This window comes from Drosophila busckii, chromosome 2R (assembly GCF_011750605.1).
Source record: "Drosophila busckii strain San Diego stock center, stock number 13000-0081.31 chromosome 2R, ASM1175060v1, whole genome shotgun sequence".
In the NCBI taxonomy this organism is placed as follows: domain Eukaryota; kingdom Metazoa; phylum Arthropoda; class Insecta; order Diptera; family Drosophilidae; genus Drosophila; species Drosophila busckii.
Window position 1 is genome coordinate 15,264,360 of NC_046605.1, and position 60,403 is coordinate 15,324,762.

A 60,403-nucleotide genomic window follows, 5' to 3' on the forward strand; every position below is an offset into this window, starting at 1 on the left:
CAGTGCTCAAGGCGCAACCTACGCTATGATAAGCAATCTTTGCAAATAGTTTTAGTTATTATTAAGTTAAGACTAAAAATAAACACACTATTGCTCTCTCTTTCGCGCTCTGCTGCTGTAATGAACACAATTTTATTGCTCAGGCAGGCGCACGTCCCAAAGCGTCTATAATTTTGTACTTAAATTTATTTGCATATTTATTTATGTTATAATTGGAATTCGTCGCTGTTTACACATTGCAAATATGCACTGACCATAAATTATGTCACGCATTATTGCAACATTTTGTGTAAATGTATGGCAAACAATGTGGCAAATAAAACAAATTGTCAGCGCATTACGAATTTAAGTGCAATACACTTTATACGAAATGTAACTTGCTTTTAATATGAAGCAGACTGACATATTTCTTTAGTTTATTTATTTAAAGTCAATCTGTCAATTTTGCCAAATTAAATAATTTGTTAAAGTAAAATATTTCAAATGCATATTTTTGCTACTAATGTTGTTTAATGAAAAAAATGTTTAAGTGAAAGTTTTAATGAAATAATTTTATCAAAAACCATTTAGACAAGCTACGCAGGCATTTTTTGCTGTGGCGATGTGTTTTGATTTATTTTAAGCAAAATAAAGCTTGGCAAAATATATGAAAAATGTAAAAATTTAAGGCACACTTTTCTAAAAACGAAATATCTATTGCTATTTGTGAAATTTCACAGAATTTTAGCTTAGCTCTGGCACAAGCGTTTCCAAGAACTTTTTTTGCACTTGCAGCTTTCTAGGAATTTGCTAAAATTGAAAACCAAAATTTGCATATTGCCAAAAGAGCTGCAAACTTTTGTTAGAGTCACTAAATCAAACTTTAAATTGCACACTATAATTATTTGACTTTCATTATTGTGGCGCTTAAAATTTTGTAAACAATTTGTAAAATGAATTTTTGTATTTGTTGTTGCTTTTTTGCAGGCAATCATGAACATTGGCATTGCACACAAATGGGATAAATTATCGCCGCGCGAGTTTTTACAGCTACAGGAATTGGCATCATGTAAGTGCAAAGGCAAATTGTTATTAACATTAACATTAACATTACAGTTAGCATTATATTTGGCTTGCCTGTTGTGCTCAAATTTGATTTTAATTTTAATTTTGCATGGCAACTTAATTTATTGATGCATATAATGCAATTTAAATCAGTTTGCTGAACCGTAGCCAAGCAAACAGAGCTGCAGCCTTATGTAAGTCAATGCTTAAAGCCAAAGCCTTGCCAGCGCAGCTTGTGGGCAGAAAATTGTGCATAGCAAAGCTCGTAGCTGAAATTTTTTACAATCTTTCAGCAGCAGCAGCAGCAGCAGCTTTTGTACAAACTGTTGGGATTAAGGCCCACCCACATACCAAAGAGTGCTGCAGGTATATCAAGGAATGCTCTGAGAGTTGAGCTCTTGGGTAAAGCTGTTACATGTGCTCAACAGTATTTACCTCTATGTGAGCTGCAGCGCGTCATTTGAAGTGGGATTTGCTTGCCGCTCTTAGATCAGTTGGCTCTGAGTATGATTAAAAAAATATTCCTCATTCCCCAACAGTCATGTCAGCAATAACAGTCGAGACTGTCATCAGCAGACAGTCGTCAAGTGAACTAGAGATGAGCAAGTGGCTCAGAGCTCTTCCAAGAAAATCAGCATCGAAATTTAAAAACTCTCGACTTAACATGTACATTTCATATTGCTGGACAAATAAATAAAGAAAAATGATGCGTGTAAAAATAATTGAAAAAATATTTGTTGAGAAGACACTAACAGCAATATGCTTAAAATGTGCTGATATAACAGAAATCAGTGTAAAATATAATCAAAAGTATTTGTGTTTTAATTGAGAATAAACTTATAGTAATAAATTTTGATTGGTAGGATTTACTTCAAGCTCGATCTCAACTCTAGTGCAAGCAATTATGAATGACTGTGCACTTTGTTGTCTTGTGGCCACACTGACAGTTGCAACTATGCGTACACACACGCACATTCATTAAGTTAATAAAATGGCTGCACACTGTTTTGTGTTAAATTTAGGGACATTTGCCTAAACCAAATCGCATTTGCCTGCGGCTTTACTCACACAAACCAACAGCAACAGTAACTACAACAACAGCAACAGCAGCAGCAGCGACTTTGTTTCCATTAGTTAATTATACTTGGCAACAGCTTAGCGCTCGCGCTCTCTGCAGTTGTCAACTGTCTGCCCCACCCCGTTGAACTTAATGCGTCGATTAAACTGGCGCCAACGGAGCAATTGACGCGTGTCTCCAGCTCATTGGACATTCATAGCCACCCAGCTGTAATTTTGAATGTGAAATATGTATGCGCTGAATGTTAGTGTTGCTCCATAGTATTTAACTATTTGCATATTGATATGCATAATCAACAAACAATGTGTTTATTAAATAATACAAATTATTTGAAGCGCTCAACTTAGCAGCTGCGCTTTGCATGCTTAACACGCAATTAAATGTTCAATTGGTTTGCTGTTCAAAACAAACGCGATCTATAATCCCAAAAGCTGGAATATTATATATAAAATATTTGTTAGGTATTTCTTTTAAATGATTGTGGTCGAAACTTTTATTTCAAAATTGTGCTTAATATAAATTTGATATATCAATTGATTGCATTTACAAATTAGATTTAAAAAAGTGCTAATAATTATTTAAATTTTTATTGCTTTAAATCCACAATTTTTTTCAATTTTAGATTTTATAAACTTTGCTCTCAGTTGCAATTGGAGCTCCTAGCTCTAAAATATAACACACCACTAATATTTATATTTGCACACTAGTATATAATTGTTTTATATATATGTGCGTATTCCAATTTAAATTGGACTTAAAATTTATATAATTTAGAGTTCATTTCTCTGGCATAAATTTAATTAGAATTTAATCGAAAGCTCTGCTCTATAAACTCACTAGAAATTGCAGCAGTAAAGCGCCAGCTAATCCAACATAACAATTGCTAACATAACTTTAAATAATTCAAACTAATTCGCATGACATTAAAATTTCATTTGTTTGCCTGTTGCAGATTCAACGCGCAAGCTACAGGATGTGCTGCAGGAGTTTTGTGCGCCCAGCGGCGTTGGCAGCGCCAGTGCCACGCCCAAATGCATACCAGATGGGGTAAGCACTACCATATATAACGAAATTTAATTTATAATGGGGCAGCTTTAATGCCTGCGCCCCACTATGTAATGAAAGCAGTCAAAGGTTGCCATTGCGATTAATGTGTGAGCAAAGGCGCTGCCTTGAAAACTGAAACTGAACTGAACTGAACTGAACTGAACTGATGAAAGGCAGGCCGACGACGACGACGACGTTGAGACAGCTGAAATCACACAAGCTGACAGGGACAACGGTCAGCTTTGCTCACTGAGCTGAAACTCTGTGAGTTGCTGTCTTTGTCTGTGTGTGTGTGTGTGTGTGTGTGTGTGGCATACAAAAATGTGAAAGATTGAAAGTAAATCTTCTTATGTGTACAATAAATCAGCAACGTATTTCAAGTTTACACCTGAATGCTAAATTGAAATTAAGGGCTCAGGCTCAGTCACAGTCACAGCCAAGAGACAAGACAAGTGGCAACGTGTCGAGTGAAAGGTTTATAGTGAATTGCGAGTAAAGTTTTAAAAATGCTGAGCTTATCATTTGTCAAACGTGAAAGACAAAACAGCAACAACAACTGAACGAGTGAATAAAAAATGCCCCAGAAACAGTTTACTTGGCAACCGTAATCTAACCGAAACTAAAGTTAACCTTTAGCCATCAACAAAGCTGCCAGAACGCTGACAAAACCAAATTAATAAACAGAAGCAGGCTAGCTGGCAAGCAACAAGCAACAACAAAAGCGCGCAACATGTGCCAAACAAATATATTACGCATACGTACATAGAAGCTCTTGAGTATGAGTTTCAGCTTGAGAGCCACGCACTGTTCATTTCCGTTTAAGCTTAGTACAAGTACATGACTTAAATATTATTATCAGATTGTCAGACAATGCCGCGCGCTTCAAGCATAAGCATGTAATCCCTGATTGCCCAGACTTGATGAGCAATGGGTGTGCTTCAGATATATAAATATAACTACAGCAAACAAGGCAGCCGGGAGAGCTTAAAAGCGGCTAAAGGCTAAGGCTTTATAATAATAAAGTAGAAAATAAGACATGATAAGAAAGTCACGCATAATAAGCTGGAAGTGCCTATAAGGATTACATTTCCATACTGACTTTCAATTTTTAAAACACTTTTAATTGTAAATTTCAATTAAGACTGCGAAGCAATAAAATTATGTATAGAAAATATTCTTCATATTTTTAATGCGTTGCTGAAATGCTTCCAATTTTTAGTTGATAAATAAATTGTATTATAGAAAATATGTTGTCAATTAATTTTCAATTATTGCCTAAAATAAATCCAAAGTATCTTCCTATTATTTATTTTCAAAGTGATTTAAAATAATAGTCTGATTATTGAAATTTATTTAGTGCCACGTAATGTGCCGAATTTCAATCATTTTAAGGTGTTAAGCCAAACCGAAAATTAATGTATTTTAATTAGCAATTTACCTTTCATTTAAAAATAAACGTACAACTCATTAGTAAATATTATTTAACAGCTATGATGCGTATTAAATTGTTCTGCTTTATGACAAGACTTTGTCTTAACTCAATTCGAATGCAGCTTTAAGCCAACGCTTTCGATTCCATGTTGTCACGATCTTAATTGCGTTCTTATAATATTACACGTTCGTTTTGTCAACAATTGGCGCACACACACAGACAACAGAGCGAAATGGTGGACATAGCTCAGTAAATGTTCGAGTTGCATTTGCAATTTATTGTCAAATCTACTCAGCCATGCTCATTTAACCTCAATACAAATGCAAACAGGCCAACACATTTGAGTGGGTGTAACATATACATACATGTATGAGTGTGTCTGCTTGTGTGTGTGTCATTTGCCAGTGTAACGAAATGGAAAAAGTATAATTAAGTTTGCTCAGTTGGCTCTGGTACACGCACGCCCTGAAGAGCAAAGCAATTTCATTGAAACCGAATATACAAACATACAAATCGTCTATGTCTGTATATATATTGTATAGCGTACTATATTTTTTACGCGCTTTAACTCAATTCACTTTGATATTGGACACGTTTGTTAGTGGTAGCATACTTGCAGCTGCCACTGTTTTGTTTTTCCACGCTGCCATATAATCCTTTTTTTTTTTTTTTGTGCTTTGGGATTTGCAGCTTTGAGCGCTGAAAGTATTTTCTATAAATATTTTAGCAACTGAAATGAATTGAAGTGTCATGTTAGAATGGCGACTATTGCCAAATAGCTCAGCTGAGCTAGTGTCAGTGCACTTGTCTACATATTTTTATAGTTAGTTAGTTGAGCTTGCTAGACAGCTCGTTTGATTTGTAAATCTATAGCAAGTGCAATTGAAAGCAGCGACTGCAAATGCTATAACTTGTCATGTCTTAGCTACAACATTAGAAGAAGTTTTATATTTGCTTGGCTTGATAATCTTTATAATAAAAATCGCAACAAAGCTCGCATAAAGTTTGGCGCTCATAAAAGTTATTCTTATCAATAATTTACTTGCTAACAAACATTGCTAAAATTTCAATTGCTGTTATACAATAAAGTTTTCTGAACTGTCTTGAAGTTTTTGTTATTATTGTTTTTATGTTATACACAAAGCTTCGATTACATAAAAATAGTTTGCATTATAATAATTTTTCTACAAATTATTTATGCTTGCATTTTTAATTCAAACTCTCTCTATCTCTCTCACTCTTAACATAATATTTAGTTAACAGCACTGTTAACCCAACATACTCATAACTGCTTAATTAATCATGCTGACGCATGAAACTTTTTCGAAAGTTTATTGAACGTTTAAATATTTAATTTAAAAAACCTATGCAAATTTATGCAAACATTCACAGCTTACATTAAATTGCTTTAAAATCAGCCCGTTTTATTAGCATATGGCAAACTTTAATTGCCGCCCTTTTCGACTTTAAACAAAAGCCAACTTTAAGCAAATCGCTGCTGTCAGTCGAGCGTTGAAAGTAATGTAATTATTTTAGTATTGCTTTTTTTTTTAATTTGCTGCATAAAAGCTGCTTAGAGTTGTCTTATAACGTTTTATACGGCTGGTCGCTTTGACAAACGCTTGAGGAGTTTCTATTTTAACTTGGGTTTTGTAGCTGGCGCTTGACTCAAGTCTAACATAAGCTGCAGCTACGACGCCTCAATTAAGTTAATTAAAAGCAACTGCTCAGCAATGCTGCTACTAAAGCGATGTCGTTGTGGTTGTCGTCAGCTCGAAGCGATTGGCTTTGCCATTGAATTATGTTGTCCTCTGCAGCTTGCTGACGAAATGCTGTAAATTTATTTAGCCTGAGGGGCATCATTCGGTTTTGGTTTACCAAGGCAAGCATAATGAGTGAGAATTGGCGTTTGCAACGCAACATGAAACTGCTGCCAGTGCAAAAACTTTGTCGCCGCACCCACACACACAAACAATTTATAGCCAGTGTGCTTTTGTTTTGGTCGGAATTTACTGCAGATTACAGCCAAGACTTTATGTTAAACAAAATTGTATTTTTGGTAAACGCTGCAAGCGACAAACGAATCCAAGGACACTGTGTAAGCCATTATCAAGCTGCTGTAATTAGTATAAAATTGCTAAATTTAAACTCGAGGCAGTGCTTTTGTGCTTAACATAAACCAAATCATAAAATATACAGTTAATTAGTGTGCAGCATGCAATTGCTTTACGGCTTTTATCAATTGCCGGCAATTGAAATAGCTGAGCAGCGAACGCTGCCAGTTAAATGTCAAATTTTTCAACAGCTTTAGCTGTGTGAGCGCTGCGACCAACGCTGCGTATGCATAATTTACGCAACGCCATTTGCTACCCGAAAAGTATGCAATACATAATGAATGCAAAGCGCAGATTACGCTGCTGGTTGATTTTTCGGTTTTTAGGCTGCTGTCTGTGTGTGTGTGTGTGGGCGTGATTAACTGGCCAAATGGGCTGTAAGCGCGACATGCTCGTGTGATTAAGAGCGGCAAGCGACAAGCGACTGTACTGCATATATGTGTGTGACTGTTATGGATATCACGCATACGCTCCATGCGCTACCATATGCATGAATATTTATTCATTAAGCCACGCGCTCAACCATAGCAATGGCGCTATCTCCACTCGCTATGGCAACTTAATGCTCCCAACTTAAAGCTGAGCACAAGCTGAGCTATGAAATTAAAGCAAAACTGTCTACAGTTTAAATTCAAGCGCGAATCTCTGTTTTTATTTAAGCAAATATACTTGCTCTCTGCTTTATATGCTAGTGAGCGTATTTCAACTTCGCTTTTCACGCCAACTCACATTTGCTTGCTAATGTTGTTTTTGTTTTTTGCAAACGGCTGCTGTATTCGCACGCGTATCTTGTTGCTAGCTAAATAAATTTTGAGAGCTTCTAGTGCGTGAGTGCAGTGGCTCTAGCGCTGCTCTGTGATTCTTTGGGGCTGCTTAAGCAGTTGGCTGAGCTTGTTTTAGTCACAATATAAATTTCCATTTGCTTGTATTCAGTTTCATTATGACTACGCAGCAACAACACAACGCACAAGCGAAGCAAACCGACCAAGCTAAAGTAAATTATAAGCTCGACGCATTCTTAATGTTGTCGGCTGTCATATACTTTGTTTTATGCACGAAATTTAAAACGCCACAACAGCCAACCCACCAACAACAACAACAGCAGCAGTAGCGCTGTTAACCCAGTTGCTGTGAAAAAAAAAGGCAAAACAAAAACATTATAGCCAACATAATAATGATAATAATAATTATGTGGCATTTTTATCCTTTGAGCGCTAGTGCTGCTCAAATAGCTGCGAAAGTATTAAGCTATAAAATATTTTAATGTATCTGCAGCTTTAAAAAAAGGTTTCGATTTCGCATGTAAAGCATAAAATTTAATTCGTATTGTTACTATCGATAATTAACTTATGTTAATAAGCGCAAAATTTATTTAGTCAATTAATTTATTTGTAAATCATTTAATAGTCTATAATATTAATATTAATATTATCAGCAGCTTTATACGAACTACGATTAATTAAGGCAATAAATAATGATAATTAAACGTCATGTTAATAGTTGTCAGTTTCAGCCAATAAATAAATACATTTTTCATAAATCAGCTATCAAAATATACAAAAAATAAAGTATTAAGTACATACTTTTAAATATGTGGATAACTTAAACATTCAATTGAGCTTATTGAGCAAAATCTTTGCTAATAAATCTGCAATGTGCTTTTTGTTTAAGAGAGCAACGTTAAGTCGCTTTGAGGGCTTATTAATGCTATTAACGTTGCAAATATGTTATATCCGCTTATTTTCCAATTAATGGTTGCTTTCAGGCGCTTGCCACGCGCCTTGCCTGTTGCCTTTGATTAACTAGCGCACGTAATCATAACTGGCGAACTGATAACTGGCAAACTCGAGTGGCGTATGGTGGGTGGGTGGGTGATTGCTGCTGGTAAGAGGTTTAAAGAATCATTAATGTTTACATAAGAGTAGCGGCATGCAAAATGTGGGCGCTGCTGCTTGCGACTGACGTAGCTGGTTGGGTTATGCTTTTGGTTATGTGTGTGCCTATCAATGTCACCACATCAATGCGTCTATCAATGTCATTGCTTCGCTCGTATCCGTATTGACAATACGAAGCTACACGTGCTGTTGACATGTAATTCGTCCATACCCCAAAGTGGGCAACTTCCCCCGTTTTGTGCGCTAGGCCTTTGTGAGGCTTTTGTGCTGCTGCTGCTGCGCACATTTGCAGATCCTCCGAGGACAAGTACAGTCACGTACACGCGCAGACCCCTAAAATCCGCAAGCATTATGTGGCCATCAAATTGTAAAATTTGCAAACAAAACACAAGCATCAAGCACATTTGTCTTCAATTTTTGCTTGTATTTAACTGTGGTTTTATTTTTGTTTGTGTCATTTCGCAGGAGATTGATTTCGATAGTTTTCGTCGCTTTCTGGACGCATTTCTGGACTGCGAGACACCACTGGACTTGGCCAAGCATCTATTTGTGTCCTTTCTCAAGCCGAATGTCACACAGGCCCAGCTGCATGGCAAGGCGCTCAATCAAATGGCGGCCATTAGCAGCACGGCCGCCTGCGCGCCCGTCACCTCCCACACCAAGGGTAAGCACCGCCACTATATACAACATATATATGCCCCAAATACAGCTCCATGACCATTTAGTCCCCATACATGTGACTTCAGTTGAGTAATTGCCACACATTTCTTATTTGACTTTGCTCTTTCGGTCGCGTAATTACTTTGCAGGATCCATACCGAATATCAACAGCATTGCTGAACTGATGCCGCAGTGCAGTGGTGCTGGTGGTGCCTCTGGTGGTGGCAATGATGCACAGGCCCAGGCACGCAGCAGTTTTGTGGACAAAATCCATGGCATTACCGATAAATTACAGCAATCATTGGGCGGACATTTAACCCATGATCCAAGCAAGACAGGTATGTACCACAAGCTGAGGCGTTCCGCTAAACGATTTCGCCACTAAATCGCTGCAAACTTCACAAAAGAAGATTTTGATATAACACATTGATTGCTTTATTATTTATTATATTATAATTTTTATAGCTAAACTTTTGTTTCCAATCAGAGTTGCCACTGAAAATATTGGAGAATTACAGGCTGTACACTAAGGAGTAAAATCTTTCAAAGCTCTACAACTTCTAAGATTTGATTAAAGAGCTTACAGACTGTAATTCTAAGATTTGAATCATTTGTAGAGCTTTGAAAGATTTTATTGTTTGCAATATTAAGTTACGCCGATAAAGATAAAAAAGTTTTAAAATCTACACTTGCCACTAAAAGTGATAATTGTCTCGGCTTAAATAAATAAAATCAAATATATACTTATCGTTTTTAAAACTGTATACCAATTTAATATATTTTGCCACCCCTTAAATATTTTTGTACTACAACTGCTGAGTTTTTGTTTTCTAATTTGCCGCTTTATGATTTTCATTGATATTTTGCATTGTTGTAATTTGCGAGAATTGGGTTTGCAGAATTCTCAATACTTAACTTGGCTGTATTGTTGACTTTTTGCAGGCAGCGTGCATCCGATGTTAACGGTTACGCCCAGTCCGCTGGCCAGCGGTCCAAGCATGTTTCAGTCGAGCAGCGCGGCGCGTCGCTCTGTGGACTCGAGTCCCTCCCACTCGCAGACGAATCATTCGCAAATGTCGCGCAATTCGTCGAAGAAGAGCAACAATTCCGTTAATTGCAAAATTGATAGTGAGTATTAATTAGATTCTGCTGGCTGCTGCTGTCGCTTCTATGCAACATATGCGCTCAAGCGTTGGCGTAACGAATTGGAAGGGGTGGGGATGAAGTCGTAACATGAGGAAATTACAATGCTGTGCCCAGCCATATGACTTACAATTTGAGTTTAGCTTTCAATTAGACGCTCATTGTGCTACCCAAGCGAGTCGACTGCAATTAGCCAACTTGCCACAATGAAAGGCAGTGACGCGCGGGGCGTTGTGTGTTGCATGCAGCTGATGAATGGCTTGAGCACTGTGAGCTGCGTGCATGAAGGGATAACAAATATGCAATACGCCGGCATCTTGAGCATTTCCATGGCAGTCAAGAGCGCTGTAAACTGATTACACTGGCGACACAGCAACAGACAGCCAGACAGCATGACAAACCGAGAGAGACCAAGCAGTAGTCAATTCAAATGCTAAATTGCCACGCCATACGCTAACGCCAACGCCAACGCCAATGCGGCTTGACTTTAAGCCAACTTAAGTTTTCTGCTATTTACTTTTGCCAAAGTCTCTCTAGCTAAGAGCAAAAACAAGAACCTTTTCGGGGCGCACTTACTAATTAGTAAAGAAAGCTCAACTGGCGGCAAGTACACAAATCCGTTGCGTTAATTCAAACTGCAAGCAGTTCATAAATTATGCAGCAACAAGAAAAAACAACGTAGAATTACCTAAAATACCAAAAAGCAACGAAGCGCAAAAGTGCGCAAGATAGAAGAAAGTACAAAAAAAAAAATTAAATACAATTCAGCGGAAGTGTTTGCCAAGGCAAATACAACTAAGACCGTAAGCTTAAATACTCGACGACTGCTTAACTGTAAATTATCCTGTAATTAAAAACTTACGTTGCCAACTTTCTGCTAATGATGATGCTTGAGATTAATGTTGGTTAGTTAGTTGCTGCTGCTGCAAAGTTAACGAGCCAGCAAGCTGACTGAAAGCTAGCTGCTATGAAGTGCTTAACGAACTGCGAGCTGTAACTAAAGCTTAACAAATCAAGTGTTGACAAACAGCACTGCTACAGGGTATTTTTATTTGCGTGAGCGAGATAGCAACATAGCGCGCAGCAATGTCCTCAGATCATGTCGTAAATCAACGCCCAATTAGAGCATTTTTGCATTTCACAAACTGCGCGCCGCACCAATGCGTAAAATTAACATTCATTGTATGCCAAACACACACACACACACACACACACATAGATAGACAGGCCTGAAAGTATGCTGCAAAAAGTTGTTTGTCTGGCTGCGCTCAGTTCCTCTCCCTCTATTTTGCTTTCATTTATTTCGCTTCGTTTGAAATGTGCAGGAATGATTAATGAACGTAAATTTCATTTCATTTTTTTTTTTGCTGCGTTGCTCTGCGTCTTGGCGCTTGGCTTTTGTTTCGCATTGCTTTTTGTGCCGTTTCACACACATTTTAGCAGCAATTGTGGGTCATTTTTTCGCCCAGTGCTTTGTCCTGCGCCTCGCCAAAATTGCGTTTGGGATAAAAAGGCAAACAACAAATAATGAGACACACAACGCCGGCCGCCTTTTTTTCCCGGACATTGCTATTAGCATTAGTACATGTGTATGCGTGTTTGTGTGCCTGTGTGCGTTTGCATGTAAATACAGTCACATTAAGTGAAACAAGGCGCCAAAATGTGGGTGCCCTAAGCGCTAATTGGATTAGTTTTGCTTTGTTTCATGTTATATTCATTTTCTTATTTTATTTTCTTCTTCTTGTTGTTGTTGGTGCTTGGTGCTTTAGGCACTCAAATTAAATAGGTATATTGGCCATAATGCATTGACATTGATCAGCATATATTTATATTTGTATAAATTTGAGTTATTAATAGCACGCAAACATTTGCTTAAACTACATGCATATATTTTAATTTATTGGCAACAAATATTCATACAAATGTAAACATAATTAGCCCTAATGCATACACAGTGTGTGTGTCTGTGTGTGCTGATGGGTGGGGGTGGTGAGCAAAGAGTGCTCGCTGACAGGACCCGACTGGCATAATAAGTAATGTATAAGTCAACACACATAAAGCAAATTCCTTTAGCCAATTACCAAGGCTCAAATGTGTTTGCCTAACTTATGGCAACTTGAGTCCTTTGTATTAACATATAAATTACAACAGCTTCAGCAATAATACACACAAATGGGCTGTCAAAATGGTCAAATATCTGCCACACACACACACACACACACTTAGAGTCGTACAAAAATAGCTGCTATTCAAAAAGGAATTTTTTGTTGTTTGTTGCTGTTGTGAAAAGCTTCTATGAAAATCAATATTAATATCATTAGCCTAAAAGAAGGCACCCCGAACAAAAAATATTTCACAAAATCAAATCTGTGACTAGGTGTGCGCGTATTGCTGCAAAAATATACAAATTGCCTTATGATGAGAAAAGTTTCGCTTACAAGAGTTGCTACGGCATTTTTCGGGTAGCGTGAAACCAATAAAAAGACAAAAATAAATTTATACAAAAAGTTGCCAAGGCAAGGCGCACACACAAGTTAATTAAAGGCAAAAGTCAAAAGCTAAAAAGACAAATCGAGCCAATTAACATTAAGCATAATGAGTGTCAAAACAAACAAAAGGCTAACTTTACAGAGAGAGACAGCGAGAGAGAGAGAAAGAGAGAGCGGTAACTGTCAATTACACTTGCAATGGCAACAATAACAAATGCAAAACGTAGCAAAGAGAATGGGAGCGAGCTCTAAGCTGCGAGCTTAGGAATGACACTTGCTAGGCTTATGCATGACTTAAGCTGTCTGTTACGCAACTGCTGTGAGCGCATGCAAAAGACATTTGCAGGCAGACCAAAGCTGACTGTTCTAGATTAAATAATGCGCTTGCTCTCGCTATCTCGCTCTCGCTCTAAGCTGCTGACTGCGCTGCTTGCCGCTTGAAACGACAAATTAGTGGCAAACGATCCACAGTGGCTGCAAAAACAATTGCCACATGCTTGTGCAAATAGCAAAAAACAAAGAAGCGAGTGCAATAAATCTCATTTAAGTTTGTTTAAAAGCGCACGTAATTAATGAATACTTTTGCTTTACTTTACTTTACTGTTTTGCAGCTGACATTAAACTGCTGACACGCAAACTTTCGCACTTTGATCCGCTGGCACTGAAGGTGCCGCTCAAGGATGTCGTTTGCTATTTATCACTGCTGGAGGCTGGACGACCCGAGGATAAGCTTGAGTGTAAGCGTCGTCGCCACACACTTGAACTTTTGCCATTTACTTGTGTGCGCTCTCTCTTTTACTTGTGTGCTTACTTATTTACAGTTATTTTTCGCTTGTACGATACGGATAGCAATGGCGTGCTGGACACAGCTGAAATGGATGCGATTGTTAATCAAATGATGGCCGTGGCCGAATATCTTGGCTGGGATGTGAGCGAACTGCGTCCGGTAAGTGCATAAGCGGAAATTCATGTACAGACAATGCTGCGTGGTTTACATTTAAAACTCATTAGTGACAGCGGCTTAACATGCGAGTATTGACTGTGGTTAAAGGAGAAAATACCACAAACCAATCAGCGAATTGAGCCACACAAAACTTTTTCAATTACTTACAAGCATTTGGGCCAAAGTAGAAAAACACTCGAAATTAATTTCATTTCATTGTATTTTTTGTGTTTTGTTGGGCTTAAGCAACTTAATAGTTTGCCCTACAAACCAAAGTCTGGAGCTATAATGAAGTTTACTGCTATTTTTTTGTTTGTTTTAATGGCAAGCTGTTGATTTGATTTCCATGAACGCAACAGCTTAAAGTAATTGCTCAACTCGTTTGAGGCAAAAAACTATGGCAAAAATATGATTTGCAGCAGCAGCAGCAGCAACATGGTGACCGCAAAAATGAAGTCAAAGCGCCACAAAACTCAATTAACAAAATACCCTCGAGTCTGGGCTGGGCAAAGCAAATGACGCTGATGCTGGCTACAAGGACTGCCAGGACCAGCCAGCAAAAAGGCTGTGGAATGCGGTTATGTAGTCGCTGGAGTAGAGTTGAGTTTGGTTGGGGGCATTTTTGAATTTAACGCACTTTCATTTACATTTTTTACCCCACACCAGCGACAGCCACAGCCACAGCCATAGGATACTTAAAATTCTAGGCAGACAGCAAATATTTTTTAATCAAAAATACTGAAAGTTTTGCCCACTCTGCTGCTGCTGCTGCCACAGCAATAATCAAAAACACTCAATGAATTGCATAATACGATGAATTCATTTCCGCAACACAAAAAGGATAACGCATAAATTTCTCTTTGTATGTGTCTGTGTGTGCTATGAATTCGTTTGCCAATTAACATTGAATTCCAAGTAAAATAGGTAACTTTGATATTTGATTGACTCAGACACACAGACACACACACACACATATATACCTATTTAATTTCGAAATTAATGAGTGCAGGCATTTTGATTGAAGTGCTGTTCAGCTGGCTACACAAAATTCTAGTGAAATTCGTAACTGTACTTGAATGTAGAAACGTCTGCGACGCCTGCTGACAGTTAAAGTTAAAGTCAATGTTAGTTAACTCAGATTTACAGCAGTTTGTAAAATATACGCTTATGCTTTAGTTTGCTTTGCCTCCCAGACAGACGACGACAATTTCTCACACGTCTTTCTCTATCTCGTTCTCGCTCACTTATTTACAGATTCTGCAGGAGATGATGGTTGAAATTGACTATGATGCCGATGGCACTGTGTCCTTGGAGGAATGGCAGCGTGGCGGCATGACAACCATTCCATTGCTCGTCCTTTTAGGTGAGCTGATTCCAAGTGCTTGTGAAACTTTGAGTTTCGCTTGTTATTTTCCCTTTTTTTTTACTTTTCACCAAGCACTAAAATTGGCTGCCTGCTATAATCAAGTCATTTGCAGCAGCCATAAAAAAATGCTAAAAAAAAATGGCAAAGGCTGCTGCAGTTTATGCATTTTTATGGCACACTGAGCAAAAAAAAGGATAACAGAGATAGCAGCAATATTTGCTTGTCAATTTAGAGTGAAGCGTAGGAAAAAAGTGTTGATGTCTATAATAAATATTAAGAGTTGCCAGTCTAATGATTTCGACTTGGACTTAAATTTTTCAAATCAAATCGTTGCTTGGAATATTAAATCATAGATAAAATATCTTACTTAAGAGGAATATAAGCAGCCTTAAAGCAGCTCGCAGCTGACTTTGAATTTCTTTGAGGCTGATTAGAATTTCTCAGATTCATTTTTTGCACATAATTTGCTTGAGCATTTTAATAACAATAATAAAACATATGTGGAGCTTCGTCAATTGAGCATGTATAACAATAAGAACGCTACAAAGCTGTTAAAAATGATTAAGTAATCATAATTAATATAATAAATAGATTATTTTTGATTTGTTTAAAAGGTTAGCTTGACTACCTGAGCATATATTTTTGGTATAATTTGTGTAATAAAACCAATGTAATAACAATGGAAAAATAAATAATTTATTGAATTATTGGACGAGAATTCGAGTTCTTTGTCTCCCTCTTGTCCATATGGTCTTCCTGGATAATAATACTGAATTAGTTTTTAATTTTTGTTTAGTGTATAAATATAAAGTTTTCAATTGCTTATTATCAACACAATGACAATTTGAATATAAAGTTAGATTAAAAAATATATTCATTTAATTTGCTGACGTTAAGCCTTTCAGGCTAAATTGTTGCCTTCAAGCAAATTAGTATTTTGGTCAGTGCAAAAGGTGTCTGCTGTTCACAGATAAATATCAACACTCGTTCTAACTTGGCTCTCTCTCCTCTCTCTCTACTCTCTCTCTCTCTCTCTCTTTCTGTTTATCTATGCAGGCGTCGACAGCACCACTTTGAAAGAGGATGGCATCCATGTGTGGCGTTTGAAGCACTTTAGCAAGCCGGCATACTGCAATCTCTGCCTAAATATGTTGGTTGGCCTTGGCAAGAAGGGACTCTGCTGTGTTCGTAAGTGGCCAACTGTAGCAACGACTTTTGCCAAATATTTAAACTAGCAACGCTTTAATTTACTTTTTAACTTACCTGTGTGTGAGTTTTTTCTTTTGCGCACAGTTGACTTTGACAATTCAATTTAACTGGCTGCTCCGATATATTTCATGCTTTGTTTTTTCTTTTATTTCACATGTGTGCAGTTTGCAAGTATACGGTGCACGAGCGTTGCGTGCAACATGCGCCTGCCTCATGCATCACCACCTACGTGAAATCGAAGAAGCCCAAAAGCGGCGGCGATCTCTTGCACCATTGGGTCGAGGGCAACTGCTACGGACGCTGCTCGAAGTGCCGCAAGCGCATCAAGGCATACCATGGAATCACTGGACTCACCTGCCGTTGGTGCCACATGATGGTGAGTGCAAACTATGATTGAGTTTCAATTACAGTAACCCAGCTTCATCTCGAGTGTCACACACACACACGCAGCCCGACAAAAGCAGCTGCCATAGCTACTACGTTCTATATAGTTTATAGTTTGCCAAGGACTCTCTCTGGCTGGCTCATCCATGCGCAGCAGCTGCTGCACTTAGTTGCTGTTTAATTGCTGCTGCTCCATTTGCTTTACGTTTACGACTTACACTTTAGTGTAGTATTCGCTTTTATTTCAATTTCCAATGCACTGAAATACAATCAAATTTCAACTGTGTAATGGAACTTTGTTGGCAGCAATTAAACTGAAAGTATCAGCGAGCTAAACATAATTAAAATATCTAAAGTTAGTTGGAAATATTTGAAAAATTGTCCAACTTTAAAGCTTATCAATGTCAAATCAATTGAACCCATGTCAGTTTGTTGGCTTTTTTTGAAATATTATTTCATTTCATTTCATTTTTTTCTAAGAAAAAGATTGATGTTATCTACGCCGACAAATTGCAAAAGAAAAAAATTGATTAAGCTGCACAGCTTTGAGTGTTTTTCCTTAGAAGACCTCAATATTTGTAAATAAAAATGAAATGAATGAAAAGCTTGGCGTGCAACCAACAAAAGTGATGAGGCTCAAGTGGGTTGATAAATTCAACTTATTCTTGTTTCTTTTAAATTGTCAATTATTTAAGAAAAGTCATAAATACAAATACAGTCTATACCATAAGATTGCATATGAAAATATTTTTCAATAGTATAGTAAAAATATAATTTATTAGTAGTTAATAATTGTAATAGTATTTGGTCGAAGTACAAGTAATAAGAAGTAGTATTTAGTAGAAGTATTTAATAGTAGCAAGCATTATAAATATGCATATAAGTTAACAATAGTTAACCGACTATTGAATTATCTAACTCCAGCAATGCTACAAGTTCGGTTAGAGTTTGCTACTCATGATAGAGTATCAACACTGCGACTCTAAAGTTTGACGCTGTGGTGGTAAGAAGAAGCTTGAGCGTGGGCAGAGGGTAATGTAAGTTAGTCTAAGCTAATTTAGTTCAGTTGTAAAAGAGTAGTCGATCGCGACACACACAATAAGCAGACAACACTAAGACCACGGCAATCTTTCTCGTTGTGGGGAACACACGTGCGATCTTCAGCAACATCCATAGAAAGCTCCATCGAGATTTGTCTATTGGCATAAAGATAACCGCAGACCCTTCGCCAGCCGGATTCTACCTAGGAAGCCGCACCCACCAGAAAGAACAATAATATAATTTTAGTATAGATTTATATTCTTGGTAACCGTTTTTAACTATATTTTCCAGTACATAATTTAATTGAGTAAATTAGCGTTAATTATATAATATTATTACAGCTGCGCCTTTAAAGCAATCAATGACAATATATTTACTAATTAGTACTACTTTTATTTAGTGGCAGTACCAATTATTTAGTAGAAGCCTTAACAGTACAATTGCAGCAGTGTTACTTTATTTTTTTTTTTTAAGCTCAATGAGCCAAATATGCTAATTAAATATGAATAATATTCATATTTATTCAAAATAAAATTATTAGCTTTTTGAATAATTATTAAGCAGATGCCATAATATTGGTAATAAAAAAAGAAAACTAACATAGAAGCTATACTTGAATATTAAATTTACTATTGAATATTTTTGAATTATTTTGTAGCAGTAATTACTAATTAGTCCTACTAGTATTTAGTTGTAATATATTTTATCAAGGCAACTCTTAAGCTGCAGTGTGTGTTTAACTTTTCGATATTGAATAGCTTGCTTTAAAGTCTGCAGCAATTTTATGTAGAGCTATTGCAAAGCCCTTGCTGCTATTCTCAAAAAATACCCAAAATTGCTGCGCCATATGTAAATATGCCAAGCATAAACTGAAAACATGCAGCACATTTTTAGTTCGAAAAAAAAGGGAAACAAGTTCAATCAAAGTTGCAAGTTGCAACGAAGCAAACTGTACAAACGAGTGCCGAAAGGCGCTTTCGATGAAATGGAAGTGGCTGGGCTATGTGACATATGCAACAGACTGACTGACGCTGTAGCTGAAACTAAAGCACTGCCAGCAACACTTGCTGCATGCCAATGTGTGTGCCAGAGAGCTGAGAAATTTTGTTGCACACATTTGAGCTTGAGCATTTTCAATTATTTTGATAAACAGAGCAATTCTTGTCGCTGCTCAGTTCTCATGCAGTTAACTGATATCTCGTATTTGTTTTGCCTGTGACTGAAACTTGTTAAGCGGAAGTGATTTTATAACACACACAAATGCACACACACACACACACACCTTACACATACATATGCATTTCCATTTTGCATTTGTAAAATGTTCGTCTTCAGTTTTTCAATTTGTTGTTGTTGTTGCATTTTGGGGTTTTGTTATGGCTGGCAAATTGTCACGTCCCAAAGAAATTATGCTGCTGCATGCCACAGCGCTTGAGGCAGCAGCAACCAAAGCCAGATTCTATGTGCAACATTGCTTGACGCCCCACAACTTGCTCTAGAAACTTTGACAAGGCAGCAGCCGAGATAATGTCGAATTCGTTATCGCAGCCACAGCCAACACAACAACAAAAGCAACAGCAACAACAACGATAACAGCAAGAAAAATAAGAACAAGAGCAGCAGCAACTAGAAGACAAACAAGCGCAACCAAATTGGAGGCAAGCAGCAGAGCAGCAATACAAAAAAAAAACTTGCTCTACAACTGCTGCAGTTGCAAATATTTCGAAAGCTAAATGTTGCCAGCAGCTGCGTTCGATAGGCAGCGAGGGCTGCTACAAAACTTGCACTTTTTGTTGCAATTTAAGTTAAGCTTGAGCTTAAGCGACTCTCGCGGTTCGATTTTGTTGCCATTTGCTATTTGCATTTGTATTTTGGCAGCATTTTAGCTTAACACGTGCCACAAAAGTTTTTATTATTTTTTCTTGTTTTTAATGTGAGTGTGTGTGTGAGTGTGTGTGTGTGTGTGTGGGGGCAGCTTTAACAACAAAATAAATTGAAAGCAAATTTTGCAAATGCATTTTAAATGTAATTACTAGGCATTAATTAAAACAGTTTAGGCGTTGGCGGCTACAATTTAATGCAATTAATTAAGCTGAAATTGAAGCGCTTTAATATGTATACGCGCCGTTGGCCACAGCGTCAAATGAAGCATAAATTAGATTATAAAAAGTTGAGCGTACGATTTTGTTTTTGTTGACTCGTTGCAGCTGCACAACCGTTGCGCCTCCTCGGTGAAAAAGGAATGCACACTGGGTGAATATGCGGAGCTCATTGTGCCACCCACGGCCATCTGCCCAGCCGTGCTGGATCGTCAGCGTTCGGTTAACCAAGCGCATAAGGTAAGCTGCCACACAGACAGTTTATAAACTAGCTTAACCCTGTTGCATACGCTAATTGGCCTAAACCTAATTAAAATGTGTGTACACAACTCAACTCAGCTCTTAACTCTAAACCTCTGCTGTATATATTTTTGCTTTTGTGCGTGCGCCTGGTACAACAAAATTTGATTACCCTAATTGGAATCGCTGTGCATAACCAAATTCGCTGCCTAATCCACACACCCACAACCCCAACTATCAACTTAACAAACTGTTTGTAAAGAAATCTCAAATGCATCAACATCACCATCACCATCAGGCCACACACTTCCAAATCACGCCGCCCGATGAGCACAGCTGTCCACTGCTGGTGTTCGTGAATCCCAAGAGCGGCGGACGCCAGGGCGATCGCATATTGCGCAAATTCCAATACATGCTCAATCCACGACAGGTGTACGACCTATCCAAAGGCGGCCCCAAGGAAGGTAAGCCAACGTGCTTCTGATTACGTATGCACGTTTAGCTCGAAGTTTAAATATGCAAATTACATTTGGCCCACACTTCACTCTCTGTGTGTGTGTGTGTGTGTGTGAGTGGGCGTTGAGTTACTTAAATTCTGATTCTGATTTGAATTTCGGGTTTTTTTTTATTTGGCGGCTAACCACGTACGTGCCTGTGCAGGACTCACGCTCTTCAAGGACTTGCCCAACTTCAAAGTCATCTGCTGCGGCGGCGACGGCACCGTGGGCTGGGTGCTCGAAGCAATGGGTAAGCTTGGATACTGACACTAATGCCAACCGTTAATAATAACGCACATTGCTATGCCAATATAGACTCCATTGAGTTGGCCACCCAGCCGGCCATTGGTGTCATTCCCCTGGGCACGGGCAACGACTTGGCGCGCTGTTTGCGCTGGGGCGGCGGCTACGAGGGCGAGAACATTCCCAAGCTGATGGACAAAATCAAACGCGCCTCGACTGTCATGCTGGACCGCTGGAGCATTGAGGTCACCAATGCCCCACCCACCGACGATCTGCGTCCAAAGGTAAGCTAATTAACAAATCGTCGCCTGCCTTAAAAGCACTTTGCGTAAAGTCTATTAAATAACAATCAATTCAGTTCAATGGCTTAACAATAATAAAAGCTCAAGTCGTTTAGCTGCTAATACTTTGAGCATTTATATTTCAGAACAGAAAGCAGAAACAGAAAAGTTTTTAATGCGATTTTAAAGTTATGAGATACATAGAAATAAATAATATAATAAATTATATAATATAGTGGAGCAGTATGAAATCTAATTTACTAAAAACAAATAACAATTCTGTTGCACACTTTATGCCATGATTATTAAAGCTAATGGCTCATATCAAGTATACGCCTAGGCAACTAGTGCAATTACTAAAAAGATTTAAAATGTTAAGTATTCAACTGAAACTGGTAAAGTAAATTTAAGCAAATGCATTTGCAATATGCAAAAAATAAATAAAACGATAATAACTTGCATTAAAATTTTAAGCATTAAAAGCTTTACGCATCAAAAGTAAATATAATAAAAATAATAATGTCAAAGTAAATAAATGCAGGTATAATTTGTTTTTATTATTTATTTATTTAAAAATTAATGGCGAGTGCTGGCAACAAAGCCTGCAGTGCTTTTGTTTTTATTAACTACAATTTATGAGGCATGCCACAGGAATCTGTAGAAACTCTCATAAACCAAAGCTCTCTTAAAGAAATTTTATTGCTCCGAATATTTATACGCGGCGATAAAAAGCTGCTGCTGTTCTTAACAAATTTCTTAAAATTTATTGCAGTTCAGCGGATTTTGAGTTGGCTTAAGGTTAAGTTAACTATAAATATAACTAATCAACTTCAATCAAAGCTTAATATTTTAAATAAGAGTTAAAGTATTTTAGTTTATTTTCATTATAAAATTGCTACGCACTCTTCCAATCTCTAATTCGCCAACACAATTGAGAAGTTGTGTCTAACTGTAAATAGTAAACTGTGTATTTGTATTTGTGTGTGTTTTTTATTTTGCAGGTAACATTGCACTCAAACATGCAGAAGGTGATTGAATTGTCGCAGAGTGTTGTGGTCGACAAATCGCTGATGGAGCAATTCGAGGGCATGCAGCGTCAAAGCTTCATGAGCAGCAGCTGCAGCAGTGGCAATGTGGCAGCAGCAGCAGCAGCTAAACAACAACAGCCACCAACAACAGCTGTTGGCTCCGCAGCATCGATTATGATGGCAACGGAATATACGCGCGATTTGACAATGACAAGTGGGCGTGAGGAATGCGTGGGTGTGAATAGTACAACAACGACCACAACAAGGACCACGAAGAGCATTTCGATGTCCACGTTCGAGACGCAAGTGTTGAGCAACGACAGCAGCAGCAGCAACAATAATTCGCCCACGATGCAAGCAGCAAGCAGAAACATTGAGCTGCAGGCTGAAGCACGGCAAGTGCCCGTAACGCGAACAGATGCAACTGAAATGCAATCACTTGAGACGCTGCTGTTGCAACATAAACAACAGCAAAAGCAGCTGCAGTTGCAGCAAGCGGAAATGGCTACGCCGACAGCTACTGTTGATGTTGAACTGGAGACGACGCCGCTGGCAGCAGCAGCAGCAGCAGCGGAAGCTGCTGCGTTCGGGAATAATCAAAGCGATAATAATAGTGAGCGTAGTAAGCAGCACAACATCGTTAAACAGCAAATTACATTGTCACTGGACTTAACCGAAGATGATGCTGATAGTGCTGAACAGGAGCAGCCACCCAAGACGCCAAATACGCCCATAACACCCACAACAACAGCAACGTCGCCCACAACAGCAGCAGCAGCAGCCGCAGCAGCCAGCAGCAGCAACAACATTCCACAGAAGCCCATCAAAGTGCAATCAGACAAGGACTGCACTGTGCCCTACAACATTATCAACAATTATTTCTCTGTCGGTGTGGTAAGTACACTCCATCCCCAGCCCCTTGCCAACACCCTCTTGCTGTTGTTGCCCAAGCAGCTGCCTTGGCTTATTGCCCTGGACATTGCAGCTGACACATGTCACACGCTGTAGTCTCGATTTAAAGCAACTACAAGTGTAACAGCATTCTCAGCAGCAACATCAACAACAGCAACTGTCACCGAAGCAACATAATGCGAATTATTGCCAGTGAACTCAAATGACAGTTGCTTATTATGACGCATAATGGCTAATAAATCTAAATAATGAACAAGCTACGTTAAGCTGCGGCTTAAGTTTATTGCGGGCATCGAAAGTGAGTTTCGTTACTTCAGTTTAGTTTAAAGAGGCAGCAAGAAAACATCATAGATATTGTATGTTGGTAGAAACTAAAGGGCTCTTAACTCGCTATTAAAGTTACAATAATAATTAGTATTCAATACTAAGTCAGAGCTGCGCCACAAGCTGAATAATAATAAACTAATTTTAAGTTAGCTATCAAATGATTTAGTATACAACTGAGCATTACTTTGAAGTGTTTATTAAATATGTAAATATATAAAGCACTTTCAAGTTTATATTGCAATAAGTTTGTTGCTTCACTGCTTTTGCATTGCACTTTAATCTAAAGTTTGTGGAATAGTTTATGCGCGCTTATTGCTTCGCTTGCTTTGCTCTTCGACTATTTGCGTGCAGCATTATAGGAATTCAATCTACTCAACAATTCATATCAAATGTACATTTACTTAATCATTAATTCAGCGCTATTTGTTGAATAAAGCGCTGCCAACGTCAGCTGTTGGCTCTTAAATGCAAACACACGCGGCGCATTGCGGAGAGAGCGGAGCGGAAGTAGAAAACGTTTTAAAAAGCGCATTGCTTTCATATGCAAATGGGCGCGTTGAAGCGTTAAAGGCAGCAGCACTAGCAGCGCTTAGAATAAAAGTCATAAAGCGTAAAAACGAACGAAATTTGGCAATAAAGCAAAATAAACTTGGCCAGGTTCAGCTTTGGCATAGATAAATAAGCAGTCAAATTAAATAAATGCGGCGAGTTTATATTTTGCCCCAAAAAGTATGCTTTAAAATTCAACGCAACCCTTTTTGGCGAGTCATGCAACATGCGTGTGGCACTAAAAGCGGCAGCAATTGCACAATGCACCGCAAAATTTCCATATTTCTGGGCAATTCATACTGCAAACCAAAGCAACAGCTCATGCCACTCACACACGCCCACACAAACATAGAAATGCGCACAAATTGAGCTGTGAGCTGTGAGCTGTGAACTGTGCAATGTGCAACGTGTGGCAGCTATGCGCTTTTGTGTTGAACTTTCGAGTTAAGCACACAATCATCAGCGGCTCATTTGCATCATTGATGATGCAACGTTGCTGCTGCTGCTGCAATACGAACGTGAACGTAACAAGAGCAACGTGTTGCAAATTTCGAAATTTGCCAATTGGCAATTTTCTCGCTTGCGGTCTAGCCAAACTACTAGCTATGAAATAGCCAAGGTAGCAAATTTCGAAATTCGAAATTCACTTTTTCCACTCTGCGCCTACTTGAATGCCAATCAGCTCTGTAATTAGCATTTGGGGGCAACGCTGAATGGGCCTTTGAATTAGTAAATGCTTACGCAACAGCTAACACATTGCACCCCGGGGACAGTTTGTTCAAGCAGTATGCGTCCAGCACGTTGACACGCCCACGTCCATGACAAATATTTATGTGAGTGTGTGGAAGCAGCTGGGAAAGAAAGTTTTGCCGCTGAATTATTTAGCATGCACTGCAGATGCGAATGGGCAACAAACAAGTGCCACTGATAAAGCCAAAGCTAAAGATACAGATACATTCTGTTTTTTTTTGGCGACTAAGTAGCTGTGTGTGCGAAGATTTAGTGCGGCTATAAAGCAAGGTTAAGTGACAAATTTACAGGCCGCTCGTTCGGCTCACAAAGGCCTAAGCCACAACTTTAGCCGCACAACTCAAATAAAAAAAGAAAACGCAAACGCAAAACTTAACTGTAAATGCCAAATGGGAAATGGCCAATGCAGAGCACAACTAATAAAATGAATGCCCTCTCTATGTGTGTGTGTGTGTGTGTCTAAGTGTGTGTGTGCCTCTATTTCTGGTACAAATCACCAACAGCAGCAACTTGAGTCCTCTGCTGCGTCTAATCACAAAGTATGCACAAGCTCACGCCCACACCCACGCCTACGCCCACTTGCGCAGCTATACAGCCCACTCACTCTCCCCCACTCTCTCTCTCTCTGTCTCTGTTTATTTGCGCTTGTGCGTTTATTTTGTAATGCTGCACCATTTGTCAAGTGCCAGGGCTAAAGTTGAAATCCTTTTTCTCACAGGCGCTCCCACAGCTATTAAACCAACATATGTAACTGCAAAGCCTCAGCCCAATACACGCTTGAGCCCACATCAGTGGCAGGCCAAGACGATTAAAATCTGTGCTCAAAATTTAAGCAATAACAGTCGAAATAATGTAGCTCTAGTAAAAGTTTATAAATAAAAAGCGCAGTAGACTAACTAGCAGTTAAAATTTATTGTTGATAAATCGAACTCATTATCATTCGAGTCCAGCTGGCAGCTAAAAATAAATTTCATTTATATAAGTGAAAGTTTAATATATAAACTATATATAAACTATACTTATAGTTTATGCATCGGCATTATCTCTTATTTTATATGCTATAACTTCTAAGCCAATGAAACTTTAAGCACGCGCTCAAGTTGCAGTATAGGCAATCGGTCATAAATTTTCATGGCTTAACTATAAATAATTTTTATTTGAAAATCAAAACAGTTGCTGCACAGCTATTCCGAGTGTTAAGCAAATAATGTTAAGTTTAACATATATAGAAAATTTGTAAGTCCGACTTTTAATTTTCTACTAGCAATTCTAGACTCTTTTTATAAATGTAAATTACAAAATTGCTGTATTTATTATTAATAAAGCTTATAAGCAAATAATGCTAAGCTATTAGTTGCATCAATACACAATTTATATGAAATGTTACTAACATTGCTTTATGCTATATTTTTTTATAATAGCCAAGACTTTCAAAATGAAAGGGTATGGGCTATAAAATATTTGCTATCAGCTTAAGTACATTCGTATGTATTTTCGTTGGCTGAGTTGTTGGCGTTTACTTAAGATACCAAGGTAATGTTGCTTAAACTGTTGCCGGTTAGCCAGCTCAGCAGATACCCTAGAGCGATATCTATAGATAACCATGGAAATGCTTAAAATATTTGTACAACGCAGTAGCTTTAAAATTTTAGTTCAAATAGCAGAACAAAGCAACTAAAGACGCGACAAGAGCTAAGAGTATCTAATAGATGGCGCTGTTGTCATAGTTATTGCTGCTAGCTTTGTTATTATTGTCTGTGTGCGTGTGCGTGTGTGTGTGTGTTTAGCTGCTGGGATTTCACTTGTCGGTTTCATTTCGCCGCAGCCTCCCAGCACGAAATCCATTTAGCGCACATGTATAAGCTTCACTCTCTCACTCTCTCTATGTGTCTATCTCTAGCGCTGCGTGTGTGTGTGTGTGTCTAAGTAAAGCGGCTCGAGGACTTGCAAACACAACAGCAACATCTTGTCATATAGTAGATGTTATAGTAGTACTCGCTGAGCATATATGATGGCAACTCAACTTGGAGTGACTTTGCTAGAGGCCTGCGAAAAGCTTAAGAGAAGTTTTTTTCTCTGCTGCTGCTGCTGCTGTGTGGCGCGGAGTGAGGCGCTTGGGGCAAAAGCATGAAAAGTATTTCACGCTGACGCTTTGGTTTAACGTCAACAATTGACGTTAAGCGCGAACTTTTGCGTTGTTGATAAAGCAGGCAACGTGACCCCGACCCTGTTGGCATGCCCCGCAGGTCAACTGTGCTGCTGTCGCTCTTGTAATTGTGCGTGTGTCTTTCTGTGTGTGTGTGTGTGTGTGTTGCGCTTTTGCCTTGACTTCAGTCGCGACGTTGAAGCTTTTTGTGCGACGCATTTTTATGGCGTTCGATGTGCGCGCGATTCGATGCAAAGCTAAAGCCTCGTGTGTCTGACTTTATTATGGCTTTAATATGTATAGGGCAAACAAAATGGCTTACAACTTTAAGTGAGGCTGTCATTGACGTGGCCAACTAATCGCTTCAAGTGCTGATATTCTAATAAGTTGCTGTCAGTAATTCGCTTGACGAGTGAGAGCGAGAGAGTGAGGAGCAGCAGCAGCAGAGTCGGCGTGTCAGCTAATTAAAAAGTTTGCTCGGCTGCTGCTGCGTCGCTCTCACCTTAGCTGACAATTCAATTTGCGCGCCAGCGGTAATTAATCTTATTTACTGTATAAAAGCAACAACCATAATTTCAACGACCGCAGCGCAAATGCCACATGCAAGTGCCGCTGCCTCTGCTAGTGGCAGCAGTACCCAGTGTCATCTTGCCACATGCTGACTCTGCGCGTGTGTGTGTTCGCTGGTGTGTGTGTGCTGACATGCATAATAAATGCGCCTACAAAATGTGCAACGTGTCCTTAGGCAATTTCAGCCATACACACGCGTATAGTAGCTACCAAAAAATGTTGCACAGCAACAAAATTAAAATGCTGCCATTGCTGCGCTGCGTGTTTTGCATGCAACTTGCCAAGTTGCCACCTTGAATGTTCTAATAAATCTGCTCCCCACTCTTCCTTGCTCTATCTCTTTATTTAGTTTAGTTTGTTAAAATTGTAGCTTATTTTCACTGCTTGGGGGCACATCAATGTTGCAGCATGCAGGTGGCAAACTTTATTTCTTTTGTTCTTTAAATTGTTCGCACATTTATTTTCCATTGTTTTCACTTTCAGGACGCTGCCATTTGTGTAAAGTTCCATTTGGAGCGTGAGAAGAATCCGCACAAGTTCAACAGTCGCATGAAGAACAAACTCTGGTATTTCGAATATGCCACATCCGAAACATTTGCCGCCTCCTGCAAGAATCTGCATGAGCACATTGAAATAACCGTAAGCGCAACTTAACTTCTGCTCTCAAAATGTGACTCTCAAGTTTTTGCTTTTGTTAGTGCGATGGCGTTGCCCTAGACTTGGCCAATGGTCCGCACTTACAGGGTGTGGCACTGCTTAACATACCCTACACTCATGGTGGCTCCAATTTGTGGGGCGAGCACTTGTCCCAGAAGCGCATTCGCAAGAGCGCCGGACCCTTTGGCAAGAGCAAGAAACTCAAGTCAAGCGACAAGGAATTCTCAGCCACAAGCTTTAACTCCGTTGATCTTTCAGTGGCTATTCAAGGTAAGTTAACATTAATTGTTAAGAAACTACTTTTTAGTATTTGCTGGAAAATAAATTATAATTGTTCAATAACTGAGATTAGGCTATAGCGCAAATTCTTTTAACTGCGATTAATTTTAAAATGTTTGCATATGTGATCAGAAATAAGAACTTGCAATCTTTGATATTATTGTTTATTAAATAAAAGGAGCTTGTATATATACTTGACATATTTAATAATTTAATATTACTTAATTTATATTTAAATTTAAATGAATCTTACTTGCAAGCTTTCACTATATTTAGCTACTAAGCTTTACTACTATTTTTTTAATGTAATTTCATGCAGATTTTGGCGATCGCTTGATTGAGGTCATAGGCCTGGAGAATTGCCTGCATATGGGCCAAGTGCGCACAGGTCTGCGAGCCTCTGGACGCCGCTTGGCGCAGTGCAGCGAGGTTATTATAAAAACCAAGAAAACATTTCCCATGCAAATTGATGGCGAGCCCTGGATGCAAATGCCCTGCACGGTTAATAAACATTTCTAAGCTTTTAATATTATAAACTAATCGTTGCTTGTTTTTTTTGCAGATTAAGGTAACGCACAAGAATCAAGTTCCTATGCTGATGGCGCCGCGCTCGGAGAAGGGACGCGGCTTCTTCAATATGCTGTGCAGCTGATTCAGGCGCAGCGCATCGAGCGACTTCATTGGCCGCCGCCAGCCGCTGGAGTCCGCCGATGAGCTGGATGATGACTTTCGTATTGTAACCAGAAGCACCACCGTCCATAATTTAGCTTAAGAAGCTGCAAAAACAGTTATTGCTTTATTTACCAAAAAATGAATATAAACAATTAAAATAGTTTCATGTAGCGTCAATGCATTTGTTAGACGAGTGAGTTGCAGAGCTTTAAATATTTAAATTTGAATGTAGACGCAACCAAACAAAAATTCATGCAATTGAAAGCTTTAGATGTGCGTATACACACACACACATACAGTCACACACATACACATGCATATATAATATTTATTAGCGCCTAGCCTTAAGACAAATCTACACAACAGTTAAGGCAAAAAAGAAACTTGTCCAATAATGCAACTAAAATGAGACCAAAAAACCAAAACATAGTAGTGCGAATTTTAAGCAAGCAAACAAATATGAAAACACGAATAAATAAATACATATACATATACAAATATTTACAATTAAATCCGTCGTAATTAGTGCGCTGTGTGCTTAAATTTCTAAAATATTTTGAAAGTTTATATATTCTCAGCTGAGTTTCAAAACTGTTTGCACACACACAGATACATATATGTAGTTAAAACTTGGAAAATTTATTTATTTTATATTGTAAATAATGAAATGTAACTTGATATATAAATATATCAATTAAATGGTGAAGCTTTAAGGGAATTTTGATATGAAAAATACATATAATGCAACATAAATAAAATACTATATTAGTTATAATGAAGACATAGACAGTTGTGCTAACAATTTTACATGCACATTATATTTGCATAAATATGTTAACTAAATTAGAGGAACTCTTGAAAATATAATTTTAAATAAATTCCTTCAGCTTATGTGCATATTTCAAAGCGAAATTAAAGTTTATGTAAAATGCTAGCACAACTAATTATATTATGCTATATATATGTATACATTGAGGTGTCTTAGTCACTAGTTAATTTAGACATACTATATATTTGTACTGTATATTGTGTATATACTTAAACTGTTAACATTCCTAGCGTAAATGTTTTTTTTTATACAAAGTACCTATTTATAGCAAAATGCATTTGTTTTTTAAATTACTAGCTTTTGGTGTAAATATTAAACATTATTATATATACAATGTAAATTATTTACTTTGCCTGGTACTTATTGCAAAAACTATATACAGATGTTATGAGAATAAAATATATATTTACACGCTAACAATATACATATATATAAAAAAGAAAACCTACAAAAAAAATAAGCCTATTTGGTTCGATTACATACTGAGCATATACATAGTATAAAAAACATTAATTTCCGCAAAAAGCAAACATTTTTCGAATGCAACTCTTACGTCTACAGAACTGTACTCGGCAACGAGAAGGTCCCTTGTGTCCTGGCGTAGAGATGCTGAAGCCACACAGTAGCCAGTTAACATTAATTATAATGAAGAAGAACTAACTCTTAGAAAATATACATATACCTAAATATAACTACTAGTAATCTAACATTGTAATTTAAAATAAGTAGCCTAATAGCAGCAGAGTTGTAAACAGCTAACGAAATATACTATATGTAGTATATATGTTTGCAACTCTGTTTAGAAAACTAAAACCAAAGACTATAGACATGTTCTAAAGTCTTTGCTAAAACTTACTCCACATAATCCCCCACAAAAAGGCAAACTTCTAAAGTAAATGCTATTAGTAATAATAGTTTTGCATGTTTATAGTATATAACTATATAACTCTATAACTTAAACATGCATAACATGTATATACACATACATACATATATATAGAGTTGAATGTGCCATTTAAAATTATTATAATCCTATTTATTTTTAAATAGGTAACGCTTTAAGAATTATTTGCCAACGCCAAAAATCGAACTCGGTTTATATATATATACATACATAGAATTTATACATACACACACACATATATAAATTAGCAAGCTTAATGCACTATAAGCATCATAAACATTTGTGTAAATTCCAAAGCCTGTAATCAGTGTTGAAAACAAAAATTCATAATAAATGCAAGCACGGTTGCCAAATTTGGTCCATTTGAGCTAAAACTTTATTTTCTTTTCTAGCAATTGGGTTAAATATTAATTATAATTGCATTTACAAATGAACTATAAACATTTTGAATCTAAAAGTTTAATTTGAATTGCAAAAAAACAAAAAGCTGGTTGATATGACATCTCATTTGCAGCCAGTAACAAATAGTTACAAAAGGTTGTAACATCAATTACAAAAGGTTCCTATGAACAAGACAAATTTAATTTTTTATCAGTTTCAAACTGTGCGAAGCTATAACTGAGCTAATACAATTTGATTGAAGAGTTTTTTGGTTTAATTTACTCATGATATTCTAAATACATAAGTATTTGCTATTTAGTTTGATCAATGAAATGGCAAAGCTATAGGTTATATAGAAGCTGTAACTCATCTACAAAAAAATCAAATTTAACTGTTGTATACCATTTAATGTAGGCGTGGCAAACACAATTCAACTGATTAGAAAAAAATATACTTTAAAAACTTATTTGATTGTTATAAAAAAAAGAGTAAACAAACAAGACAAATTTCTATGAAATATCATGCAATATCCTTAACTCTACGAATTTGCATAAACATTTAGTTTTGTATTTGATCAATAGTTAGAACTGAGCTAGAGCTTAACTAAGTCTGCAATTCAAATAAAGCAGTTGTTAACATTTGTTGTTAAAGTCAATTTCAAAACAAGCCATATAAAAGATTTCAAGTTCGGCTTTCCCATTAATTATGAATTGCATTTATACATATTAATTATTATTTATTACCTAGTAATAAACCATATGCATTTGACAAATTTAATTGTACATAGGGACCGTATAAACTAATAAAAGTAAGCACTACATTTTTGCTTTGTTCTCCAAACTGAGCAAGGACCTCAGCTGTGCGACAAGGATGCAATGCCATATACGGTCGAAATAATACCGGATGTTCCATTTGTGTTAACATTTCGTATAGATTGAGTTTATGGCGTGTTGCCTCGGGCACAAACAGTTCCCAAACGGCCTCAATATTTAACATGCTGCCATCTAAACGAAAATAGACAACAATTTTAGTTAACATTTGTATATGATGCATTAGATATTTACCTGATCTATGCGCTTGAAAATACAACATTGGTATCTGATACGATATGCTGTATACTATATGATACTCCACGCTGATTAGTTCATTCTTGCATTTTAATTTTTGAGTATACTGAAGAAATGTATTCGGCTCTTCCATATCTTTTTCATATATACTCCAGGAGTCGTCTAACTGCCTTGACATGTCCATAAACTGTTTGATCTGACTCAGGAAATCTTTCCAAGTTATGCTTACTAAATCTGTCATATTATGCTTTCAATTGTCTAAAAGTAAAAGTTGCAGAAAGCAACATAATTAATTACATAATGTTTATAACATAAGAATTTTTACATTGCATTACTATTTATTTCTCAATTCATTTAAACTGCATTGAAGCGCTACAGCTTAAATAAATTAATTATTATATTAATGTATTTTATACAGATTTCCATAAACAACAGTTTAGTTTAATCACATATAGTATATTTTTTGATACGTAATCGACAAATAAACGCGTTTGTAACTTTTATCAACATGCTAACATATACATATAATAATATTTAATTAAAAGCAGCACGTTCGAAATTAGTTGCAATTGCCTAAGCAGAAGATCAATTAATTAAATTAAGTTTTGCGTGGCTCGGCGTCCAATCCTGCCACTTGTACATTCTCATTACGGCGTACTTGCACCACCGTGACCGTAGCCGCCTTGTCATCGAACTTGCACGTAACTGTGACCTCGCTTAGTTGAAATGTAAATATTTGTGAGCCATATTTTGTGCGTAGGTAAACGGAACGTGGATCTGCCTCCAAAATGTCCACAATGCACTGCTTTTGCACCTGCAACTCCTGCAGCTGTGTCTCTGCATGCTCGTTAAAGCAGACGCTAAGGCGATGACTGGCTGTCACCCAATTAGGCACACGCACGGCGCTGGGCAAGGGCGGCGGCGGTGACTGCAAGTCTGGATTGCTGCATAGCTCAGCAGCGGCAGCTGCATTGCCTGCCGTATAGCCAACAGCGCCATATAGCTCCAGATCCGATTCCTCGCCATCTGGCTCCTGGCGTGAGTCGTAAAAGTCGGCGCTCGTTTCATGCGACACCACCGAAGTGTGAGCTATTGTGTAATAACATTGCAATATTACAAAACTCTATTTGCCAGCTGCCTACATACCCGTGTCCTCATTTAGCACCGGTGCATCGTAATACGGTATATACGGCTTGATATCCAATACAGGCGTGCCATCGACCATATCCGTGCCATAAAAGCTTATAGTTGCGCCCTCAATTTTTGCAATTTCAACTAGCGACAAGCCTATGGGGCAAGGTCGATGGGGCGAGCGCGTGGAGAAGACGCCAATGCGTTCACCGCCCAGCCTTGGAGGCGCCACCTTGGGTTTCGGATGTGTATTATTGCGATGAAAATGATATATAATCCACATGTGCGAGAAGTCAGCCAGACCATCTAACGAATGCTCAGGATTAGTAAACACACTATCGTTCAGTTGTATAACGCTGCGCAGGCGTCGGCCCACGCTCGATTGACGCGGCACTGCTCGCTTTTCCGGGAATTGTGTATTTATTATGCCAATAGGCCTAAAACGCGCCACATCATCAACATCACCATCGTTATCAAGTCTGTTCGCGTTGACACTACTCTCTTGCCTTGCGGTCTAGGGTATAGAAAAGTTATAAAAACTGTCTATAAATTGGCCTTAAAGTTGCGCACCTGCCGTAGCTGCGTTTCCCGTTTGTCCTTGTCCTTGGCCGTGCAGCCTTCGCAGCGAAAGTCCTGCAGCAGCCGGTTTATAGTTTCGATGTCCTTACGCTGCACATTCTGAAGGTTGCGCACTTGCTGTCTGCACAATGAGAAATATCTCAACTTTGAACTTGAACTTCAACAAACCAAATGATATGTATATGTATATTCACACCTTAGGTTTTTAATCTCGTTGCGCGCAATTGTCAATTGGTTCTTTATGTCATCTTCATCCTCACGCATCTTTGCAATGCAGTACACTAGCAACTTAAGTTAGCATTCAAGCACAAACTTAAAATTATTTAGAGTGCTTTTACTTTTTGTATATTTACCTTTTGCTGCCAGCACTCGATACAAAATACTTTTTGTTATCGATACATAACTGGGTCTTAACATTTTCTGTTAATATGAATTGCTCAGCTGTAGCTGTTATGCTCAATGCGACGTACTGTTTGTGCAGCCCTGCAGAGTGACTTGATAAATTTTGCCAAAAGCAAGCAAAACTTTGAATTAAACATTTGTTAATTTCAAAATCAAGGTAAGGAAGCCGCATTTAAGTGCAGTAACAACTTATTAATGCTATCAACACTTAAATATTGTAGCAAAATTCAACATGTCTCGCGGAAGTTCAGCCGGCTTTGATAGACACATTACAATCTTCTCACCAGAGGGACGCCTTTACCAAGTGGGCAAGTATATGAAGTTGTCATGTAATTAAAAAATATATTAATGTACATATTATGCTTTAGAATATGCATTCAAAGCTATTAGCCAGGAGAACATTACTTCTGTAGCGCTAAAAAGCGGCGATTGTGCTGTGGTGGCCACGCAGAAGAAGGTAACGGAGAAGAATATTGTGCCGGAGACAGTCACACATCTATTTGGAATTACCAAAGAGATTGGCTGTGTGATGACGGGACGTATTGGTAAATTAAACTAAATCCTGTTTTGTTGTTTGTTATTCATGACTCAAACTCTCGTTCCCTCTGCAGCTGATGCGCGTTCCCAGGTACAAAAGGCGCGCTATGAAGCCGCCAACTTCCGGTACAAGTACGGGTATGAGATGCCCGTAGATGTGCTGTGCCGACGTATCGCCGACATCAATCAGGTGTACACACAGAACGCAGAGATGCGTCCACTAGGCTGCAGCATGGTATTGATTGCCTACGACGATGAGCTGGGACCAAGTGTCTACAAAACGGATCCAGCTGGTTATTATTGTGGTTTCCGTGCCTGTTCTGTTGGCGCTAAAATGGTCGAAGCCAATAGCTATTTGGAAAAGAAATACAAAAACAATCTGTCCGAGGAGAAGACCATACAGCTGGCTATCACTTGTCTCTCCACTGTTCTGGCGGTAGACTTCAAGCCTAATGGCATTGAGCTGGGCGTCGTGAGCAAATCGAATCCACAATTCCGCATACTCGATGAGAAGGAGATCGAGGAACATCTAACCAAGATTGCTGAAAAGGATTAAATGCTAGTTATATGATAAACACTTTTATACAGCCTTCAAAAGGAGTTTTGGGAAAATAAAAACATAATACTTTATTCAAACTGTCTTTTTAATTATGTGGTTTAGTTAATTTTTGTAGACCTTGCCGCCGTAACGCATAACAAAGGCATTCACATCAAACTTGCGCTTGCAGCCTTGATAGTTCATATAGCGAATCTTACCAAAGATGGCACGCTCTTTCCAACCTTGATCATGTATGCCGCCGATGGACCACATGCAGCCCACATAACCATTAGGATCACGACCATCGAGACTATATTTATCATTAAGCAATATAGCATACTCCAAAGCCAGCTCAGGAGTCTCAGTCCACTCAAGAATTTTCTTGGCCCAATACATGCGTAAAAAGCCATGCATTTTGCCCTCCTGCACAAGCTGCAGCTGCGCCGAGTTCCATAGATCGTCAGCGGTGTGAGATTGTTCTAACTGTGCCAAGGTATAACATGGGCTTCGCTTGTCCTGACGATGCGCTTGTAGCGTCTGATAAGCCCAGTCATACAGACCCTTCAAGCTATCGTAGTGTTCATTGTAATAGCAAAAATTATCTGCCAGCTCGCGACGCACAATTGCCTCCTCACAGAAAGCATCAGCTGAAGCCTTATGCTGAGCGCTATAGCGCTGCACCTCCAATATGCAACGCTGTGCTGAAATGTGTCCAAAGTGCAGCCAAGGCGAGAGTCCTGATAGCGCATTTGCCGAGGGATCATTGCGCTTGTCATTAAAATGGCGCAAGCGTCGCGTGCAGAACTCATAAAGCTGACGACAGGCAGCAGTATAACCTGGTTTGGCCCAGTCCACAGCATCCACGCTGCGATCGCACGTAAGCATAGCTTCAGCTGCAATCCAATCTACAGCCTTGCTAGGCTTAGCTAGCTTATGTGGATGGCTAATTACCGGTGGAAATTCGGTCAGATAATCGCATAGCTTCGAGTTGATTTTGTTGCGTATAGTGCGAGCCGCATACTCCTGCTTCTCCGATGTCACCCACAGCGGCACTATGTTGTGTGCATCCACTTGCGTTAACGGCACCTGACTGGGCAGCGCCTCAGCCACCTGCTCTACCCATTGCCTAGGCAAACGCAGAGGCGCAAAGTCACATATAACTGCGCCTATATCGTTCTTCTTTACCAGCTCTGGCAAACGGTCAACAGCTGATCCTAGCAGCAGCTCGAATCCAATATTCAACTCTTTACACTCCTGCTCCACCTCCTGCAGTCCGCCTAGCAGAAATTTATAATGTCGCAAGGTAGCATTTAAAAACTTAGGCACCAGACAAAACACCACTGTTAAAGGCAGCTCTAGTTTAATTGCCAAGCGTTGTGCAAATAACAGCGCCCAATTATCCTGCACGCGTGCATCACGTGACATCCAATAAACCACGCCGCCTGGACAATTCTCCTTGACATCACTTATGGCGCTGAGCAAACGCACGCGTTGCTTTTTAAAAGCAAACTCATGTACATCTGCAGCTGCGTCTACGCGACGCTCTTGCAAATGATTAAGAAATTCTTCAAAGTTGCTGTAGTTAATGGCAGCCTTTTCTTCTTTTACTTTTATATTTTTTGTTGCTTTTGGCGCGGGCTCATCTACGCTGCTCTCGCTTTCAGATTTTTTCACTGGTCTAGATTTAGCTCCAGCTTTGGTTGACCTTGCGCGCTTCATGCTATATTTATAAAAAATGGATTAGTATTTCGTTTCCAAATTATTTAAACTTACTTTCTGATTAGCAAGCCAAACATAAACACTTTCAATTCAAAACAACTTAAAATTGCGCACTATTTCACTATAACAGCTGACTAAACCGTGTTGTTAATCATTTAAAGACATGCCACCACACTTTGGTGCGCAAATGGCTATTTGGCAACACTCTTCATTTGTTTACATTGCTTTTTGAAAAATTCAAATTCGCTTGCTGTTTGTTTTGGAATGATTTTTATATATTTACTCAACTGCATACAGGTTTTTAAATAACTTTCTTGATATACAGATATATTCTTTGCTCAGACAAATACATAATTTTATATAAATTGTACCATTTCTGCCAACACTGAATTCGACTTTTTTTGCTTTTGCGGAATTACATATTTCTACACTCTGATCTTTTTTATGATACATAGTTAAATGTTTAAACATGTTATTTATGTATATACACAGCTAAAGAATTTAGTTAATTTGTTATTAAAGTATGTATATAAAATATTTGAATTTGCTTTAAAATTGTAATTAAGCTTATTTAAAATATAAATCTAAGTAATTTACACTACAGAATGGAATTACAAAATAATAAACAAAATTATCACGAACAATAACAGCACAGAAAGTATCAAAATGGCAGCCCACTGACGTTTATCTGTAAACCGAAAAAGTTAAAGCAATTAATAATAAAGTAAATGCATAAGCATTAAAACAACATTACCGTTATTCATGTGCAATACTTTGGCAACTTTTTTCATAGTATTATCAAGCTTGGATTCGGTTGTGTCAAACTCATTACCAAAATCATCCAGCATGACAGCCTGCTCGTCTAGTTCGACACCAATTTGCCGAGAAACAGTCTTGAGTGTGCCAATGGAATCGCTAATCATATCGAGCTGTTCATCCTGGCCCTGTATCATTCGCTGCTGTATGGACACTGTTTCACCCACATACCGATGCCCCGGACTATCCAAACTGTTGCCATAATGACTCGGACTATCCAAATCCAAATTATTCTCTAGCTTGGAGTATTTGGTGCCACTGTGCCGCGTGGCGGCCGCCGCTGCTGCTGCTGCTGTCGACATGGTGCCGGCTATGGTATTGGCTACCGACTGTGTATTGGGACAATCAACCAAATAGGTGCGATCGTTGTGCGTATGATATTCGTTGTTGGATGAGTTGTTGTGGTTATTATGATTGTGATTGCGTTCGTTCTCAAGCAGTGGTTGATGTGCGGTTATATCTCTGTCCCTGTTCCGATTCAGACTCATCTTATCCTTCATCTGCTTGACTTCATCGCGTGTGTTGTCGATGAAATTACGCCGGCTGGAAAGTTCACGATTATCTATGCGAAATTTAGTCGGATTCTTCTCTACAATGCGTGCTGGGATAGAGAGAACGGTATAGAGTTAAGGAATCCAACCACTCACGAAACTTTTTGAATTAAATACAATTTTAAATGAAGTTCCTTTAAACATGAAAACAATTAATGAAATTAAACTTGTTTTAAGAATGGCAAGAGTATGAGATCTACTGCTCGCTTGTGTTTTAGTTTGTTGTAAAAGGATATTGATAGTGTCCTCAAGATCCTCCAGATCCCATTCAATGCTGCGCAGCGAGTTCCTAAGCTCAGTGGTTGTCCATTCAACTTCGGAGCCGCCGTTTTCACCCAGTTCACGCCAACGCAAAAACAGGCCGCGTGTTTTGTTCAGCGCTTTAAAAACCTCGCTGGAAAAAAAGCAAAAACAATGTATTTATTGAGGGTAAGTTGGATGCAGAGAATTTGGTTGCATCAGCTTGGTTTTTCATAATAAATGGCAATTTGAAGTGCATACTCCTTGACAACAAAAAACGGATCCTCCAGAGACATGACCAATAGCGCCGACACTCTCTATATTTAAATTAAACTTTGTATAGCTATAGCTTTTGGTAAAGGCGAACGTAGTTGATTTTTATATGCATGGGGTTTTCACTTTTTTTTATCGTTCTCCTTTCGCACGATGTTTGTATGAGCAACAACCCCCAAATATATTTTTTTGGGGGTGCTTAATGCAATTCAAAAAATATACATATGCTGTTTCCCTTGGCGTTGAAAATTCGTGCAAATAGTTTAGTAAAGCATGTAAATTTGAACTGGCATGGAATTCCGTAATGACTTGATCTAATCTACAATCTAGTTTAATTGGAAGTTTTTATGCTTGACAAGCACAACGTTTATTGATTATTGCACTTTGCCGTCTTATCTGTGAACTCTGTAAATAGCGCGTTTAGCGGCCAGGCGCTTGCGATGGCCAAAAGTCAACTGAAACAGAAACTGACGTTATTTTGCGCTCAGCGACACTGTTTGGCCTCCCTCCTCTTGAAGGTGAAGGCATTTGTTTATGCCGCTCCCGCTCCCATTCCGCTACGCTCCCAGCGTCTGCGCACTGCGCACAACAACAAACCGCAGATAAACTGATTACTAACTAATAACTATGAAGAAAACCATAAAAAATTATGTATGAAACACATTGCAAAAAGAGTATAACACCATTGAAGTTTTTGTTTAACGTTGATTATATCTTCAGTGTGCAACTAAAACAGCTAAAGTTGCACATAGTCTTAACTTTTTTAAAGTCCGCCTAATCGACTGCTGCGCTTGTTCTTTTAGAGTTTAACTTACTTGCTCCATGTAACTACCGCATTAAGCACATTTATATTTACACATAGTCTGTATTTAACTCGTAATTAATATTTATTTATGATTTTTATATTATTTGCAACTACAGCTGTTGCCAAAACAATGCGAACTTTTCAACACTGATAAATAAGCATTATCGATAAACGTTATCTGCTTTGAAGAATAAGTACGATAGCTTTCTAGCGCTGGTCACACTGTTGTTTTTGTCGTTACTTTCTAGTTGGTTTGTACTTGTGCGCTCATAAAACTTTTGAAATATATAAAACTAATTCACAATGCTGCAAAATGATGCAGTTCGTAACTTGCAATATGATAGTGAAATACGCGTGGCTCAAACATCTACTGCAAGCGAACCTCGAGGTAATCGTCTAATTACAATATAATTTGTGTAAAAATTCGCATTCTGCTGTGAATCATGTTTTTAGTGCCTGATAAATGTGCTATTGGTATTGACTTTGTATTTGGATTAATTATTTAGTGTGCGTTGTGTGTATGAGTTGTAGCTTGGTATCTCTATCTTATCAGCAAATATTTTATGCCCATTGTTGACGCGCTTATCAAGTGCCTTTGTTTAGACGGAGTTTCTGACCAATTTTTGTTTGCAGTTTACGACTCACAAATCACTATAACCGCACAGCCGCGACCAACAACAGGTGAGCTTAGAAGATTAATTAATAGCACAACTATTAAATGAATTGTTGTTTACATTTTTGCAGAGACGCCGCGCATACCTTTGCCCATATCAACAGTTGCAGGCAGTGGCACATTTATTCCCTTGGCTGGTTACCATTGTCTGGCGGACTTGCCTTCAGTGCATATAGAGCAAACCTTTGAACTAAATGATGGTACACAACATGAGGCTTACTTGCAAAATAATTACTAATTGCATTTGTTGTTTAGCTCTTACTGCTGTCTCCTCCGAGAATCGTTACGTTATACGCTCGCCGCTGGGCGATGCCATCTTTGCTGCCTCCGAAAGCTCCACAGAGAATCATCGCATGGTCTGGGGTGCAGCTCGTCCATTTCAAATGCATCTGCTGGACAAAACACATCAGGAGGCCTTGGTATTTCGCAAAAAGTTAGCGCTGGGCGCCATGTGCTGTGCACCGAAAACACTGGAAATTTGGATACCACCAGGCAATGTGCTGGGTAGAGTGGTGCAGTCGCCCACATTTACGCAACCTGTGTTCTTCATAGAAGACGGCAATACAGGACAGCCAACATTCTGTGTGGAAGGACCCAAGAATTCGGGCTTTTGTTGCTTTTGTCCGCCCAAGGAATGTTATTTTAAGGTGTGAACTAGAGTTGTGTACTCATAACTGTTTAATAATTATATGATTTGCTTTTAGATACACTCTGGTGGTGATCTGCGTGCCTCGCTGGATCATAAATGGTTGGCCAGCAAGTCACAGTATACAACAAATATATATTTTAGCGATATATCCTTGACTGCAAAGGATCGTGCTTTGATACTGGGTGCAGCATTTTTGCTGGTAAGCCATAAAGTTGCTGTTTTTGCATTGAAACAAAAATTAAATTATATTTTTTGCTTGCAGGAATACATGTTCTTCCAAAAGTAATAAAAAAAAGCCACAATTGATTTTTTTCACATTGATTTCTTTATTTCTTGTGTCATTTTGTTTTTTAATTCTTTTTCTTTTGTGTTTTTTTGTAAAGTTTTTCCATGTTCAGTTTTGTGGTTTTTTTTTTTGTTTTGTTTTGATATAATGTAATAAATCACTTCATTTTGTTGTGGGTTTGTTTAACATACATATACATGACAATATATATACTTATAATATATATACTTTTAGCCACTTTGTACAATATATTTCATTAATTTCTATACACCTTAAATATGTATTGTTGTTTGTTTATATTTTAGCTAGCCTACAGCAACTTATAATATATATGACAACATAATGCTTAACGATTAGATTTTTTTTGTTTTTCAATAATTTTTGTTTGTTTGTTTGCTGCTTTGCTTCTTTGCTAATTAAATACATCAATTAATTAAAACAAGCAATTAAAGAGTCTCGTGGTCTCGTTGTGTTTTTAGCTAAGTATATATAAAAAATAAACATAAACATAATAAGGATTTCATAACTCCCGTGGTTAGTTAACAAAAAGGAATAGAATTCAACTTTTCAAAATTAGGAAGAACTACGTGATTTTGTTTGGTCAGGGCGCACGGCAACTAACAAAAATTACATTTTTTTTTTCAAAATTGAAAGTTAGAGCTCACAGCACTTTAGGAGTAGCATTTAGATAAAAGCACAAACTAAAAGGGAAATTAAATAGTTTGTGTGTAGTAAACTAAATACAAAGTTTGCAATTTGCCTAAGGTATAGACATATATCATAAATTTGTGGTTGAGTAGTGAGGCCAACTTAAAATTTAAATTCAATTAAGCATGCGCCTTAGAGCTAGTGACAAAAATTTTTGCTACGCACTAGCGTAAACAATTAATTTAGTATGTGTGTTTGTGTGTGTGTGTGTGTGTGCCCAAATGCGATATGCTTAGACATTGTTTAGTATTTGATATGCGCTCGTTGCAACTATTGGTCACTGCTGCCGCCCCAAACATGGGCGTGGCAGTTATAGAGTGGCGGCCACACTCAGGTGGGCTGCAGCATATACATGTAATGTCAGTTGCTGGCCTGAGCCGTGGACACCGTGGCCTGTGCCACTGCCACCGGCTTCAACTCGCTGGTGGTGCTGCTACTGCTTTGGTTGGTGTTGCTTCTGGGACGCTTCTCCTCCAGCTGATTGTCGCTCTCATCGCCATTGCTGCTGAAGCTGCTGCCCGGCAGACGTCGCTTCAGACTGTGTGGCGTGAGCCCATTGGCGCCCAGTGTCTCATCCTCCGACATGGAGCTGGCGCGTTGTGGCGTATTGCCAGCGCTATCATTATCCAGCGAGGCAATAGCCGAGGCAGCAGCGCTGTTGGCTGCACTGAAGCCATCCTCGGAGGCGCTGTCCTGTGCCGCCGCCGTCGCCGCCTCGCTCAGCATGCCCGAGGGATTGGTGTAGCCGCTAAGCTTATTCGGATCCTTTTCGACGAGTTTATGCGCCAGCAGCTTAAGTGATATGAGCGAATTCTCACAGTCGCTGGTGTCGATCTCGGTGAGACTTATGCCCGCACGCTCAATCTCCGCATAGGTGCCAAAGGGCAACTTCTGCAGGCACTCGAGCTTCTGCACATGCGTCTTGGAGCGCAGATGCTTGGCCAGATGGCCGTGTATGCGAAACGCGATCTTGCAATCGGTGCACTCGAAGGGACGCGGATTCGAGGTGGTGGGCACACCAAATGTGGATGTCATCATCACTTTATTCTTGTGCGCCTCGCTGCGCTCATGTTTCTGCAAGTGTCCCTGGGTGCGAAACGAGGTGCTGCATGGTTCGCACTTGAACTTGCGCTCAAAGTAATGAATGTTCATGTGCAGCGTCAGTTGATGCTGGCGCTGGAAGACTTTGCTGCAGATGCTGCAGGTGGGACGCGCATCGCTGGCCAAAGTGGGTGGCGGTGGTGCTGGCTCGGCGACCACAACACGCGCGCTGGGAAAAGTGGGCGTCGACTTTGGCAAATCGCTGACAGCAGCGCTGCTTGTTGTTGTTGTAACTGCAACTGTTGCTGTTACTGCTGCTGCTGTTGTTGTTGCTGTTGTTGTTGCTGTTGTGTTGCTGAGCACGCCACTGAAGTCATTGTTATCCGGCTGCTGCACAGCTGCAGGCAAATTTGCATTATGTGGCACAGGACTGTTCATAGACTCCACATCCACTTCGATGTGCACATCAACAACAGTTGCTGCTGCTGTTGTGCTTTCGTTTGTTGGCAGCAATTCCTCTGCTATGGCAGGCTCTGGAGTTTTCACCTCGCTTACTTCAATGCTGGGCAGCTCCTGCTTGCTGGAAGTCAAGCAACTGTTGCTGCTGCTGCTGCTGCTCGTTACTGTTGCTGTGTTGCTGCTGCTGCTGCTCACAGCATAAACACTGCGACTAAACTGACTCTGCTTCATCTTTGCATGCTGCAGCGCCTGCTCCTTGATATAAGTCTGCAGCAGCACATCGTCGCCGCCGCCTTCGCTGTCGCCTTCGCGCTTCGCTTGCTCCTCCATCTCTGCAGAGATGCGCACCTTGTCCGATACCGATATAAGCGTTTTCATAAAGCCGCTTTCATTGTTGCCAGCGCCGAATATGACGTCACGCATTTGTTGTGCCTGCGATTTGGGTGTCAGCAGCTGGCGCGGCTTGGTCAGATCCATGGGCGCGCTGCTCTCGCATTCGCTGGGCGCCACATTGCGCTTGGGCTTGGACTCCTCCGGATTGGAGTAGTACTGCTCCTGCTTCTGATAGTCAAATGGCGGCTTGGGCGAAGTAAAGCTGCACACCAGACGCTTGGGCGCAGTTGCAGCGCTGCTGCTGCCAGCAGAGGAGCCAATGCTATTGGCTGGACTCGCAGCAGGCAGCGGCGCTTCATGCAGCGCCGAATAGGGTGAAACACTCTGCGGTATGGGCGGCGTCATTGATAGCGACAGCAAGCCACGCGCCGCCTCATGCTCCTTCAAGCGAGATTTGGATTCATCTGTATCTGCAATAGAAAGGAATAGAAAGTTATTGAGCTGCTGCTGCATTTGCTCTGAGCGTAGCACTTACCACTGCTCTCTGACTCATTGTCGCTGAAATCATCCGAGTCGGATTCGCCAGCCATGGACGAAGTGCGTCCGCCCGCTGAGGTGGACGATTGCTGATCGAACTCTACATCCACATCGAGGAATTCACCATCGGCGGGCATGGGACCAGGATTAATGCCCAGCTCAATGCACTTCTTGAAGTGCGTCTTCGACTGCATGTGCTTGGTGAGATTGCCCTTGGTCTTAAAGCTAAGAAAAGCAAGAAAAACAATAAATATAATTAGCATTAATAATAAATTTAATTATTTTATATAATGTGTAATGATAATAAAGCAAAATATGCCAATAATTATTTTTTGCTTTGGCTTTAATTATTTTCTGTACAGCAATTAATCATTACGAGCTGATTAGATTATTTTTTAGAGTTAATGGACTTTTGACTATTTAATTATTTTTCTTTGTATTTGTTTTATAGAAAAATAATTGTAAATACCACAATTATTGTGTTATAATTTAAATAATTTTAACTATTTGATTAGAACTGCACTACTTTTATTTTAAAATTGTTTAATTACTTTGCATAATCAATGAGCTAATTAATCGCGCAATATTTTTTAGTTAATTATAACAATTACTTTTAATTATTTTTTTCACTTATATATATCAAATAATGAGGTTGATCTATATACATAGTATATACTATAAACAATTAGCTTCAATTACTTTGATTAAACTCAAGTAATGCAGCATTATTTTTTAATTATTACGAATCGTGAATGTTAACGCTTATTTTTAATTACTTTAAATAATATGCAATATTTTTAACATTATTTTTATGAGAAATTTATGAACGCAAATTTTTGAATTCCAATTTAAACATTAGTTAAGCTTTAAGTCGCATAAATAAAGATTCAAATTACTAAACATGAATTAAAAATTGTGTTTCTATATCTGGGGGGGAACTTACCTAAAATTGCAATGACTGCAGGTGAAGGGACGCACATCGGTGTGGGTGCGAATGTGTTTCTTGAGCATCGATGGCTTCTTGCAGCGTATGCCGCACTCGGAGCAGACGTAACGGCCACGACCACGACCTCGAATGTAGGTGTAATCCTCGTGGGATTCATAGCCGCCAACTAGCAATTGTTGTCCTGTTTCCAGCTTCTTGGCCGCCGCATCCTCATTGGCCTTGGCGGCCACATTCGCTTCACTCAGCGCCAGCGGCTGCTTCAGCTGGCTCTGTGTGCTTCTGGAGCTGCTCTGGCTGCTGCTGCTGGAGCAAATGGCGGGTTGGGCGCTGACCAGCGCATAGTTCAGCTTGCTCATGCCGGCCATGGTGGTGCTGCTGATCTGACCGAGCAGACGCTGCCTGGAGTCGTACAGCGACATCACTTCCTTGAGCTTAAAGCCCAGCGGATGCGGCTGATTCTCCTCGCACACCTGCCAGACGCTGTACATGGACAACTTATGCATCCCTGCCACATACGAGGGCTGCGGACAGTTCACGGTGCAGTAGAACATCTTGGTGCTGCACTTGAGTCCCAGATAAGTGTACGCATGTCCATTCAAATACAATTGCACGCAGGACTTGGAAGGACGCGGTGTCTCCGGCGAGATTAGCGGCAGCGTATTGGCAGTGGGAGTGATGCCATGATGACGCTTGGGCGTAAACGTGCCCGGTTTGAGCGGCAAACTGGTGGGACGCAGAAATTTGCTCTTGCTGCTGCTGCTTACAACAGCAACAGTCGTTGTTGCTGCTGCTGCTGCTGCGCTCTCCTCTGGCGTTTCCACATGCAGCGGCGCCAGCGCCTCCTGCTTGGCATGCACATTATCGAAATTGAAGTGACGCACTTCCTCCGTGGGCTTAACATTGTCCGCCATGCGCAGAAAGTTGAAAGGCTGCTTCTTGGGCAACTCAGCAGCAGCAGCAACAGTTGCCGACTTGCTGTTGCTGCTGTTCCATTGCAGCGCCTGACGCTGCGCAGGCGTCGGCGGCTGGCGACTGAACTCGCTGGGCACATTCTGCACGCCACCGAAGGGCGACATGGGATTGGGATTGGGATTAGGACTGGGCTGCTTGCGCTGCGGACTGCGGCCGCGTGTTGCTGTTGCCGCCGGCAGCTGCAGTTGCTGCGGCGGCGGCAGCAGCGGCAATACGCCTGGTGGTCCTGGTATGCCTGGCACATAGGGAATGCTCTTGCTGGGCTCCAGCACGGGCGGCAGCGTCAGCGGATTGAAGGCGGTAATGCTGTTGATGGGCGGGAATTGAAAATGTTGTGGAAATCCATTGATGTTGTTGCTCTGGTGCTTGCGCTCATCTTTGCCAAGGCGTGGCGACATCTCTTGGAAGCTGCCGCCCGAGAGTAGCGGCGTGCGTATCATCTTGGGACTCTTGTCCAGATCGGGGCACTCGGAAATGGGAATCATGCTGCCGCCGGAGGAGGTAAAGCGACGCAGACGCTCCTCCTTGGACTGCAGCAGCAGCTCCTGGCTGCCATAGCTGGCATAGTTTAGATCTATGAGCTTGGCGCGCTTGCTGGGCGTCTCGATAATCACATTCTCCAGTCGATCCTCATGCATCTTGGTAATGACCACCTGCGCATCCGACGCCTTGCGTGGCGCTGCATAATCCACCAGCGCAGTCTTGCCCAGCAGCGGTCCAGGCGATGGCAGTGGTGCATCTACAAAGCGCAGCGCCATGTTGCTGGCGTCTATGCTGGGCGCTGCTGTTGCTGCAGCAGCAGCAGTTGTAGTTGCTGTCGTTACAGTTGCTGTTGTGACTGTTGCTGTGCGCGCCGGCGACTGCGCTGCGCTTAGGCGACTCAGCACTAGGCTGCTGGGCTTGGTTTTGAGCTGCGACCAGGCCAACTTGGCAAGCGATAGCGGATTCTTGGAGTTGGCCATGTGCGTCTTGAGCTCGGGCAGGCTAAACGAGATCGAATTGGAGCGAAAGTATTTGCTGCTGGGCGAGCTGGCGGGACTGATGGGGCCGCTGCTGCTGGCGTCCTGGCAGTAGGTGGCGTTGTGCTGCTTCAGCTCATCGGCGCTGCGGAATTCGCTGGCGCAGATGGGGCAGGAGTAGACGGCATCGTCGCCCTCGCCAATGGGCACAGCCAGGCCGCGTGCATTGAGCAGCAGATTCTTGATAATCGAATTGTTGGGCGGCGCCTGCGCTGCGCTGCTGCTGCTCTTGCCAGCAACAGTTGTAGTTGCTGCTGTGCTGACTGTTGTTGTTGCTGTTGTTGCGGCGACTGCTGCTGCTGCTTTTTGCTGTGTTGCTGTTGGCTTTGCCTTGGCGCTTAGATTCAGCGGCTGCACATGATTTGGCAGCAGCTGTTGCTGCTGTTCCATTTTGGGCACTGCTGTTGCTGGATCTTGGCGATATTGCAGCGTTTGCAGCGGCAGCGCTGTTGGTGGCGGCGGCAACTGTTGCTGCAGCTTAGCAGCAACAACAAGAGGCGTTGGCTTAACATTAGCGCTGCGCTTAAGCAAACCGTTCAACGGCTCCAGTTGTTGTTGTTGCAAAAACAACTGATACTGGTGCTGCTGCTGCTGCTGCTGATATTGTTGCTGCTGTTGTAACTGTTGCTGCTGTTGTTGCTGTTGCAGCTGCTGCATTTGCTGCTGCTGCTTTTGCGCTATGGCCTGCGCTAGATTCACTTTGGTTTCACCCATGGACTGACTAATGCTGTTGCTAGCTGCATGTGTTGCTGTTGTGCTGTTGCTGCTATTGCTGCTGCTGTTATTGTTGTTGTTGTTGGCATTGTTGAAGCTGCGCGAACGATTCAGCTGCTTTGGATACTTCTTCTGCAGCAATATCTCCTTGTTCTCCACTATGGCCTCGTTCTGTGAGATCAGCTTTGAGATGTGCTCCTGCACCTTTTCCACATTCTGCAAGCGAGACAAAGCGAGTTAGTTTTTGTGTTGATTTATTGTGGGCAACACTTACCACTTGCATGCCACCGCTGGCGCTGGCAAAGCTGCTTAGATTGGCAGCTGGCGTGGGTGTTGCTGGCGCTGGCTGCGCTGCTGTTGCTACTATGGCTAGCTGCTGGCTATTGGCACGCAACAGCTGCAATAAAAATAAACAAAATGATTAGTGCTGCTAAATAAAAGAAAATATGAGCAAACTAGTTGACGCACCTGTGGCGACTGTTGCTGTGTTGGCGGCGGCGCTGCTGCTGCTGCTGGTTGCTGTTGTGGCACTGGTTGCTGCTGCTGTGTGGGCGGCTTGAGCAGCGGTGAATGTTGTTGCTGTTGCTGCAGTTGCTGTTGCAGCTGAAATTGCTGCTGCAGCTGCATGAGCGCATGTTGCTGAAAGGCAGCAGCAGCGCTATGATTATAATACTGCGGCTGGCCCATAAAATAAACAGCCGGTGGTGCTGGCGGCAGCGCGCCCAATGGCAAACCTGGATTGGCGGCAGCAGCCAGCAGCAATGATTGCTGCTGTGCGTGCAGCTGTTGTTGCTGCTGCTGCTGCTGCTGTTGTTGTTGCTGCTGCTGCAGCTGCAAATGCAACTGATGCGAATTAATGTGATTGTTGAGTTTCAAGTGTGTGCTGGGCGAGAGCGTAGGATGCGCAGCCAGCGCGGGCGATAGCTTTGGTGGTTGCTGTTGTAGCTGCAACAGTTGTGGCTGCTGCTGTTGGTGCTCCTGGCCAGGTGCGTACAGTGCTGCATTGTGAAACTTGGGCTTGTATGGCTTGTAGTCAATGGACTGACGATGTTGCGCTGTTGCTGAGTGCAGCTGCTCGGCTGTTGCAGGTGGCAGCGTGCCGGCTGCTGGTGAGCCCAGCGGCAATTGCTGCATATGCTGCGGCAGCGGCGGCGCCTGTTGTATGTACGCGCTCTTGGCTGCCGAGAGCGTGGAGGGTGAGCTTGTGGGTGAGGCCAGCGGCTCCTCATAGGGCGAACCAGCGCGACTTTGCTGCAATGCAATGCAAAATGAATTGTTTGTTTAACTAAATATTTGATGTTGTTGCTTACCAGCTCGGAGCTGCTGTTGCTCAGCTCGCCATCGCCGTCGGCATCCTGATCCGAGAGTCCATCCACCTCGTTCACTTCGTAGCCGCGCGTGCGTGCCAAATGCGAACGGGAGCGATGATGCTTGTAGAGATTGCTCTTCGTTTTGAAGGCAATGCCGCAGGTTTCGCAGGGATACGGACGCTCGTTGGTGTGCGCTCGGATGTGCTTCTGCAGCACCGAGGGCTTGGCACAGATTAGCTGACAATACGGACACTTGTAGCGTCCAGCCTTCTCGCCTGTGACAGCAGCAACAGTTGCTGCTGGCTGTGTGGTTGTTGCTGCTGCTGCTGCGATTGTTTGCTGCTGCTGTGCGTATGTTGCTGGCAGCAATGTTGCATTGCTGTTGCTATTACTGTTGCTGAGCGGTTGACGCACAATTGTGCCATTTTTTAAATTATTGTTTATGCTCTGCTCATGACTAATGTTGTTGTTGTTATTGTTGTTGGCACTGTATTCAGCAGCAACATGTCCGTTCATCAACGGCAACGTTGCTGGCTCTGCTGTTGCTGTTGCTGCTGGCGGTGGCGGCGATAAGCTGCTGTTGGATGAGAGTGAACTTGTGCGCAGCGCACCACCCTCGGCACCACCCACTAGACTGCTGGCGCTGCCGCTGCTCGCCGTCTCTGGTTCATTGGTGCTGGCTAAGCGTTTGAATTTCTTATGCAAATAACGCGAATTGTTGTGGTTGTTGTTGCTGCTGTTGCTGCCCCAATCAGCGGCAATTGTTGCTGCTGCATTGTTATCATCGCTGGCAACTGTTGCTGCCACAATGCTGTGGCTGCTGGTTGCTGCTGTTACGCTGCTGGCAACATGTTGTAGCGTCATTTTGCTATCACTTACGTTCGCTTTATCTCTAGACTTAAACTCATAATTATTCTCACTAATACTATTATCACTGTGGGTGCTGTTGTTGTTGTTGTGGCTGTCAGCAACTGTTGTTGGCTGTGTGCTGTTAATAGCAGCAGTTGTTGCTGTCGCTGCTGCTGTAGTAGTAGTTGCTGCTGCTGCTGTTGTTGTTGCTGCCTGAACAACTGTTGCTGCTGCTGCTTTGTTATTGAGTTTGCTTGCTTTCGCTGTTGTTGTTGTTGTTGCGGTTGCTGTTGCTTCGTTGTGGCTGCTGTTGCGATATGTTTGCTTCTTATTTGTTGTTGTTGTTGCTGTTGCTGCTGCTGCTAATGTTGCTCTGCGCGTGTTGCCCACTTTGTTGCTGTTCTTTTGCTTTGCTGCGTTTTTATAATGTTTGTTGCTTGTTGTTGTTGCTGCTGCTGTTGTCGCACTTTCCATAGTATCAACAAATTTAATTGCCTGCGTGGAATTTGCAGCGGGCTCATCTGCAAAATAAATACAAAAAATAAATTAATAAAAGTGTTTATTTATTTAGCAACTAGTTCTATGGCCTTTGCTCTTTATATTTATATAAGACTAATTTTGGATGAGACTAATCAACATGTTAATTAACTTAATCTGTGAATGAAAAATATTTAACATAATTTAGCTCAATGGGCAATCAAATCTGACTGAGTTATTCCATATTAAATATTCTTTATAAACTTTCTTTTTAACAAGTTGCTAGACAATAGACACGTATAGTATAAATCGAAAATAAAATATTTATAAAGCAAAAACTGAGCATTAAGTGCAAGCAGCTCGACGACAAGTTGTAGTCTAATTGTAGCTCGTCTTATCAGCTGAGACACACACACACGCACACATACAAAGGCAGCGAAAGAGACACGCCAGTCGTAATAATACGTGTACTAACGTTTAGTTGAAGCGCAGCAAATTGCAGAGAGAGAAAGAGCGGGAGAGCGGGAGAGCGTGAGACGCAAATTCACGACAAGCGTGCTAATTGATTTTTGTCATTTTTTTTTTTTTTGCTTGCATTATTAATAGTGTTATTTGTATGGTGAGCGCGCATTATCAGCAAATTAGAAAGCTTTAAAATAGAAATGAAAACAAGCAGTGTACCAAAAATTCCATTGATAATACTATTAAAGCACCGTTCACTGCCTTATCAGTTATAATATTTTAGTGGGTCTACCTAGGCGCATTACTCACACAATCAAGGCATACAATCTAACTGAAGCGATAAGTGGCAATTGCAAACAATCTACGCGCCCCCACCTCCCGCACTCGTTCACTTACACACACACACACGAACAATATGTTTGTATGTATTGAATTCCCTTTGACGTCAGCTGTTGTTGCGAGCAATTAAGCAAAATTTCAAGTGTCATGTGTATAAGCGTGCAGCGGAGTGAGCGAGCGCGAGATAGCGTAAGAGATTAGCACATTGCTGTGTTGTAGTATTTAGGCTTAAATTATATAATATAACCATTTTACATTTGACGAGTGGGTCAACTGGAATTTGTGTTATCAACGTTTAATAAATTTACAATTGTTAGCTGCTTTAAGCTTCAAGTGGCCTTTGTTTAGCTTAAAGCAAACTCACCGATAAGTATAATCAACACACACACAAAAAAAACACAAAACGCAACGTCTTTATATTTTATTTTTTTTATTTTTGTTGTGGCTGCTGTTAAGCTAAAACGTTTTAGTGTTGTTGTAGTTTATACGAAACTAAACTAAAACCAAATATTTGCATAGCTTTATCATCACGAACTTTTGTTTAACGATTACTTAGTGGCTTTTGTATTTGTATTTGTATAAATTGCATGCGCATATTGTCATTGTCTGTCGTAATTTTATTTTAACGTTAAAAAGATCTCACTACTCGTGCTGTGTGTACAAAGTGCAATTTGTGAATAAATAGAATATGCACATAATAAAATAAAAAAGCAACAGCACACATACTAGCACAAGCTCGAACGAATGCCGTTGCACTATTTAAGAGTGCAAGGCCCGCCCGCCCGCCGCTTGCCGCGCTCTTTGCTCTTCATTCTTCACTCTTCACCCACACATACATACAAATTAGTTAGGCCGCAGATGGCGCCACCTGTCTGTCAGCAAGTCTGCCCGTGTGCATAGTTTGTATTATTTATTTTGTGCTACGACGACGTCACACACGTAAAAAATAAAGCTTCATAGGCAGCTGCCACTTGGCATTTGTTAATAATTTAGTAATGAATTCGCGGAAATGATATGAAATTCGCTTGAAGCGCTAAATAAAACAACAAACACTCGCACACACACACACACTCACTCACATGCGCTTGTATGTATATCGATTACCTGTAGATCGATTGTTTTAATCGTTAGCACTGAGTTGTAATCAAGTTTTTGCAAATGAAATTGACCAAACAAACTTATGACGAACCAAAATTAAAATAGCGACAAAAAGGAGGCGCGCGCACTCTCCGCTGGCTGGGCAAACAACGCGTGACCGACCAGAGACCGAGACCAGCTAGCATTGAACAGTTAAAGGCAACTAAGCAGAGCTGAAAAATTCATTCAAAGACCCCGCCGCGCGCGAGAAATAAGCAAAGCAAAGCGAGAGCACAAACGCCACTTGGACAGTGGCAATGCCAACAATAATAAAAACCAGACAAATCAGTGTGAGTGTGTGTGCGAGTGTGCGAAAAGAAAAGAAGAAGCGCCGAAAGAGCAGCGCGAAAACAAAAGCACACACATACATACACATACATAAGTATGCAAACGTATGAGCGTACATATAAGAAGCTGAAGAAGAAAAAGAAGCAGCAGGTAAAAGAGATAGCTAAAAACGTCGCTACGCATACCACACACTGTTGCAATTGTCAATCAAAAGCACAAGAGCACACACAACAGGGTCGTCTATCTCGCCTTCTCCCCGCCCCCCAACACTCTCTCACTCTTTCACTCTTGCGGGCGCTAACTCTCATGATGTGTAGTTGCCAAGAAATGATCAAATCAAGCAAAAACGTAGCAACAACTACAAACCAGCAGCAGCGGCGTCGGCAGCAGGTGACGTATAGGGGGGGTTGAGTGGGGGCAACAACAAAAACAATAACTTAACGCGACTCAACGACTGTGTCGCTAGCCCATAACCACACATTGCTGATTACGTATTTACACACACATATATATACACGAACACGCGCACACATACTTACATGCACAATAAATATGCGAATTTTTGCTGACTAAGGAAGGTCTGGGGGAGCACCAGCAAACGACGAAACGATAACAACAAAAGCATTTAAAACGCAGAAGAACAGCGCAAAGCGTAGCAGAGCAAAAAAAAAGTGATAATAAAATAATAATTGCTAAACACATACACGTACATATACTCGTGTGCACTAACGATCGTGCGAGAGAGCGAGCGCCAAAACGATCGAGTTGCCCGCAGCTGTCTACACACGAATGAGGTGCCGCTCTCTCTTGCTCTCTCTCTCTCTCTCCGCCCCACCAAGAGCAAACTCACTGATCTACAGACGAGTGGAGCAGCAGCCATGTGGCAAACGTACGTATAAATAAATATGTATGTATAAATGTATGCGTAGCCTGTTTTCAAATACAAACAGACGAAGCACACGAACAACATGACTAAGCGCTTTGTTTTGCTTTGCTTTTGTATGCATGTGTGTGTGTGTGTTTGCGATCGTTCGTTTTGTATTATATTGAGTCAATTCACAAGAAACGAGGAAACCCTCCACACATTCGTTGTTGTCGACGTCGCTTCGCTGTCGCTGTTGCGCCGCAATTGTTTATATGCAAGTGTGAGTGTGTGTGTGAGTTTTGTTTCTGTATGTGTGCGCTAGTCAGTGAGGCGGCGGCATTTTGCGCTGGCTCTAAGCATGAATCAAGCTAAAAATTTTAATAATTTTGCCCGTTTGCCTGTTTGCAGGCCGCACCACCTCCCCCCGCAGCTCACTATCTGACTAACTTGCTGTTTGAATTGGAAACAAGTTTAGCTTGTTGCTGCCCTGGGGCGCTTTTGGGGACTGAACCTGCGTTTTTGACAACAGCGCTACTTGTTTTCTTCGAAGAGTCGGTCGTGGTGGCATCACTTCGTCTTGAAAGAAGCTAAATAAAAATAATATGACACCAATACCAATACCAACATGTAATGAAGCTTTTTAGAGCGCTTGATAAGCGCATTTTGATTACGTCGCTCTCTCGCACGCGCGCTCTCTCTCTCTCTCTCTCTCTGTGTCAAGCTGGCGTTTATCTCTTACGCTTTTTCACTCAATATTTAATTTTTATTAGTCCCCATGACGTGCAGACTCAAGTACTAGACGGAAATCAAATGAATGTGCAAATCAGGAGCAGAAATTCCAGTGTTGCCACCACACTAAATATTGTTGAGCAATGACTAAACAATAACGGTTTATTCACGCTATAAAACATTATTATTACTGTTTTCCCCCAAAAACCGATTTACAACTGGCGCGCTTATCATTGCGGCAAAGAGAGTGTGGTAAGGTCAAGGTACGGCATCAGATAAGATACATAATGTGTTTCTCTATCACGTGATAACACTTGGAATCTGAACAGTTGGACTCTACTCATAGATAAGCAAACAAAGGGTTACAAAATATCAAATAAATAAAGCATAAATATTCACATATGTAAGCTCTGCGTAGGCTATAAATTGCTATATAAACTTTTGTGTACAAACATAAATTTAACTCAATTAGCGCCATTCTGGTCGCTTGAATCTTTAAATGCTTTCTATGAGTAAGAACTGATACATACATATATATTTCTAATAATTTTTGTAGAATTTTCATATTCATATAGCTTTTGGCACGGAAATTCCCAAAGTGTTTGACGTCAAGAACGAAAAAATTTCGAAAAATTTCGGTTTGATTTGCCGAGTGTCAAGGTTCTCGTTTACATGGGTGGTGCATATAGTGTTTTGTATATAGTTGACTTTGATTTATTTTTTGGCACAGCCAAACAATTTTTTCCGCTAGCTTTTATAGTATAAAACTCAACAAGTCTATATATGCATAAGAAATCGAATGTGAATTATGGATTCTACAAAATTGTTGCCGAATTAAAATCCATAAATTAAAATAACATTTTGTTTCCTTGTTTATTACGCTTAGTCAGGAAACTTTTGAAAATACAAACTAAAACATTTGTGCTAATTCTAAAGAAATTGCGTGTTATTTATTTAAAAAAAAAATATAAAAGCGAAAATGTTGAAATAATAAATTAAACAAACTCAAAGCAAATCGTCAGTCTCTCCTATAGAAATGACAAGTTGCTAAAGCATAAAAATAGTATCGAGCGAAAGAGAGAGAGAGAGAGAGAGCAACGCCAAATTGTTTACCTACGAAATATAATATAATTGATTTCGAACAATTATGTATCATATCCGCTGCTAAATAAATATACAAAACATTTACTACTACTACTACTAATACATACATAGCTATTTGAGAGACTCTTGCTTTCTGCTTTTAAAATCTTGGGAATTTCGCTTAATTTGATTTTCGGTTTTGTCGATTTTTATTTGTTTCCACTTTTTACGCTGCCAAAAATATTTTTAAATGCCCAACTACGTAAGACGACATTCAAGTATTTTTATTTAGCCAGCACGCAAATTTGTCTCTAGTATATACCAACGGGTCGGCTAGGTCTATATACGCTATAGTTTTAATTATAGACATGTCTATTGGCATTTCAGTTAGCACATTTTTCTGTGTGTGTGTGTGTGCTTAAAAATTTATGACAGACGCGTCTTCAACAAAATGTTAAACAATTCATTGCTTATTCTCTAATTGCCACAATTGTTTAATTTAGCTATTTGTGAAATTAAATTATGTATAGCTTATGTAATTAATTAGGCCGAAATGCTTTTGATTTTTAGTTTGAAATTTTTACAAAATATTGTGCGCTATAATTCTTTGCATAATAGTTTGAGTATAATTATTGTTAATTGATTTGAGGAAATTTGCAAATCTAAATATTTAATCAGTATTATATATTGTTTTGGAATAAGTTTGAAAAATTTAAAAAGAATAACTCATTTAAAAATGTTGGTACACCATTTATTTTTAGTTTTAACGTCTTTTCAACCCAAACTGACTGAGACTTGTAGCTACGTCCATATGTTTTGTATCTACGTCTGTAGGATTCTTAAAAAAAAACAAGAGGGCATCCCCCACTGTAGTTGTAGTCGTCGTGATTTAGAGATTTCTGCTGCTCATCTGCTGTTTGCTGTTCAGAGTTCAAAGCAACAGTCAGCCAGCAACAACAACAAGAACAATAAACAACAACAAAAAAAAACAAATGTGCTCTTGGGTGAGCAGCGAGCCACAGCAGGCAGTCAACAGTTGTGCAAGCGAGATAGCGCGATAGTTTGCGTGTATGTGTGTGTGAGTGTCATGCTGTGCGCTCAATTTCACGTTTGTAGCAATAAGCAACACATTGGACTTGAACTAAATACGTATGCTCCTCTACCTGCATACACACAGACACACACACACACACACACATAGATACAGAGACAAACGTAAATTAAGCCGGCGCCAGGATACCTGCCGTCAACGTCGACGTCGTCGTCAACAACAACAACAAAAAGAACAACGCACGCAAGCGAGACAAAAGAGACTTTGGGCTAACGTCACTGCAGGCAAAGGCAAAACGGCATAGAACAAAGCAACGAAACAACTAAACAATGAGAGGAAAAGGTGGGAATCCACTTAAAGAGTACAGGCCCAAAAAAGGGCAGCGCTAGAGCGAGATAGCTGCTGCTGCTGCTGCTCTCAAGTGTTGTGGGAACAATTAAGCATGCAACAGTTATCGCTGTATGTGTGTGTGCCTGTGTGTGTGTGTGAGCATTTGAGGAATGCCCTGGCTATGAAAATGACGACACATGTTTTATGGGCTTGGGCTTAGGCAACCCCTGACCTTGACAACAGCAACAGCTACGGATATAGAGATACAGATACAGCTACAGATACAGATACTTATGTAGCTGTGAATTTTGTAGCGCTGCGTGGGCGCAAATTATTATTAAATCAGCCTCTGAAATCATTTTCGACTGCGCGCGTTCAAGCGTGTGCGTCTCACATCAAGTTTCAATAACTATTTGCTTACGTCTTAGCAACGCCGGCAACGCTCCCTCCCCCACAACAGCAGAGCGCTGAGGGGGGAGAGACTAATAAGAAATACCAGTTTGGCAAGCACTTTGTGACCGCTACGTAAGCTTTTTCAATTTAATAAATATTATAATTATAAGCTGCAAGCGCAGCTCTAATAGCTGAGCAGGCAAAATTTATAAATATAACCAAAGTACCAAAGAAAAGACAAACAATAGAGCATACAAGTAAAAATGTAAACATTGCAAATAGCACTGAGAAAATCTATTAAAATATGAGTGTAACTAAGCCAAAGTAATCCAATTAGTTAGTCACGCTTAAAGCTTAAGACACCGATTTATACCAATTTATAGCTTTTAATCCATAATCCAATGCATATCCTGTTATTTTAGCTAAGCTAATTCACCATGCTACTAAACACACCACATTATTGCGGAGGCCGGTAGAGTCTAGGGTTGCTCTACTGCTAATCGAGGTGAATAGCAAGCCAAAGGATCAAAGCCAAGGTCAGCTAACGGACAAATTAAAACAAATCTAACCACATAAACTATTTTAACTGAAGTGTCTGCACTCCCGGCATTTATCTATTTAGATTTGGTTGATACCTACAAATCTTTTATCAGCGATTTTGGGCTTCCTTAGAATTTTGTTGTTGTTTTTATTTTTGTTAGCGGCCCTTGCTTTGGCTTTTGTTTGTTTTGAAATTTACAAAGAATTTCTTGGAATTCCTGCACACGCACTCACATTGCTGCTAATTAATTAAATATCAGACACAACTTAATATTAGCATAGCATAGCACTTGTATGTTTGTATGTAAATTATAAATAAAATAAAAAAAAAAAACAAACTCACTTTGCCATTGCTGTGTGCTGTGTGTGCTGTGATCTAATTTGATTAATTTAACTAAGAAACTAGTTGCGGTTCACTCGCACCAACTATTTCACTCACTCACACTCTTTGCTGCTTTGTTGTTGCATTATTTCTTATTGCTTTTTTTTTTGTATTTTATTTAATATACATATATTCGTATGCATGTATGTATTTTATTTCTATTTGTTTATGTTCACTGTGTTCGTTTTTCACTGCGCTCCGTATATTCCGTTTGCGGGGACAGGCCAACTTAACAGCACAACGTTCGATCTTCGAATGTTTCGATCAACAGTTGCTACTGTTGTTGTTGCTGCCTGTCAACGTCATCGTGCGGCGCGGCGCGGCTCGCCTGGCCCGAGCGGCTGCGGTTGAGTTTCAAGTGCATGGGCCCAACCCACGAAATAGCAACGAGAGCATGATTAAACACAAAGCAATGTGTGAGTGTGTGCCTGTGTGTGTGTGTGAAGAAATTTATGACAGCACATTGATTTGTAATTATTTTCACTTGCCCGCCCAACCGCAGTCGCATTGAACCGGCCCTGGGTTGCGTTCACTCACTCATGCTCTCACACACAAACACACTAATACATGTATGTGCGCTGCCCGCCGCGCTGCCGCCAACCACTGCAAGAACAACAACAACGACAACAACTACTCGCAGGCTAGTCAGCAAGTGCTAAGTCGTCGTCATCGTGTCGCTGTTGCGCATCGTTCTCTTGCCCTCGCTCGCTCTCTCTCGCTAAATAGCTATTCATATGTTGTGTATATGTGTGTGTGTGGGTGTGAGGCTTGCTTGTTGCTCAGGGAAGCCCCAAAGCACCCCGCGCGCCAGTTTTCTGTTTCATTGTTGTTGTTGTTGCTGTTTTAGCAAAGAACTCGCTGCTGGGCTCGCCTGTTGTTTAAATGAGTGAGCGTTGCTGCGTTCTTGGCTTATTAGATCAATTGACTTTGTTTTTGTTGTACAGTATGTATTTTTATTTTATACAGTACGCCATTTTATGCAGACATTGAAGGGGGCGCGAGGGGCAGAGGTTAAATTTTTGTACAGTTTTTGCGTTAATTTATAACCGATTTTGTTTTGGGGGCATTTGCAATGTTTTTTTTTGTTATTCTTGCATGTTGATTGATTTTTATGCAAATATTTTTAATTTTATGCAATTTATGTTAAAAACTTTATTAAAGTAAATATTTGCATTGCATATAGAATTACGTATTTGTTTAAAATATGCAGCTGTAAACCTTTAAGCGCTGAGTTCAGCTGCTTTATTTGTTTTATTGCAATTCGCTTGACAACAACAATTATTCTAACGGTTGACTTTTTGTCTCGAATCTCAATGCAAATCGAACGGAAGTGAATCGATAAGGAGAGACCCAAAGTGCTGCATATAGAAAATAGTTAGACATACTGTTACTGTTATACATGTGGCATGCTCATATTTGAACAGTTGACGTACGATAAGGCAACAGCGCACTGGATGATATCACAAAAAAGGTAAACAATCTAATCAATAAACACAATAAGCTCGCTCGTCACACACACTCACACACACACACGCGTGTTGCATTTGTAACAGTGCCTACTGTACAGACAATACTTGTGAATTGTCGTATGGGCTTGACGATTGATTGCAGGCAATAAAACGACTTGCGAACCGATTGACTTAAAAATAAACACAGACGGACGAACAGACAGACACACAGACAATTAAAGAGAGCGAGAGCGAGAGCGAGAGCGAGAGAGCGCAGATTGTCTATTACAAGTGGCCCCAAAACTGCAGCGTTGACGTTGTCGCTTATGCTTTAACGTAACGTAATCGATAAACATACAGCTAGCATATACATATGTATGTATGTGTAAACAAATAAACAACAACAGCAGCAGCCGCCGCCAAATGAAACCATTAAGAGCTACATAAAACAGCCGTCGCCCAAGAGAGCGACAGTCCAAGAGAGCGAGTGAACGAGAGAGTGCAGCAACCAGAAGC

The 60,403-nt window shown here is 40.2% G+C and overlaps 8 protein-coding genes across 8 annotated transcripts; 3 read left to right on the forward strand and 5 right to left on the reverse strand.

The window, feature by feature from the left end:
• Positions 1 to 970: 970 nt before the first annotated feature.
• Positions 971 to 29,698, forward strand: LOC108597694 (diacylglycerol kinase 1). The gene is made up of 19 exons (XM_017984370.1): positions 971 to 1,048; positions 3,075 to 3,169; positions 9,076 to 9,274; positions 9,420 to 9,608; positions 10,213 to 10,398; positions 13,514 to 13,639; positions 13,724 to 13,848; positions 15,100 to 15,208; positions 16,268 to 16,399; positions 16,585 to 16,796; positions 20,053 to 20,184; positions 20,447 to 20,648; positions 20,845 to 20,931; positions 20,997 to 21,208; positions 22,207 to 23,127; positions 27,971 to 28,126; positions 28,186 to 28,414; positions 28,743 to 28,924; positions 28,986 to 29,698. Exons 1-19 carry the CDS (start codon positions 973 to 975, stop codon positions 29,073 to 29,075), a joined length of 3,660 nt encoding a protein of 1,219 aa, XP_017839859.1. The 5' UTR covers positions 971 to 972; the 3' UTR covers positions 29,076 to 29,698.
• Positions 29,699 to 31,941: 2,243 nt separating this feature from the next.
• Positions 31,942 to 32,530, reverse strand: LOC108594895 (ubiquitin-like-conjugating enzyme ATG10). The gene is made up of 2 exons (XM_017980033.1): positions 32,274 to 32,530; positions 31,942 to 32,213 (listed from the first exon to the last, which is right to left on the reverse strand). The coding sequence occupies exons 1-2, from the start codon at positions 32,515 to 32,517 to the stop codon at positions 31,942 to 31,944; spliced, it is 516 nt and encodes a 171-aa protein (XP_017835522.1). The 5' UTR covers positions 32,518 to 32,530.
• A 221-nt stretch (positions 32,531 to 32,751) lies between these two features.
• On the reverse strand, positions 32,752 to 34,368 carry LOC108597396 (tRNA (adenine(37)-N6)-methyltransferase). The gene is made up of 5 exons (XM_017983933.2): positions 34,340 to 34,368; positions 34,183 to 34,274; positions 33,978 to 34,107; positions 33,423 to 33,921; positions 32,752 to 33,365 (listed from the first exon to the last, which is right to left on the reverse strand). Exons 2-5 carry the CDS (start codon positions 34,248 to 34,250, stop codon positions 32,875 to 32,877), a joined length of 1,188 nt encoding a protein of 395 aa, XP_017839422.1. The 5' UTR covers positions 34,251 to 34,274; positions 34,340 to 34,368; the 3' UTR covers positions 32,752 to 32,874.
• Positions 34,369 to 34,437: 69 nt separating this feature from the next.
• Positions 34,438 to 35,555, forward strand: LOC108597397 (proteasome subunit alpha type-6). Its single transcript, XM_017983934.1, has 4 exons — positions 34,438 to 34,545; positions 34,610 to 34,696; positions 34,757 to 34,933; positions 35,000 to 35,555. Exons 2-4 carry the CDS (start codon positions 34,621 to 34,623, stop codon positions 35,479 to 35,481), a joined length of 735 nt encoding a protein of 244 aa, XP_017839423.1. The 5' UTR covers positions 34,438 to 34,545; positions 34,610 to 34,620; the 3' UTR covers positions 35,482 to 35,555.
• Positions 35,534 to 37,310, reverse strand: LOC108597395 (deoxyribodipyrimidine photo-lyase). The gene is made up of 2 exons (XM_017983932.1): positions 37,237 to 37,310; positions 35,534 to 37,183 (listed from the first exon to the last, which is right to left on the reverse strand). The coding sequence occupies exons 1-2, from the start codon at positions 37,257 to 37,259 to the stop codon at positions 35,587 to 35,589; spliced, it is 1,620 nt and encodes a 539-aa protein (XP_017839421.1). The 5' UTR covers positions 37,260 to 37,310; the 3' UTR covers positions 35,534 to 35,586.
• A 450-nt stretch (positions 37,311 to 37,760) lies between these two features.
• Positions 37,761 to 39,499, reverse strand: LOC108595420 (syntaxin-6). The gene is made up of 4 exons (XM_017980648.2): positions 39,051 to 39,499; positions 38,786 to 38,943; positions 37,937 to 38,596; positions 37,761 to 37,870 (listed from the first exon to the last, which is right to left on the reverse strand). Exons 1-4 carry the CDS (start codon positions 39,083 to 39,085, stop codon positions 37,794 to 37,796), a joined length of 930 nt encoding a protein of 309 aa, XP_017836137.1. The 5' UTR covers positions 39,086 to 39,499; the 3' UTR covers positions 37,761 to 37,793.
• Positions 39,500 to 40,108: 609 nt separating this feature from the next.
• LOC108595701 (phospholipid scramblase 3) lies at positions 40,109 to 41,490 on the forward strand. Its single transcript, XM_017980985.1, has 6 exons — positions 40,109 to 40,255; positions 40,501 to 40,548; positions 40,612 to 40,740; positions 40,796 to 41,187; positions 41,245 to 41,388; positions 41,452 to 41,490. Exons 1-6 carry the CDS (start codon positions 40,171 to 40,173, stop codon positions 41,473 to 41,475), a joined length of 822 nt encoding a protein of 273 aa, XP_017836474.1. The 5' UTR covers positions 40,109 to 40,170; the 3' UTR covers positions 41,476 to 41,490.
• Positions 41,491 to 41,846: 356 nt separating this feature from the next.
• On the reverse strand, positions 41,847 to 50,519 carry LOC108596385 (transcription factor HIVEP3; the record flags this gene model as incomplete). The annotated part of the gene is made up of 6 exons (XM_017982056.1): positions 41,847 to 44,486; positions 44,552 to 44,778; positions 45,497 to 48,420; positions 48,479 to 48,601; positions 48,718 to 49,455; positions 49,515 to 50,519. Coding segments are annotated over 6 exons (6,960 nt in total), but the record flags the coding sequence as incomplete, so codon positions are not given.
• Positions 50,520 to 60,403: the final 9,884 nt, after the last annotated feature.

Excerpts from the sequence above, each read along its gene's own strand:
- LOC108597694 (XM_017984370.1), top strand. The coding sequence starts at position 973 with ATGAACATTGGCATTGCACACAAATGGGATAAATTATCGCCGCGCGAG. Across the intron at positions 15,209-16,267 it reads TCCATTGCTCGTCCTTTTAG|GCGTCGACAGCACCACTTTG; the intron begins GTGAGCTGATTC and ends TTATCTATGCAG. Across the intron at positions 28,127-28,185 it reads ATGAGCACATTGAAATAACC|TGCGATGGCGTTGCCCTAGA; the intron begins GTAAGCGCAACT and ends TGCTTTTGTTAG.
- LOC108594895 (XM_017980033.1), bottom strand. The coding sequence starts at position 32,517 with ATGACAGATTTAGTAAGCATAACTTGGAAAGATTTCCTGAGTCAGATC. Across the intron at positions 32,214-32,273 it reads TTTTCAAGCGCATAGATCAG|ATGGCAGCATGTTAAATATT; the intron begins GTAAATATCTAA and ends ATTTTCGTTTAG.
- LOC108597396 (XM_017983933.2), bottom strand. The coding sequence starts at position 34,250 with ATGCGTGAGGATGAAGATGACATAAAGAACCAATTGACAATTGCGCGC. Across the intron at positions 34,108-34,182 it reads AACGAGATTAAAAACCTAAG|ACAGCAAGTGCGCAACCTTC; the intron begins GTGTGAATATAC and ends CTCATTGTGCAG. Across the intron at positions 33,366-33,422 it reads GGTGCTAAATGAGGACACGG|CTCACACTTCGGTGGTGTCG; the intron begins GTATGTAGGCAG and ends ATTACACAATAG.
- LOC108597397 (XM_017983934.1), top strand. The coding sequence starts at position 34,621 with ATGTCTCGCGGAAGTTCAGCCGGCTTTGATAGACACATTACAATCTTC. Across the intron at positions 34,697-34,756 it reads GGGACGCCTTTACCAAGTGG|AATATGCATTCAAAGCTATT; the intron begins GCAAGTATATGA and ends ATTATGCTTTAG. Across the intron at positions 34,934-34,999 it reads TGTGATGACGGGACGTATTG|CTGATGCGCGTTCCCAGGTA; the intron begins GTAAATTAAACT and ends TTCCCTCTGCAG.
- LOC108597395 (XM_017983932.1), bottom strand. The coding sequence starts at position 37,259 with ATGTTTGGCTTGCTAATCAGAAA. Across the intron at positions 37,184-37,236 it reads TTTGGCTTGCTAATCAGAAA|CATGAAGCGCGCAAGGTCAA; the intron begins GTAAGTTTAAAT and ends TTATAAATATAG.
- LOC108595420 (XM_017980648.2), bottom strand. The coding sequence starts at position 39,085 with ATGTCTCTGGAGGATCCGTTTTTTGTTGTCAAGGA. Across the intron at positions 38,597-38,785 it reads GGATCTTGAGGACACTATCA|GCATTGTAGAGAAGAATCCG; the intron begins ATATCCTTTTAC and ends CTATCCCAGCAC. Across the intron at positions 37,871-37,936 it reads AGTATTGCACATGAATAACG|ATAAACGTCAGTGGGCTGCC; the intron begins GTAATGTTGTTT and ends TTCGGTTTACAG.
- LOC108595701 (XM_017980985.1), top strand. The coding sequence starts at position 40,171 with ATGCTGCAAAATGATGCAGTTCGTAACTTGCAATATGATAGTGAAATA. Across the intron at positions 40,741-40,795 it reads AACCTTTGAACTAAATGATG|CTCTTACTGCTGTCTCCTCC; the intron begins GTACACAACATG and ends TTTGTTGTTTAG. Across the intron at positions 41,389-41,451 it reads TGGGTGCAGCATTTTTGCTG|GAATACATGTTCTTCCAAAA; the intron begins GTAAGCCATAAA and ends TTTTGCTTGCAG.